Source organism: Aaosphaeria arxii, assembly GCF_010015735.1.
Source record: "Aaosphaeria arxii CBS 175.79 unplaced genomic scaffold BU24scaffold_1, whole genome shotgun sequence".
Classification (NCBI taxonomy): domain Eukaryota; kingdom Fungi; phylum Ascomycota; class Dothideomycetes; order Pleosporales; genus Aaosphaeria; species Aaosphaeria arxii.
The window spans coordinates 1-65,252 of record NW_022983474.1 but is presented as its reverse complement, the minus strand read 5'-3'; the positions used below and the strand labels follow the sequence as shown (position 1 = coordinate 65,252).

At 47.3% G+C, this 65,252-nt stretch overlaps 21 protein-coding genes across 21 annotated transcripts; 14 read left to right on the top strand and 7 right to left on the bottom strand.

Annotated features, from left to right (window-relative positions):
* Positions 1 to 3,644: 3,644 nt before the first annotated feature.
* BU24DRAFT_339661 (isochorismatase hydrolase-like protein) lies at positions 3,645 to 4,475 on the top strand (the record flags this gene model as incomplete). The annotated part of the gene is made up of 3 exons (XM_033523194.1): positions 3,645 to 3,708; positions 3,762 to 4,023; positions 4,076 to 4,475. 3 exons carry the CDS (start codon positions 3,645 to 3,647, stop codon positions 4,473 to 4,475), a joined length of 726 nt encoding a protein of 241 aa, XP_033388697.1.
* A 775-nt stretch (positions 4,476 to 5,250) lies between these two features.
* Positions 5,251 to 7,089, top strand: BU24DRAFT_188 (FAD-binding domain-containing protein). Its single transcript, XM_033521681.1, has one exon. It carries the CDS (start codon positions 5,390 to 5,392, stop codon positions 6,908 to 6,910), a length of 1,521 nt encoding a protein of 506 aa, XP_033388696.1. The 5' UTR covers positions 5,251 to 5,389; the 3' UTR covers positions 6,911 to 7,089.
* Positions 7,090 to 7,907, bottom strand: BU24DRAFT_187 (uncharacterized protein). Its single transcript, XM_033521672.1, has one exon. It carries the CDS (start codon positions 7,708 to 7,710, stop codon positions 7,270 to 7,272), a length of 441 nt encoding a protein of 146 aa, XP_033388695.1. The 5' UTR covers positions 7,711 to 7,907; the 3' UTR covers positions 7,090 to 7,269.
* Positions 7,908 to 9,671, bottom strand: BU24DRAFT_205 (uncharacterized protein). Its single transcript, XM_033521865.1, has 2 exons — positions 9,594 to 9,671; positions 7,908 to 9,512 (listed from the first exon to the last, which is right to left on the bottom strand). The coding sequence occupies exon 2, from the start codon at positions 9,416 to 9,418 to the stop codon at positions 8,105 to 8,107; it is 1,314 nt and encodes a 437-aa protein (XP_033388694.1). The 5' UTR covers positions 9,419 to 9,512; positions 9,594 to 9,671; the 3' UTR covers positions 7,908 to 8,104.
* Positions 9,672 to 14,993: 5,322 nt separating this feature from the next.
* On the top strand, positions 14,994 to 17,259 carry BU24DRAFT_416063 (FAD-binding domain-containing protein). Its single transcript, XM_033526356.1, has one exon. It carries the CDS (start codon positions 15,267 to 15,269, stop codon positions 16,770 to 16,772), a length of 1,506 nt encoding a protein of 501 aa, XP_033388693.1. The 5' UTR covers positions 14,994 to 15,266; the 3' UTR covers positions 16,773 to 17,259.
* Positions 17,260 to 21,038: 3,779 nt separating this feature from the next.
* On the top strand, positions 21,039 to 21,955 carry BU24DRAFT_416062 (secreted glycosyl hydrolase). The gene has a single exon (XM_033526355.1). It carries the CDS (start codon positions 21,144 to 21,146, stop codon positions 21,888 to 21,890), a length of 747 nt encoding a protein of 248 aa, XP_033388692.1. The 5' UTR covers positions 21,039 to 21,143; the 3' UTR covers positions 21,891 to 21,955.
* A 408-nt stretch (positions 21,956 to 22,363) lies between these two features.
* On the top strand, positions 22,364 to 23,864 carry BU24DRAFT_416061 (uncharacterized protein). The gene has a single exon (XM_033526354.1). The coding sequence runs from the start codon at positions 22,553 to 22,555 to the stop codon at positions 23,729 to 23,731; it is 1,179 nt and encodes a 392-aa protein (XP_033388691.1). The 5' UTR covers positions 22,364 to 22,552; the 3' UTR covers positions 23,732 to 23,864.
* Positions 23,865 to 25,187: 1,323 nt separating this feature from the next.
* Positions 25,188 to 26,662, top strand: BU24DRAFT_360763 (uncharacterized protein). Its single transcript, XM_033524125.1, has 4 exons — positions 25,188 to 25,602; positions 25,654 to 26,002; positions 26,055 to 26,164; positions 26,231 to 26,662. The coding sequence occupies exons 1-4, from the start codon at positions 25,420 to 25,422 to the stop codon at positions 26,648 to 26,650; spliced, it is 1,062 nt and encodes a 353-aa protein (XP_033388690.1). The 5' UTR covers positions 25,188 to 25,419; the 3' UTR covers positions 26,651 to 26,662.
* Positions 26,663 to 27,499: 837 nt separating this feature from the next.
* On the top strand, positions 27,500 to 29,742 carry BU24DRAFT_469144 (glycoside hydrolase family 51 protein; the record flags this gene model as incomplete). Its single annotated transcript, XM_033532590.1, has 4 exons — positions 27,500 to 27,637; positions 27,688 to 28,266; positions 28,315 to 28,504; positions 28,558 to 29,742. The coding sequence occupies 4 exons, from the start codon at positions 27,500 to 27,502 to the stop codon at positions 29,664 to 29,666; spliced, it is 2,016 nt and encodes a 671-aa protein (XP_033388689.1). The 3' UTR covers positions 29,667 to 29,742.
* A 981-nt stretch (positions 29,743 to 30,723) lies between these two features.
* On the top strand, positions 30,724 to 32,073 carry BU24DRAFT_437989 (glycosyltransferase family 34 protein; the record flags this gene model as incomplete). Its single annotated transcript, XM_033530232.1, has 3 exons — positions 30,724 to 30,752; positions 30,830 to 31,226; positions 31,274 to 32,073. The coding sequence occupies 3 exons, from the start codon at positions 30,724 to 30,726 to the stop codon at positions 31,895 to 31,897; spliced, it is 1,050 nt and encodes a 349-aa protein (XP_033388688.1). The 3' UTR covers positions 31,898 to 32,073.
* Positions 32,074 to 32,730: 657 nt separating this feature from the next.
* Positions 32,731 to 33,628, bottom strand: BU24DRAFT_127 (uncharacterized protein). The gene is made up of 2 exons (XM_033520962.1): positions 33,609 to 33,628; positions 32,731 to 33,517 (listed from the first exon to the last, which is right to left on the bottom strand). The coding sequence occupies exon 2, from the start codon at positions 33,398 to 33,400 to the stop codon at positions 32,834 to 32,836; it is 567 nt and encodes a 188-aa protein (XP_033388687.1). The 5' UTR covers positions 33,401 to 33,517; positions 33,609 to 33,628; the 3' UTR covers positions 32,731 to 32,833.
* A 1,472-nt stretch (positions 33,629 to 35,100) lies between these two features.
* BU24DRAFT_429519 (FolC bifunctional protein) lies at positions 35,101 to 36,750 on the top strand (the record flags this gene model as incomplete). Its single annotated transcript, XM_033529752.1, has 3 exons — positions 35,101 to 35,121; positions 35,178 to 35,309; positions 35,371 to 36,750. 3 exons carry the CDS (start codon positions 35,101 to 35,103, stop codon positions 36,748 to 36,750), a joined length of 1,533 nt encoding a protein of 510 aa, XP_033388686.1.
* A 946-nt stretch (positions 36,751 to 37,696) lies between these two features.
* On the top strand, positions 37,697 to 39,031 carry BU24DRAFT_445598 (uncharacterized protein; the record flags this gene model as incomplete). Its single annotated transcript, XM_033530716.1, has 2 exons — positions 37,697 to 38,253; positions 38,422 to 39,031. The coding sequence occupies 2 exons, from the start codon at positions 37,697 to 37,699 to the stop codon at positions 38,768 to 38,770; spliced, it is 906 nt and encodes a 301-aa protein (XP_033388685.1). The 3' UTR covers positions 38,771 to 39,031.
* A 288-nt stretch (positions 39,032 to 39,319) lies between these two features.
* BU24DRAFT_416056 (alkanesulfonate monooxygenase) lies at positions 39,320 to 40,836 on the top strand. The gene has a single exon (XM_033526353.1). The coding sequence runs from the start codon at positions 39,352 to 39,354 to the stop codon at positions 40,678 to 40,680; it is 1,329 nt and encodes a 442-aa protein (XP_033388684.1). The 5' UTR covers positions 39,320 to 39,351; the 3' UTR covers positions 40,681 to 40,836.
* Positions 40,837 to 40,958: 122 nt separating this feature from the next.
* BU24DRAFT_469138 (uncharacterized protein) lies at positions 40,959 to 42,301 on the bottom strand (the record flags this gene model as incomplete). Its single annotated transcript, XM_033532589.1, has 3 exons — positions 40,959 to 40,998; positions 41,041 to 41,853; positions 42,279 to 42,301. The coding sequence occupies 3 exons, from the start codon at positions 42,299 to 42,301 to the stop codon at positions 40,959 to 40,961; spliced, it is 876 nt and encodes a 291-aa protein (XP_033388683.1).
* Positions 42,302 to 43,406: 1,105 nt separating this feature from the next.
* BU24DRAFT_403463 (uncharacterized protein) lies at positions 43,407 to 44,669 on the bottom strand (the record flags this gene model as incomplete). The annotated part of the gene is made up of 1 exon (XM_033525568.1): positions 43,407 to 44,669. The coding sequence occupies one exon, from the start codon at positions 44,667 to 44,669 to the stop codon at positions 43,407 to 43,409; it is 1,263 nt and encodes a 420-aa protein (XP_033388682.1).
* Positions 44,670 to 45,887: 1,218 nt separating this feature from the next.
* BU24DRAFT_469135 (folylpolyglutamate synthase) lies at positions 45,888 to 47,521 on the top strand (the record flags this gene model as incomplete). The annotated part of the gene is made up of 5 exons (XM_033532588.1): positions 45,888 to 45,920; positions 45,969 to 46,145; positions 46,192 to 47,072; positions 47,119 to 47,276; positions 47,325 to 47,521. 5 exons carry the CDS (start codon positions 45,888 to 45,890, stop codon positions 47,519 to 47,521), a joined length of 1,446 nt encoding a protein of 481 aa, XP_033388681.1.
* A 20-nt stretch (positions 47,522 to 47,541) lies between these two features.
* BU24DRAFT_360745 (acetylcholinesterase precursor) lies at positions 47,542 to 49,551 on the bottom strand. The gene is made up of 4 exons (XM_033524124.1): positions 49,233 to 49,551; positions 48,764 to 49,161; positions 47,762 to 48,702; positions 47,542 to 47,698 (listed from the first exon to the last, which is right to left on the bottom strand). The coding sequence occupies exons 1-4, from the start codon at positions 49,535 to 49,537 to the stop codon at positions 47,627 to 47,629; spliced, it is 1,716 nt and encodes a 571-aa protein (XP_033388680.1). The 5' UTR covers positions 49,538 to 49,551; the 3' UTR covers positions 47,542 to 47,626.
* An 839-nt stretch (positions 49,552 to 50,390) lies between these two features.
* Positions 50,391 to 51,911, top strand: BU24DRAFT_360743 (uncharacterized protein). Its single transcript, XM_033524123.1, has 5 exons — positions 50,391 to 50,648; positions 50,700 to 51,135; positions 51,189 to 51,239; positions 51,291 to 51,422; positions 51,475 to 51,911. The coding sequence occupies exons 1-5, from the start codon at positions 50,622 to 50,624 to the stop codon at positions 51,882 to 51,884; spliced, it is 1,056 nt and encodes a 351-aa protein (XP_033388679.1). The 5' UTR covers positions 50,391 to 50,621; the 3' UTR covers positions 51,885 to 51,911.
* A 2,000-nt stretch (positions 51,912 to 53,911) lies between these two features.
* Positions 53,912 to 55,628, top strand: BU24DRAFT_445593 (carbohydrate-binding module family 35 protein; the record flags this gene model as incomplete). The annotated part of the gene is made up of 2 exons (XM_033530715.1): positions 53,912 to 54,368; positions 54,424 to 55,628. The coding sequence occupies 2 exons, from the start codon at positions 53,912 to 53,914 to the stop codon at positions 55,626 to 55,628; spliced, it is 1,662 nt and encodes a 553-aa protein (XP_033388678.1).
* Positions 55,629 to 62,946: 7,318 nt separating this feature from the next.
* Positions 62,947 to 64,479, bottom strand: BU24DRAFT_416053 (NAD(P)-binding protein). The gene is made up of 3 exons (XM_033526352.1): positions 64,130 to 64,479; positions 63,647 to 64,063; positions 62,947 to 63,591 (listed from the first exon to the last, which is right to left on the bottom strand). The coding sequence occupies exons 1-3, from the start codon at positions 64,163 to 64,165 to the stop codon at positions 63,067 to 63,069; spliced, it is 978 nt and encodes a 325-aa protein (XP_033388677.1). The 5' UTR covers positions 64,166 to 64,479; the 3' UTR covers positions 62,947 to 63,066.
* Between the last annotated feature and the right edge of the window lie 773 nt (positions 64,480 to 65,252).

The following is a 65,252-nucleotide window of genomic DNA, read 5'->3' as shown; positions in this document are numbered from 1 at the left end:
ATTTTACAAGATGGGTTAGGAAGCTGGAGAACCTGAGATCGTGTTAGACAGCGTGAAAGTTAATATCGCAAGGATGTCGGCCGTGATGTTTTGTCGCATGTAATGCAACCGCCGATATCCATGTTCACATGCAACATCTTTCGTCACCTTGTCCAATCACTTGTCAAGTTGACGCACATGTGCGAAGCGCGAACCCAGTTCTGCATAGTGGCAGGTACAATACCATATTTCGTTAGGTGGATGAACGCATCTTGATGCGTGTCCTGGTCTGCACACCTTCTTAAGAAAGCCGCCCAGGCTGATCAGGTGCACTACGGAGGAAGATTAAGCTTATAGATCCTACAAGTATGTACCATACATCCTAACACTGCAACATTCCCGGATACCAGGGATCAAGGTTAAACGAGCGCGTACGCTAAGTTATTGCATTGCTAGCTCGTCTTTTCAGTGCGCATGTTAAGACTCGAGAAGGGGCGATAGCCGTTCGAGCCTTATTCATCTGGGGAAAACGGTCGCCGGTCATCTTAAGCTGCAGTTATAGACATGAAACAGGATCTCACCCGTCTTCTCCGATTGGCGACGGCTTCGCTCCAGCCTAGTGCAGCTGCGAATAATCGCCAATAGCTGCCGATTACAAGGTAGCTGTGGTTGATCAATAGTAATCGAAGAGTTTTTGGTCTCAACAAAATTAGAGAAGTCTGCATTCCAATTGTCGGAGTGAACGGCAGTGACTTGATCGGGTGCAGGTAGCCTTGGGAATCCGTTGGCACATTTATTCTTATTAGGGATAAAGCTCCACTTTGTAGAAAAATTGTATTGTGTATGCCACAGTCGTAGCATCTCCCATTCGCGAAAGTGTCTGAATAATCCCGCAGTTTTTCAACGGCGATCCGTCCAAGACAGGGGCCCAAGGATCAACCTCGCTTGTGAAGACCATGTCGAGAGGTAGTACTTGTACAAGTAGTCTAACTAATAGGTCCGTTGTACAAACACAGGCCCTTGTTATATACCTTGTCCCCTACAGATTCACGAATCCCACCTACGTAAGGCCTCGGCCAGCTTGGAAGAACAATCGAATTATACGACCTTGTTATTTTACTCATACCTACAGGGCGATCATCTATTGCATCTTGTCTAGGAACTGGCAGTGGGCATCTCGGTTATGAATCTAGAACCTGGGTAGATGTAACAACTTAGGTCCCGGGTTGTTTGTATGATCCTAATGCGAGCATTGAGGATTTGTCCAACCCGTCTATGCGATATATGGTATTTCCAGGAAATTGCCCGAGTGGAAATCTCGGACCTTGGAGGTACAATACTAGGCTCACAAGGAATGGTGGATTTGTCATGTCAAGCCAAGATAACGATTCGTCCTGGAAGGTGGAATTGTAATCGGTGGATGATGCGAAAAAAGTGTTTCTCCATTCATAGAACCATGATCATGTGCTTTCATTCCAGAATGCCTTGTCACTAGGCTTTGTTAATCGTCTAATATGCTAAACTTCAACGATGAATGCAGCAAGCACAGGGGATGTAAAAGAGTTAGAGAAGAGTATACTTGACAAGGCAAGGCGAAAGCACTCCTCGACACGTGCGGAATGCAGTGGCTTTGGGCTATATGGATAGTGTTGGAGGTATCGTCAAAGTACACTATGCTTGTGCCGCAATAATACTACATAGACATGTTCTACGAGGTTTTGGATTTAGCAGTACGTTTGGAAGTATGTACAGTCAGGTTAGAACACAACCGAACGCCAGCTCGTTCTGCCTAATGTCTTTTGGCCTAGCAGTTCGCCCCTAAACAACATCAGGCAACTTTCCTTGACAATCCATGCTGGGGCAAAGTAACGCTACCCAGACAACTCATGATAGAATTTTGGAGCAGCCCTGTCGTGCCTATACGTATTCATGGAGCCCATATATCCTGCGTGTTCCACTTCACCGTACGGACCGGTCAATTCGCTAGATGTCGTTTTCATTCACCATTCCCGCGCTTGATGCTTCGATACATTTCGTACAGCGCAAGAATGATTTGTCCGAGTGAATCGAATCCACGCTGAAAGATATGCTATGGGGACATAGCCCCTCGCTGCAGAAAACAATTAAAATTTTGGTGTCTGTCCATTCCCAATATGCAAGGACGGCATAGTAACGATGTTTACAACAATTTCAAGGAAGTCGATCCACTCTACAAAGATTCCGCCGAGATCGAACTCGGCCGGGACTATGACTTTGGCATTCTTATTGTGCCGAGGATATGGCTGTTAATTAATGGAAAGGTGGGGACGGTGAACAGACGACCTGGATATCTCGGAGGAGTCTGAGGTAACAATAGCGGTAACGCTTTCACCAGTTGTACCTGGACGTAACGTGCTTGTAAGTGCTGCCAACTTGGCAAATAGATTGCTGCCGCTATGGCTTGCTATTTACTCATGTTCTTGTTTTCTTATTCGTCAATGTGTATACCTATTTTTGAACCGTAAATACTGTTGCAATTGCAATTGACTGGCTATGCTACGGCAATTGCTCGAACTTCCTATGACGGCAGATTGTCCTGGTCTACGGCACGCTTCAGAAAATCTGGGGCGACCGGCCGCTTGCCGTTACGATACCCTCGTCCTCAAATCACCATAACGAAGTTCGTTCATCGCTCGGGACGATCGTCATCAAAATACTAGCAAGGCCTTAGTAATCTCTCCATCCCTGTGCAGATATATGAAAGTTCGATGAGTAAGATTAGTCCGTTGCTTATTTGCAGGAAGGGAACTGGGGTTTTCCCCCGACCACCCACCTCAAGCGAAACGCCACGCCCGCTACTCGAAAGTCAGCTGCAGCATGCGTTATGACCACACACTAATTACCTCGTATGTACTACATTGTGCTCGAGCGCAGCAGTTGTGGCTGCTTATCAAAAACCATATTGGGCAAACCTCGACTCTGGCTCCGATCCAGTGAGACCGCTCTCAATGCTTTTGTCGTGTGATTTCGGTTTCACGTTGCCATAGGTTGATCGTAATGACGGCCTAGATGAGAAGATACGGGAGCTAAAACTGCCGCAACGGCAGCCAGAAGGCGAGAGAATAAAGCGCATGCGACATAACCAATCGCTCGTGTCATGCATATTGCCTATTGAACACTGCAGTGGTTACTAATATCTTATTAGATGCTCAATTATCCACAGGACCAAATTCTTGCCCTAGTAAGGTTCCAGGAAGCATCTTTTGGCAGTAGGTAAGCCCGCATTGCTGCGTGCCATGGCATGCCATGGTAGGATGTGGATACGCAACCCAGAGCTTTCGGGCCAAGTGATCCAACAATCGTGAACCATGGTAGCCCGACCAAACCCATATCCTGGAGATTCAAACCCAGGTTTGTGAAGTGTGCCGGTGCCAAGCATCTGTAGCCTACAGTTGCTCGTGAAACACCCTCACTTGACGGGGCTACGGCAGTGGCCGTTGAGAATAGTGGAGGGCAAATTTGGACCGTCTAGACTAGGAACGGGCGAGTTTAGCGACTTCACGATCGTTGGCATGCAGTATAAAGAGGAGCGTGGTATCCTCTAGAATCGACACATCGCGGCCATCGACTTCAAGCCTCTCTTCTCATCAAACCACCTTTGACGACGACCTGAGACTACTTTCAACATGAAGTTTGGATCTACAATCGCACTTGTGGCCATGAGCCTCCTCAGCGCCGTTCGTGGTGATGGTAAGAGCAGTCACTTTCAAGTTTGATATACAAACGATCTGACAGCCATGCAGCTGTTCCGTGGGAGCGTCTTGACAAGAACAACTCCATGCTCTTGATTCTTGACCTACAAGTTGGACTTTACCAGCTCGCACGCGACTGGGATGCCACTCTCTTTCGTGACAATATCATGGCTCATGCTGAGCTCGGCAAGATCTTTGATCTTCCTGTTGTCCTGACCACCTCCGCCGACCAAGGTCCCAATGGTCCTCTCCCCAAGGAGATGATAGAGATGTACCCTGATGCACCTTTCATTCACCGCCAGGGTGAGGTTAAGTCAGTGTTATCCCGTCAACCTTAGCAATACGAAATGCTAATCGTACACCAGTGCCTGGGACAACAAAGAATTCCGTGACGCTATCAAAGCCACTGGCAAGAAGCAAATCATCGTGGCAGGTATCACTACCGACGTGTGCACCGCCTTCCTTGCTCTCTCTCTTCGTGCCGAGGGATATAGCGTCTTCGCCAACATTGAGGGATCTGGGACTACCACTGAGCTTATCAGGGATGCCTCAAACTCCCGCATGGAGAAGGCTGGTGTGCAGATGGTCTCTCTCTTCGCTATTGTCTGTGATCTCATGCGCGATTGGAGGGCCACTCCTGGCGCCAAAGAGATCCTGCCTTATCTTGACCGCTACATGCCTGTCTATGGCATGCTCGCTCGAGGCCACGCTGCCGCTGTCAACAATGGCACCCTGATTGATGGAGAATCCCAAATCGCCTTCTAGATTATGAGAAACCATGAACTATGACGTTGCAATTGGGCTAGCGGAAACTCCGACTCTTCCAGGAATAATAGAAGAGGAGCACCAGGAACAACTGCCTTCTGGTGAAACATTGGGAAGTTTTTTAGCAACATACCTGCCTAGCATAATGAATCAATGGTCCTTCCTCTAGAAGAGTCCATGAAGTACAATCTTCCTGCTACACCTCATTGTTATTGGATCAATGATATTACCGTTTCGAACAGTCATACATTAAATCACTTCAAATGCCTAACACATTTGCTAGAGAGTACTATATTAATTATTGACCAAATGATCTTTGCGTAATGAACTACGCAATTTGCAGCGTCCTGGTACATCTTACGAGGTAATATTACCTCCGACATCTATATTTCGCCGCAGATCCACTACAATGTTCACGACATCTATGTCGTCCTATGCCACATAGGCACTCTAAAGTTTTCCAACAACCCGGAGAATTTGGTATTCCTATACCTTTCGGATGTTTCGGCAAAAAGATTAAAAACGCCGCTAGCCACCATTTCCGACGACAACAAAGAGGTCAAGTTCGATCAAGTAATTAGTCGGGGATTCGATTTGAAAGATAAATAGGGTGTTTGAGTATAGATTCGCAATGGCAGAGGTAACACGAGTTCAGGTGTTTCGTCATGCACAAAGACACCATACAGTAAGTGACGGAAATGGAAATACCCGGATGTGCGGGCTCAAGCCTCATTCTAAGTGGAGCAGGCAATAATGACAAGCGCTTAGGGCTGACGACACATCTTCTTCAAGGTCCCTCCACCAGCGACAGAATTCTCATCAATTCCATCTCTACCTCTACGATTTTTGTTTCATCTATTTACTGACGAACTATCTTTTCTCTGGTCTTGTCGCAATTATAGCGCATTCACACAATGCAGACCGAGCACGACACTATCGTCCAGCGTATCTCCGCGCAAGTCCGCGAGTTTGACAAAGCCAAAATCCCCTTTCGCATCTATCATGGCTCAACGCTTTCGACACGGACATCTGCACGGCGACGAAGTCAGATCATAGATACGTCGAGTCTCAACAATATCCTTTCTTTTGATCATGAGAAAAAACGCGTGTGGGTGGAGCCGAATGTTCCGATGGACCACCTTGTCCGTGCCACTCGTGCAGTAAAGTTTCTTCCAAAAGTAGTAATGGAGCTTCCAAATATTACTGCTGGAGGAGGGTTTGCAGGCACTTCCGGGGAAAGTAGTTCATTCAAACATGGTCTATTCGATCGAACAATCATTGGTATAGAGATTGTGCTTGGCAATGGCGATGTTATAAAAGCTAGTGGAGAGGATCCCGAAACGAGAGATTTGTTTTTCGGCTGCGCGGGAAGCTGCGGTAGCCTGGGGGTAATTACAGCGTTACAGATGGAGCTCATAGATGCAAAAGAATTCGTCGAACTGGAATACGTTCCAGTCAGCAGCATACAAGAAAGCATTGAAGTCCTCCAGCGAGCCGAGAAAGATGCGAGCGTAGATTACATCGATGGCATTCAATTCGCTTTGGACAGAGGTGTGATAATGCTCGGGCGACTATCCGCAAATATTCTACCAGGCACGGAACCACGAACATTCAACCGTGCTACAGATGCTTGGTTCTATATGCACGCCGAACAAGTTCTGGAAAAGCACCTTGGGGACGAGGTATGCTTCAAGGAGAGCATTCCTGTGGATTCCTATCTATTTCGATACGATAGAGGTGTTTTCTGGTCAGGACTTCGAGCGTTTTCTTACTTTGCCACACCTTTTAACAGTATCACACGATACCTGCTGGATCCATTCATGTATTCGAGGACTATGATTCACGCATTACATCGGTCAGGTCTCGCCTCACAGGCCATCATTCAGGACCTAGCAGTACCATACGAAAAAGCTGAGGACTTTATCCGCTGGACAGATGAAAGAACTGGACTCTGGCCACTTTGGTTGTGCCCTGTCAAGCCATCTCCGCAGGGTGAGAAGAGCTTCTCGATGGGTAAACAGATTGGACCTGAAATGCAGCTGGATATCGGCATCTGGGGAATGGGGCCCAAAGATCCTTATCAGTTTATCAAGTTGAACAGAGACTTCGAACGCAAGGTGGAAGAGCTGGGTGGACTGAAGTGTCTTTATGCCCATGCCTACTACACTCAGGATGAATTCTGGCGAATATACGACGAAGATGCTTACAATAAGTTAAGGAATAAATACCATGCTGAGTCGCTACCTTCCGTTTACGATAAGGTAAAGGTCGATTTGAAAGGGATAGCAGGGGGTGTCAGCCCACAGAAATCTGAAACATGGACAGAGTGGTTGAAGCGAAGCTTCTGGGGGACTTGGCCATTAGGCGGACTCTACGGTGTGGCGAGTGCGACGAAAGGTCTTCTTGTGCAGAGTGATTTCTTACTGAAGAAGTAGAAACGAGTTGCTCAAGCGACATGATGAATCCTCTATTAATGCAACAATGAACTGATATAGCGGTGCGGAGGTGAGACAATGGGGGTCAACCCAAACTTGTTGTCGCATCCTCATATCTGTAGTCACATGAATACGAAACGTACCTGGTACAGCTTGGCGTAGCCTAATTCATGTCATTTCAGATGGCACAGAGAATCATGATACATGAGCTGTCGCCTGTAAATACAAAGTTTCTCGTCGTGTCATTTGGATAGTTTTGCTCTTCCCATCCACAATTCCACCTGATAATCGAAAGCAGGGCCTTCACCTCTCGCCACAACCACATGCTATTTCACTCCGTTCAACCCTTTTCGTCGCGCTTACATTAAAAACTTGACTTGAAATAACAATCGTACGGAGGCCCAAGATATCCAATAAGGAAACGATTGCGGATCGACGTCAATCTGTCCACCAATCATGGGAAACAACGACAACTCGTCCCGAAAAGCGGAACAATCAACCCTCCTCCTCTTCACTCTCTTCGGCATCTTGGTTGTTCTGTTCCTCCTCCTCTTGACGATCGTATTCCAAACATGGGCGCTATGGAAGATAGCAAAAGTGGTGGTGGAACAAAACACGCCTTCTGATGAGAGCGCCGAGGACGGTAAAATGATCGGGGGTGTTAGAAGGAGCAGCACAATGGGCAGTGCCGTGCATCCTACGGGAGGAACATTGATTGGCAGTGAAGAAGTGATTAGAAGGGTCAAGAGGAGGTTTGGATGAGTAGGGCAAAGCTGAGCAATTTTTCCTCGTTGGTGCATGGCCACATGCGATGGGGAAGATGCACACGAATATTCTCGACAGGTGATCGACAACCTGACCAGAGCTGGGCTCCCTCTGTTGCGCGCATTTTCCACCCTCCTGCCAGCTCCAGGCCATTTATCATTAAGCAATCGCTGCAAAGCCCTTCTTGAAGCACGAGTTGAACGTTATTCGTCGCGATAGCTGAAGAGCTTTTTTCACAAACCCGGTAACGATGGGACTGAAGGTAGCGCAGGAACACGACTGCAGGACTACCAGGCTGCGGTTCTCTATTCGATGAGCGAATGATACGAGTCAAGCTTCATGAACACGCTGCTTAATCGGCGATTGTTCTCGATCCTTCCACCAGGGCCCTATCGTTACAGCTATACTTCCGACGGGCCGACCAGGATCTCAGACGAATTCCCGTTTCTTCCCTTTTGCGTACTCGTAGGGATAGTACTGTTCATCCTCTTGCGGCCTATTATGTTCCTTGGACATCTGAGGATATGGAACTCCAAACAGCTTGTAAATAGCTTCTGTGGCCTCGTGCTCCCAGTCAAGGTGCGTGCCAGCAGCTTTCATCAGCATATCGACCCTGATGAGCAGTTTCCAACAATACGCGAGGTACTTCTTCAATTCAGAAGCATTATCGATATGCAGAGGATCGGCATGGGTGTTGAGTCTGCCTCTGGGCGTGTAATCTGCGAAGTCGAGGATTGCGAGAGTGATTTCTGTCGGGAGTTTGAGGGCGCGGAAGATGTCATGGACCTTGGGCATATCGCCTTTGCTCGGGACATACTTCTGGGGGAAGTCTTTGTCGACTAGATCTTGGAGAGGAAGTGTGCCATATTTCTGGGTAAGATGTAGATTGATGTTGGAGTACCAGGCAACCTGCGAAGTGTACATGCCGAAAGGCACGCCATAGAATTCGCGGTGTGGGATCTTATGCGCACCGAAGTGAGGGTAAGGGTATCCCGTCCCAGTAGTATATACCAGCATCTGTTGGTACGCGGCAGTCAGTCGGTAATCATACAATTCTGGTGACCACGTCTTTTCATTTCTCTTGGCTCTCTCCTTGAGCATCTGTTCCCGCATCGCAGGATCATATAGCTCCGGCTTAAGATAGAAGACATTGAGACAGATATAAGCCAACAATGCAGCCTCTTTCAGCTCACTAGGTCCAAGGCCACCCAAATCGAAATGGAAATTGTTGCCCTGCGCCCACATGTCCCGCAATCGAATTTCCGGGTGTGCTGCGAGACAAAAAAGGGTATCCATCTCGCCAAACATAATCAGTGTTCTAAGCAGCTCATCCATGGATAGAAGACATTCATCTGGGTGGCCGTTCCTCTCGTTACTGACTCGAATCCAGGCATTTGCGGTTCTGTCGAATAGGTTGCGGTCACTATCGGGGTACCATCTAGTGTATTCTTTCATATACTCCTTAACAACGTTGTGGATCTTCTTCATGGTTTCATCGGAAATAACCACTTCGTCTCCGCTTTCTGGTGGAGTATGCTCATCGCCATACTTCTTACGCTCGATTGCTGAGTATTCGTCTATCACGCGTGCAAAAACTCTTGCGAAATGCTGTAGCTGTTTTGCCTGCCCAGGTTTGGACCTGGGGTATAGGTTTGTCCTTCCCAAGAATCGTGTGTTGGCATGGACGAATTTGAAATTGTCAGTGAGGGTCTGCCAGGGCAGAGCGTGCGCCTGGTGCGCCATGAGGGATAGGATGCAAAAAAATAGGCCTTCAATTATCGCAAGACAAGAATGGCGACAAAGCAGTTAAGTACCTAAATAACTACAGCCAGGGCGGCTAGAGTACAGTCATAATTATATCCCCTCCAGAAGTAAAATTGGTGACCAGATGTACGAGATAGGAGCTTTGAATACGAACCCGTTATTGAATATTTATTGGCTTTTCTGACGAATGCGACGACGGGGTGGCGGGGACAATTCGTATTCGAAGACGGAAAGAAGGGGAAGAAGAGGAAACCCGGGCGAACTCTAGACCGAGCGCATATGCGACCGCTGATTGGTCAACATGGTTCCATTCATGCCATTGGACAACCTTGGAAACCAGCCAGGTCTTTAGTCATGTTACTGTGGTCCCATTCTGAAAGAGAGAGATGTAAAGAAAACTATCTTCAGCTCAGTCGACTCCATGTGAACATCCAGACCGTCCATTCGAGCATGAAGCTACAAACCGGAGGTTCGACGCGGAGTGTATTGTGCCGAGCAGGACATTGAAATAGAGAGCGAATCAGACTATTGTAAAGGTTTCGGGCGCAGAGCAAGGAGAAGAGAGCGGTTAACAAGGTTAACAAGTGATCGATGAGTGAAAACTCATCACTGGCACATGGAGTAATTAGGAAGAGGCCTCGACTAAGACACATGGGTATCAATGAAACATTTATCATAATATTGGTTCGAACTTTAGTCCAGATCAACCCTAGATACAGAACGCCTCACGCTATGCAAACCCAGAACCCATGTACATGATCGTTGGATGTAGAATCTAAAGATGCACAGGGAGTATCGTAAAGTCGTCGCTGGTCGTAAAAAGTGCGAGCATTATGAAGGGTCAGATAGAACTAATCCATGCAATTTATCCAGCAACCGTTATTCCAAGATGGTATCCAGAGGAGGGTTTCCGTAGGATAAGACAACAGCAGCTGCGGTCGTTGATATGGATCCGGAAGGGCAAGTGCCGTAGATATTTTTGCTTTCAACGTCATCACTTGCGAGAAAGGTGGAAGTTTACGCAACGAAAGCCTCTCGCTGGTCATCCTCTGCATCCCCGTCACTCAGCAACTCAACAAAGCCAGAGTCTCTGACCTTGTCAGCGTTTCGCAAACCAGATCTCTTGGATTTCTTCGAGATCTTCACGTTGTCAGAGACTTTGGTAACTTTTCCATGGACAACTTTCCGTAAATCGACGCCTTTGCCTCTAATCTCAATGCCTTTCACTTTCATCTCTTTCACAACCTTGAGAGCATCCGCGGTGCGCCTCCTTGTTTCATCCGCCAAACGCTCCTGCTGGACGATTGCTTGGCGATTGGTATCTAAGAGAGCGTCGATCGTGTTTTGGGAGTCTTCTGCCTGTTCCGCAAAGCGTGCTTTGAGTTCCTCGATTTGCAGTTCCAACTCCGCAATATGCTCTGCACGAGCGGTGCCGATGATCTGCAGTTCCTCGATTTGCATCGCTAGATCATTGACTTGGGTCGCGTGCTCTTCGAGACGTTCCGCCGCGGTTGTTTGGAGAGCTTCAATAGTGGCCCGCTGTGTAGCAATTGTCTCCCGGAGAATTGTCGACTCCTCAACATGGGAACCCATGATATTGAGAAGCTCGTTGGCTTCATCCTCAACACGCTTCGCCAGGGACTCGTTCTCGGCGACAAGCTTGTCGTTCTCATCTCGAGCTTCGGCTAGTTCATGTTCCAATACATCAATCGTACCATTGCGCTCTTCTAACTCGGTGGCGTGTTGCTCGGCGGCGTCGGCTGCCGCATTCTCGAGCTGGTGAATGGTGTTCTGGTACTCTCTAATTTCGTTGCTCATATCGGTAATGGTGGCTCGGAGAGAGTTGATGGTACTATTAGAAGTGGTCTCAAGGGCAGAGTACTTCTTCTGGAGCTCGCCAAGTTGCTGCTCAATATGCGAAATCTCCTCATCCCGATCTTGCTCAAGCACTCTACGACTGGTAGTCATCTCAGCGAGGGCTTGCTCAGACTCCGCGAGAGACTCTCTGAGGTTACTGATTTCATCATCCAGGTTAGCGAGCTCCTGCTCAGCTTCTGCAAGGCGTTGACGCTCGTCATTGAGAAGCTGCTGATTCTCCTCTGCTGTAGCTGTGGCTTCCTCCTCCAATTGGGCAATGACTTCTTCCTTCTCCTGCTGAACCTGGAAAAGTTTCGAACGAAGTTCGTTCGCCTGGATTCCAGTGTCATGTATGCGCGTATTCAAGTCCTCGATATCGGCAGTTGCATTCTCAAGATCTGCTTCGGTCTGCGCCAATTGATCGCGCTCCGATTCTAGATTCCGACTTAGTTCATCCAGCTGCTTTTCAAGGTCACGGACGGTCTCGCTCAAGTTCTCAACCTCGACGGCATTAGTGTAGGCCCGACCCGCCTCGTCATCTCGTTGCACCTCCACGGACTCGCGTAGCGTGGTCTCAACAGTTAGGCGCTCACGAAGATTGTCTAGATCGGCGGTGAGGGCATCGAATTCACCAGCAATCCGCTCAATACGACCTTCAAGTTCGTCAATGTATTCAGCCTTTTGTTGGGCATCTTCTTCAGCAGCATCACGGGCGTTGACCTCGTTGTCAAGCTCGGCACGAAGCTCATGAACCTCGTCTGTATGGTCATTCTCCATCTGCTCGATACGAAGCGTGTGCTGTTCCTCGAGACGAGTGATCGCGGTGGTGACTTTCTCAAGATCCTCCCTATAGCCATCCAGAGCTTGTCGCAAACGCTCATTGTCGGTCTCCTTGTCCGAGATGTCAGTCTCCAAGCCATGTATCTTTTCGTCTTGGTGTTGGATCGCCGCATCCTGTGTCTCGACGGCCCTGTTGAGCGTAGTGATTTGTCCGTTGAGTTCCCCAATCTGTTCTTCCTTCTGCTTGACGGTTGAACTTAGGTTTTCCACCTCGTGAGACAGAGCGTCGCCCTCGTTCAACGAGTCGGCCTGTAGATCGAGGAGACTGCTGTTCTGCTGGCGCAAAAGATGGGCGACTTGGTGGTATCTTTCTGCCATAACGGTTTTCTCGGCGAGCTCGCGGCTCAGACCTTGAAGATCCTGTACCATTTTAGCGATGAACTCGCTATTGTTGATTTCGTTGACCGGTTGCTGTAAAGTGTTCTCGTAGTCAGCACGAGCGTTCACAAGAACGCGGCGAAGTTCCGTGATGATTGTATTGACATCAGCACCCGGGTCAAGGACTCTCATATTCTGCAGCTGTAACGTCAAGATACGAAGAGCTCCTCGAACGGTACCAAGCTCCGTTGCAAGAGAACTTATCTCATCCTCGTAGCGCCTAGTGGCCTCGCTGGTGACCTCGTCGGAGACATGTACCGACTGCGTCTGCGAGGCAGTAATGATGGAGTCATGGCTAGTTTCCGGAATAGTAATCAGCGTGTCCATGGTAACTTGGCTGGATGCAATCTGGCTGGTTTCCAAAGAACGTGTAGCGTAGAAGCCGTTTGGAAGTGGTTCCACATCCATTTGTTCCTGTGTAAGATTCAGATCCTCGGGCTCGATGAGGATCAGATCATCGTCGTCTTCAATAGCATTGTTCTGAATCTCGCTTGTGCCGACGGAACTAGCAGCGTACACTGACGATGCCCTGAGTTCTTCGATCTCCTTCCTGGCATCATCCAATAGCTGGAGAAGGCGCTGTTCGTGTTCCTCGGTCTGATCCTGTGAGATATCAATGTTTCCCAGGCGAGTAGCCTCCAATTCCAACTCGACGTTCTTATACTTTTCCTCCATTTCGCGGAGTTGGCGACGGACCTCTGCGTATGCCTTGCGGAGCTTTGCATCATCCCTTTTATGGTCTGCGATGTGATTGACTTCCTCGCTGAGGTGGCTACGACGGAGACGGCGTTTAACTCTATTATCCAATACCGCAACCAGAGGGGCGAATTGGACCTCCCTTGGTGTGGTCTCCTCTTCCTCTTCCAACAGGTGCAATTGCGCAGGCATAGACATGCGAACCCGACGAGCGATATTGGTGGGCCGGCCGCGTTTAGCAGCACCGAGGCGATCGAGGTGAGGAGTCAGGCCAGGAGCAGGCTGCGTGGCCGGCGGTGGAGTGGATTCGGTGTATGTCCCATCATCGTCTGTCGCAATAACTAGTGGCTCGGAGTGTCGACGATTGTGGCGAATCGGGGCCGTCATAAGGAGTGCATCATCGTGCTGCGACTCCTCTAGTTCCCGTGCAAGCTGGTCATGATCGTCGACCTGGGTGCGTTTGGGTTTTTTGGACTGTGAAGACTCCTCTGGGATAGGTGAGGCAGGACGTTTGGAAGGGTTTGTAACTTCCTCAGAGCCTGCCTTGCTCGGGCGACCTCTCTTCCTCCTAGGAGCGTCACCTGGACCCTGCGCGTGACTGATGGGGCGTAAGACGTTTGTCATTGTAGCTATTGCCCCCCGAGACATGGGAATATGTGGAAGGGGAGACTTACTGGTCGGACGCAAGGCCGCTAAGCCGCGCCATGTCTAGGGATGTAGGATTGTATACCAAGACTGAGTACGGAGTACTGTGCACAGTTGAGAGTGCAAGATTCAGTTGGATGTGTGCGCCAGTGTGAGTGGCAGGGGAAAGAAAAGGGAGGCGGATACGGATTGGAGAGCGGAGAGGAGGCGCGATGTGGGAATGGGGTTGGTTTTGGGAGTTGTGAGTTGATAGCGGAGGGGCGGTAAAGGGCGATGGGAGGATTTAACCAAGTGGAAGATGAATATGAAGCTGAAGCCAGAAGTGAACAAGAAGGATAACAGATGATAATATTATGAGGATACGGAGTAGTGAAAGAAGAGGTTGGGGAGATGCACACACACCTTGTACACAGCACGAGTAGGGAGGACAGGCAGTAGCAGCAAATAAAAATAAAAGTGGGGAATATTATGCTACGTCAGTCGAGTCATCACCGCCAATCGTTCCTATCCGTCGACGCGTCCTCGCCCTCAACGCGTTTCCCCATCCTGTTCATCGTCATCATCATCACGTCAATGCGTTCGTGCCTGCCCTCTCCGCGATATTATGTGTGAAACATGGATCTGTTTCGTTGTTTCGTCATTCATATTCGATTTGATGTTTATAATAATAATAGCAATAGGAGGACGCCTTCATTTGAGTGAAATCTGAAGAGGAAAGGAAACAGGTTGGACTTGCATGAACGTGCAGACGCGCTCAGACCCTGCCAAGACCATGATCCCTGTGCAGGCTAGTTATGTGTCTACTATTACATAATCGTCCAAAAGCGGCTATCCGGGTTTACGTTACATGTAATTAATAATGTAACAGAAGTACTCCGTACACTCATAGTCTCATACTGTAGAGTATCTAGGTACGTACCTATGTACGGAGTAACTATTTTGGAATTGCTTTCTATGCATCTATACACGCTTAAACACCGAACAGAAATTATTACCATTGGTATTCCATAGGCAAACAAGGCTCACCAAACCATTCCTCTCAAACGTCCGGTACTACTGTTAGTTGTGCACATGCACAGGCACGCACGGAGTACATCTACTTGCATACCTACCTAGAGGTACGTACACATGCAGCAAACTCCAGCCTGAATCAAATTCGTTACTCTGGTACAGGCAATGTCCAACTTGATCGAAAATTAGAAAGTGTACCCAGCACGGAGGACTGGACCTTGACATTGTCATGAAGAAACGATGCCTGGTTGAAGGTCAAGCATTATGCCCCACTTTGGCCTAACCGCGCTTCCGATCAACCTCACCAACCCTCAAACCCCCGTCAGCCATTATTCTTTCGTGCCGTGCTTCTCTCTTGCACTCGTTGACATCCGGCATACCAAAGGTACGCCCATAATCAATGATGGACGGTCGACATGGAAGGGATGTGGAACAGATTCGCTCATCAATCTCACATTTCTACCAGAGCAAGACTCCATTCCGTGTCTATCATGGCTCGACCAACAGCACACGCCATGCCAACTTCCAACGCGACGCTATTGTCGACGTTAGCAGCCTGAACCATGTTCTTCATATCGACGTAGAAAGGAAAACTGCTCTCGTAGAGCCAAATGTTCCGATGGATGAACTCGTCCAAGCGACTAAGAGAGTCGGTCTTCTCCCACCTGTTGTGATGGAATTCCCGGGTATCACGGTTGGGGGCGGTTTCGTTGGAACAGCGGGCGAAAGCAGCAGTTTCAAGCATGGATTCTTCGACCGAACTATACTATCCGCCGAAGTCATACTTGCTGATGGTCGACTCGTCACCGCTTCAGAAACTTCCAATCGGGACCTCTTCCATGGACTGCGTGGAAGCTTTGGAACACTTGGCATCCTCACCCTCGTCGAACTTCGACTGATTGATTTGAAGAAATATGTCCAGGTCACCTATCATCCAACTAATAGCTTCGATTCTGCACTGGGAAAACTTCGGGAAGAAACCAAGCAAGCCGGAAACGAGTTTGTTGACGGCATTCTATTCTCACGCACAGCAGGTGTCATCATCTCTGGCGTTCTCACCAACTCTCCTTCGCATCAATATACGGTCCAGCGGTTCTCTCGCCCTTGGGATCCTTGGTTCTATCTGCACGCTGAACATATTGCAAACCAAAACGCCACGCACATCGAGCTTGTTCCCATCGAGGATTACCTCTTTCGCTGCGACCGCGGTGCTTTTTGGATGGGACGTTACGCATTCAAATTCTTCATGATGCCCTGGAATTGGTTTTTCCGCCTGATACTGGACTACTTCATGCATACACGCATCATGTATCACGCCATGCATGCTTCCGGCCATACGGATAAGTACATCATACAAGATATCGCTATCCCCTCCGAGAACACACTCGAATTCATCGAATTCGTGGATAGCCAGTTTGGAATCTACCCTCTGTGGCTGTGCCCATTGAGGAATGATGCCAGATCGTCGATGGGTCATCCTAAGGTCTATTACAGCAAGTTCGATAAGTCAGAGTATCAAGGAGATTACGTAAACGTAGGTGTGTGGGCCTTCAGGCCACTTTCGGAAGCAGCATACGTCAAAGCAAATCGCGACCTTGAAGGCAAGGTAGGCGAACTCGGTGGGCTAAAATGGCTGTATGCACGTATTTTCTTCACGGAAGATGAGTTCTGGAAGATCTACGACGAGAGGAGCTACACCGAATTGCGAAGGACCTGGAACGCAATGTCGCTGCCCAGCATCTGGGAGAAGATGCGCGAGCGGCCAAGGATGCAGCGCAAGGAGCACCAAAGTGGCTTGAGGGGGCATGTCAAAGGCTTCGTCATGCGTAATGGATTTCTGAGCGGAGTGTATGGAGTATATAAAGCCTTACGGGGCGGTGATTACATGTTGGCGAAGAAGAATTAGCGATGAACGATTGGCGGATGAGTTTCCCTCACGCTGGAATTCAGATCATGATGCAATGCCAAATTAGACGGATTGAGAATAGGGTATGCAGGAATAACAGGTCTGTTACATGATAAATACTGTAGATGTAGGAATATGTTCTTTACCAAGATGGGTAAACTTTTGTAAACTCTCAGGCCAGAGGTCAATTCAACAGGGTCAACTTCCAACTACGGGCCGTCTGGCAAGAGACTTACAGTCCTCGTGACAGTCTCCGTCTTAGTTGTCCTGATGCTCGTAGTAACTGTAGTTGTTCTAGTTGTACCTGCCGGTGCCGACGTAATGAGACACGAACAGGCGGACGAGATTCCGCCGGCACCACCCGGAAGGCTGAGAGAGATGTTGACCTGGCGCTTCCTGACAGGGAGCTCCTGGGGGCATGACTGGTCGTAGAAAGTATAAGGCGACATGGGGTTGTAGTTCGTGTTCTCAGCACTGGAATACTTGTCAGTCAACCTGTCGGGTTCAACGAAAATTTCCAACCAAGACAAAACGTACGCAGTGACGTCAAAGAGCATGCAATTGGCCTCCCCGTAACCGAATGATTTACACTTGCTATCAGCCTTGCACCTTGCTCCGCAAACCTGCCATGTGTTCTGAGTGCCGCTGGAGTCAAAGTAGTAGGCGGCGATGTTCTTGGTGTAACCGACAATGCCGCAGCTAGTGCCTGGGCTAGGTGTAGGCGTTGGAGAGCTACATTGTAGATATTAGTTTGTGGAGCCTTAAAGATTAGGGTGGTAAGGCAACGTACGGAGAGGGAGAGGAGGACGGTGGAGCTTGCGTAGTTGTCGGCGGGCGAGGAGTAGATGTTGGTGGTCTTGGGGTAGACGTGGGAGGCTACGCGGACATCATTAGTCGAAAAGGATACACCCAGAATTGACCGACTTACTCGAGGGGTAGAAGTAGGTGGTGAGGAAGTAGGAGGCCTGGGCGTCGAACTTGGTCTCGCGGAACTCGAAGGAGGATAAAGTGTCGTGATCACCGTAGTTCGCACAGTGGTGGTTTGCCCAGTCGTGAGCGTCGTTGTTTGGGTAGCAGTACCTCCTTTCAAGATACTGCTACAGAAAAGAAGAGCTTCCGAGGTATGGCCAATGAAAGCGTCGAGGCCACACTTTTCGACTGAAGATTATCAACGTTAGCACTCATCGTCGTGGTACGCGGTCTTCTTACCACTTCCTGGAGGGGGGTCGTTAGGCCAGAATGTGACCGAGGGACGAGGAGGCCCGAGAGAGATCTGCGGGTCTCGTTTGTCCACCGGGGAAGCATTACCATCTGGGATACCATCGCCACCTCGAGTCGAAGTAGGGCGCGGTCGTTGTCGAGCTTCAATAGCTGCGCCGTTGACACATGCGACCAAGGCCGCGGTAATATAGAGTGACGCCTTCATTGTAATTTTCCCAATCTCCTACTTGAGTGTATTCAATCGACGAGTAGTAGACTGTACAGAAGAATTTGAAGAAGACACCAACACTACTGCACATAGAAGTGCCAACTGCCGCAAAGGCAATGAAGTGCATTTATACTGGCAAAAGTCGATGGCCGCATTGACCAGTCGAAAGGAAAGTGGCAATACAACTCGTGATGAAAACCAATTCATTTACGAATTAGATGAACATTACGACCCTCTCGGAAGTATTGACAAGTGCCCCCTACACCATTTGGCTAGAACTAGCCACGCGGCGGTCGCAAACAATTCACACTGGGCATATTAACACGAAGAACACGATTCCTCCCTCTTCCAACCAGCGTTCCTTTGCATTGTGCCTGCGTCCTCAACAGCTGCCAGAATGGAACGTACCGTGTTCCAACCGGGCAATTGGTGGCTCCGATACCGCGGAAATAGACCGGGGCTGTGAGATATAACCGCTGCAAGAAAGACGAAAAGAAAATATCGAACGGGGACAGAGGCTATATATCCATAGTGCAACTAATTAAGATTGTTTGGCTGGAAGCTTGAACATCCTGGTCTGCATCCCCGCCAAGTCGCGTGCTGATCGATATTGGCCATGTGTAGATCTAAAAATACGGACAAACCTGGTGTTCTCTGAAATTCATCATTTTAAGGGAAATCGGTACTTTGAGAGCAAGACCGTGTCTTGTATTGGGGTGTAATACCGATCTTGTGTTCACGTAGAACTGTTAACGCCCAGAACGCTCCATGTCTAAAATAATAATGCAGTAACATAGATCACTCTGTGAGAAGGATCGATTGACAAAGATGAAGAAACTCATGACGGCCTGCCATTCCGGGCATATAGGGCTTACGACTGCATGCACTCCGCATTAACCCAACCTTGCAACGTTGTCTTTCTATACTGTAACCATGGCGAACCTTCCGTAGCAGAATAGGTTGTATGGACAACATGCTACCTCACTTTCCTCCCCTGTATTCGCACTTTCAGGTCATTGTGAACACTATCTGTCTGCTACGGGACAGATGGAACGTCATACCGTCCTTATTGAGCAGCTCAAATGGGTTTCAACGTGGAGGGACATCACTTTCCACCAAAAGCAGATTCGTATTGCGATGTCCAGTATCTCAGGCGTCGTTAACGCGTAGACTGAAATGGTTACTTCTGTGCTCGAGTTCACCCGGCGTAATGGAACCCAACTTTCGCCCTGCAACAATTGAACCGGGCTTTGATCGCAGCAAGGATGCAACGAGTGTAGGAGAATTGATCAATATCTATAGTTCCAAAGATGAGAAATATAAGGCCACAAAACCTATCTTAAGATCATTCTTCTTCCCTCAAAGGGAAATACGCATGTGTTGAAATTCCCGGATGCGGCTTATCTTTGTCCTCAAAGACCCTATAGCCGAGATAGACCAATTTTTTTCGTAGGTAACCGCTACTTATGTTCTCGCCTCGGCTTGCCTAAAGTATGAGTTCCTTAATATTTTACCGAAAACATCCAACCATACCAAGAAGCTTCTACAGAGGGTTGGCAGGTTAGGCTGGCCCCATGCTAGTATTTTATGCCCACAACAGTGCCTTAGCAAGGCTTATCACAGGTAGTTAAGATTATTTACTAGCTACAGTATATTCTTAAGTAGACACTTTAGGTATAGAAGATACATGAAGTTAGGAGGTGGCCTGCCCAACGTGCCAACCCTCTGCAGCTGTTCTGTGGCCCTATTCACGATTTCTTGGTCGTTCTGTCAAAGCTTCAAATGTGGCCTAGGAAACTAGCATGTCGGACACAAAGGCACGGTAAGGCCTGTCATGGTTACCCGCGTGATTTCCGCATATATTTGAGGCTTCGTTGTAGCAAGCAGCTTGCTCATTTTAGTCCAAATGTACTGGTGGCACAAACAAGAAGTGCGGTGAATAATAGAGCTGTGCTTTGAACGTGCATGTACGCCAAAGAGGGGGGAGATTAGGATACTATGTGATTGTGATGGTGATGTGACGTTGTAAGAGCGTCTGTATTTCTGACCATAGGTCAGGGGTGTGCTGAGCGTCGTAGATGCACCAACCTGCCCTAGCATTTTAAGAATGTATTACTACATGGATGGTCATGAATAGTAAATGATTTCGAAGGGATTCGAAATAGCACTAATGTCGATATTCTTTATAGATATATGATTGTATCTAGTAATCTCCCTGGTCTGTGATAATTGATCTACGCTGATGTACACTGTGAGACTACTTCATAACTCCCTTTGACATGATATGTACTTAGGAAACAAAGGTACAAACCATAGCAACTTGCATGATAGCACACGGTTGCTCACATGCGCAAGGTGTAGACTTGAGGAATACAACGACGGGCTAAGCTAGCACAGTCTCAATCATGGCGTGGATTGTTCTTGTACAATCTGAAAAATCACATGAGTCAGATAAACGATTATGATGATATTGGTATTGCTAGCAGATCACTTAACAACTCACACCTATCGCTCTCGCGAGCCCAGGCGTGGATTGGCTTCGTCAGACGAGAAGTTAGAGCATTTTGTGCCTATCCATGAGATCCCACATCAGCCTGATTGAACGAGCTACCCCTTAAGTCGCAGTCTTCATCCGCGAATAATTCTGTCCGTCTGAATATCCTATTTTGTGATTTTATAAGCAGTGATGTTGGCTTTGATCGTGTTTTTGCACTCACTCCTGACGGATGGAACAGTACCTATGTATGGTGACGTACAATGTACATGAAGTTCTTTAGCGCTAGAGTGTCCTGAGCTAAATATGACAAAGCCGGGTCTTTGACTTTCGCGCTGAGTACAGAGGCCTCTTTGAGGGTCTACTTTTTTTGGGCCCTTTGCCGTGCGCTCACTTTTTTTTTGTTCCGCTTTGTTCCTTCAATTAGATCCTAGAAATCACGTTGTAGATGATGCGATCTACTGCGCCTTTCCAAGTCCTGGTGTTCTCCAAGACAGCCTCGTATCGGCATGACTCGATAGCCGCTGGGATCGCCGCAATCAAAGACTTTACGTTGCGGACGACTGCATTCGAAGTGACTGCAAGTGAGAACGCACAATGCATCACGCCTGTTGAACTTATTCGATACCGTGTCGTCATATTCCTTCAATGTACAGGATTCTTTCTGTCGCCCGACAACATCGAGGCTCTGAAAGCGTTTGTGAGAGGCGGGGGAGGTGTGATAGGAATACACGGTGCTGCAGCGGGCATGCCAGGCCACCAGTGGTATAATTATCTACTCGGTGCGGATTTCGAGAGCCACCCACCGCCTGAACTGGGCCGGGTCCTGGTGGAGAACGAGCATCACTGGCTATCGCAATCACTTGTGGCACCAGGTCAATGGGAGGACGAGTGGTATAATTATCGCAACCATCCAGGGGATAATCAAAATTTGATCATTTTGCTCAGAGGCGACACTTCATCATTCCATGGTGGAAAGATGGGAAAATACCATCCACTTGCATGGTGCCAGGACTTTGAAGGTGGGCGATCGTACTACACGGCACTTGGTCATTTTGAAGGCGCGTATGGCAACGCATGGTTTCTTGACCAAATTTTTAAGGCTATCTTCTGGGTTGCAAGACAAGAAAGTATAATGGAGGACGTCAAGTCCAGATTTGAAAACAGATCAGTCAAGAGTCAACGTAGTGGATAATGATGAACAATATACTTCAATCAACTACAGTGTACTACTACAGTGTAGTTACTGTGAACCGAAACAGTGGACGCACCGTGTAGAGGCTTGTTTGTTGGTTTACGCCTTACACCGTTACGGTAGCACTATTAATACTTACTGAAATTGGACTCTACGAAATCAGGCATTCTGCCCGAAGTGGCTGCCGCGTCAGTATCGAACTACGAGGTATGAGTACTCCGTACTGCAGCAGAAATGAGGGTGAGATTACGCAGCCGCAGCGGTAGGTAACTACATAATAACTATTATCTGGGCACCTGGGTTAGGTTACAGCGTTTACAGGTTACAGGTAACTCCAAGTACCTAAGTATGTACATGATATGATGCTACAGATAGTAGACTAGCTACAATGTCACTTTTGAGCCCGACAAATGTCCGTGCGCCTAGCCAGGCCCCTTACGCCTCGACCCCAGAAGATATGATACGACTCACGAGTAATACTCCGTACACGACCTGTCTGGTCTGCTGCGATCATGACTGTTATTGTCTAACTACCGACTCCGTACACACTACTTGATTCTTCACTTGTTTGAACAAAAAATCGTCTCACCTCGCACATCAATCAACTTGAACTTAGCACTGCCCCTCGCAGGCAGCGAGGTCACCGAGCCAATCGTCCCGTGATGGCGAAAAAACGCTTGCACACCAAATCCCGCTTTGGCTGCGACCAATGCCGCCAGCGCCGGGTCAAATGCGACGAAAAGGCTCCCATTTGTTCCATGTGCAAGCAGAAGGGTCATGTATGCATCTTTTCTCGAATAGGCCCCAGGATGCGACCGCGGGAAGACTGCATTCATTTCCCGAGGCCGCCACATGGAAACATCTGTCAATTGACCGCCGATGTCTCCTCATCTGTTTTCCAAGGATCACAGAGTGCCAGAAATTATCCGACCCCCGGGTCCACTCCTCCTCAGCTTGCGATTTCTACTAGATCGCGCGAGCTTGAGCTGATGCACCGGTGGGGTGCCCGGACCTCTGTATGTTTCTCTACGAAACGGAATCTACACGTACGAGACCTTGTAGCGAGAAAAGCGCTACAGCATGATTACGCGTTGAATGCCCTTTTCGCGCTCGCATCGATCGATATTGCTTGCAGTTCAGAAGACGTAACACGTAGGCTTGATTACGGGCGATCGGCTTTGCAATACCAGAACAGGGCTCTGATAGGCTTGAGCAATGTTCTGTGCGATCTCTCGCCCGCCAATTGCGATGCAATCACGATATCTTCCATCTTGATCATGGTATGCACGATGGTACAACCACTCCTGCGTCTCAACCAAGACAACAATAACCCAGAGGTGTCAGATATTGTGCTATCCGCTGCAGTCTGTGTGAAAGGAATCTCTGCCATAATCGATATTAGCGATCAGTGGCTCCGAAATGGGCCAATGCATTTCTTGCTATATCAACGCGAAAGAGACCTCTCTGTCCCTTCGTGGACCACATTTCCTATTGAACGCCTACACAGTATCAACAGGGACGAGTGTTCTGGAGAAGTGCATGGGCTTTTCGAAGATGCTATTTGCCAGTTGAAGCAATACATTGACCTAGATGTCTCTGTTGTGCCCTGGCTCATGACGGTCGGACAACCATTTCGCAATGAATTGCAGCAAGAGAATAGCATGTCTTTGCTTATACTTATGCACTGGGGAGTAGCGCTTGAGACTTTTAACAACACTTGGTGGGAGAGCTTTGCCGGCCGACGTATTGTAGAAGAATCTTCGACCAAGTTGCTCTCAAGAGGTAACCCTTGGCCACTTCCTACAACCTGGTGCCGACAATACGTTGGTCTTCAAGGGTAATCGTAGAGTTGATAGTGTCGCCTAAGTATTAAAGTGTTAGTCTTCGCGCAGTCTGTGTCACAGCCATTTTATAAGAGTCATGTTGATAGCGGATAGCATGTGTATTAATTCATAATACAGAGTGTATGACCCATAAATCTCATGTTGTGTTGCCTCAGCCTCCGGGCATGCTTGTCACTCTTGGCTCACATGCTAACTATTAGCCGCTCGTACAGTACTTTTACCAACATGTCGTTAGAATAGAAACTGTAATATTGGAGAGTGGATGGTTCGATGCTCTTGCGTCCATGTCGGGCCCAAAGTTTTTGTTTTCTTGTTTCTTTGATTTGGCTCTGTATATTGAACTACGAAACGCATGACCTTGGAATGCTACTCGTAGTTCTTCAAATGAAACGTTTTAACGCAACCTATAAATGTTGGAAAAATAGACATCGCAGCAAACACGCAAGCAGATCACTTTTACGTTTCATCACTCACCGGCTCAGACGACAGCCACGGTTCTGCGATTTTTATAACTGACATCCTGCTTAGTTGTACGTTGTGCGATGCTATCATACAGCAAAAATTTGATCCCTTATTGATGTGATGAAACCATCGTATCTCGACTATCCACGTACTAAACATGTTCTCGTTTCAATAAGTGAATGAAATAGGCAATATCATCACAAGCTCTGAGTGCTCTCCACTCAAAGTGATGCTACGGTACGTGTTGATCTTGTGCACTCTCATACGGACCAACCCACGCTTATAGGACTGCAATCGAAAGATACATAGAAGTTGAACGGTTTTGTTCGAGATTCTTACCATGTCTTCGTGGCCTCGTATCAGTGGCGCAAGGCGACGCAGCAATTGTATGATTGCATTGTTAGTTTGTACTAAGGAATTACTCAAGGCAATCAATGCCAGTCGCCATCCAGCTGAACATTTCGAATTGGGATGAGCCGACGGGCCTCCCCTATTGAATCACATGGTAGAAAATGATGTACCTGTCGGAGGATTATACTTGCGGCGGGGTGTCCTAGGCAATTATCAGTGTAGTCGATTCTCCACCAATGTGCGTACCACTCATCTGCAGACACTTGAACAAGCTTTTGGTGAAGAATTTCCCTCTCCGTTCTTGAGCGCTACTCAGTCATCTGTGGTGCAAATAGAATGACTGGAGAGACCTCACTTAGCACTTCACTAAAGACCTAGGTAATTACGGCGTTACCGTGTCGTCAGCTTGCTCCCTTCAAGCCAGGATGCGCGCGAACCGTTTGTGTCGCACAAATGTTACAGATTGTTCGACGGCTCCAGAAGTTCGGGCGCTACTATTTCCTGGTGTCTATCCAATTTACTCAAGTCCCGCAGACAGTGCTAAACACAGCTAAAGCGCCAAGGGGATTCCTAACAGTTTCTCGGAGCACACGTCCTATTCTGCGCACCGAACCTCCAAGGCGCGGCAGGGCTATCATCAGCACTTTAGAATCGGAAACATCATTTGCGGCCTTACCATGTTTTGTGCAGACCCCACTACTTGTGGTAGGCTCATCATGTTCGTTATTGCACTTCCTTTATTACACCTCTTGTCGTATCTGCAATTTGTCCTTCTCTAACCAGAGCTTCCACCATCCTGCCTTTCCCTATAATTTGCCGGATTATCATAACAGAACGATTCAAACATCGATGCATTTGTCCACCATGTAAACATGCTCCAATTACGAAATCATGAAAAGAGTCCACATATGTATATCGATCCATCGAAGGAACTGAATGCTGGACTCTGGACTCTTTTTGCGGGCGCAACTGTTTTTCTCGCTCTCCGATTCTGGATCAAGATCAGGTTCCGTCATGGCCTGTGGTACGATGACCATATTCTTTTGGTATCTTGGGTAGGTATCCATGGACACGTTGTACACCAGATATTTGCTAAGAAAACCAAGATTATTTTAGCTGCCAACAATGCCATAATATCTGCAGAATATGCCACTGGCTATGTAACGGACAAATGGGACGATCGCATGCATATCCTCATTAACATATCGTCGTGCGGAACTTTGCTGGGACAAGCATTGACGAAGACTGCATTCGCGGTGACCTTGTTGAAGCTGACAAAGGAATGGTACAAGTGGATTCTGTGGTTCTGTATTGGTACTATGAACCTATACATGGTTGTCAAAATCATCTTTCAATGGGCAAAGGTGTGCGAGAAGCCTAGCTATGACGTGTGGTACCGTCTGGATTTCTGCTTAGGCTGGCAATTCCGCGAAGATTTCAAGGAGGGTGGAAACAGTGAGCTTACAGCTTCCAGTGACTTGCAAGACTCGAAGCTTACCTAGAGCAGTATACAACATCGTCATGGATTTCGTCTTCGCTACGTTCCCATGGATCATCACTTGGAATTTAGACATGCGCAGGGTGGAAAAGATTGGTTTGTGCGTCACCATGAGCCTAGTATGTCAATTCTCTTACTCGTCCATCCCCTTTTCCAGGAAGCGTCGATGCTAAGTAATGGCTCAGGGAATGATTGTTGCTATTGTGGCTGCAGTGCGGACAGGGTGGAAAGACCAGACCAACGTTAAGGACGAAATGTATTTCTGGCGCAACGCACACTCTAATGTGTGGTATTCATCGGAAATCGTCGGCACAATCATTGTGCAATGCATTCCCGTCCTACGACCGCTCCTCAGGGACATGCACTCATCGTTCACAAGTCGTAGGGCAGAAGAGAGATCTCAAAAGCTGGGGTGTGAATTGAGGAATAAACGCGACAGCCGCGAAAGCAGTCATCAATTTTTGAGCGATCAATCACGCGTCTACTCGGTGCATTGTTGGGCGCATGGAGACGAGCTTACACTTAAGCCACAACGAGACGCAAAGGAGACAGTATTGGAAGTTGGTGAGGCCTCTGAGGAAGGGAACAAGATACTACTTAAATAGCGAAACACCTACAACCGGAGATCTCTGGTCACGACGACGAACAATTATCTCTTACTGTGATTGCAGAAACGTCCGCGCCCATATGCATGCCTATTATAGGACGTCATCACCGAGCCACCTCGAAGCTACTATGCCAGAAATATGGATTGCCAATAATGTTCAAGGAAACGCTAGGGATTAATCGCCAGTAGGAGTAGATGAAGTCGAGTTTCCCCACAAACTTTTGATTAATTTCCCCAGCTCTCGAAAAGACTCCTCGCTAAATTCCACGAATCATAGCGACTCAATCCCGAGGTTGCATCGTCAACCTTCAAAGCAGATCACGAATGGCGAAACCGCCACGACAGACGATTGGATGTATCTACATCGCTATGATGATGGCGTATGCATTGGACACACTAAAGTGGTAGAGTACAGAAAATGCGTCTGGGGTTGAATGAGACCCACGATCTTCGGTTCCTTGGTATCGCATCATCGGCGGCGAATTCGGCGGCGGCAGGTGCTTCACGGGAAAGAATATTGCGGGCATTTCATCCGTCCATTGCCCGTTCCTGCAGATCGCCTGATATGATTTCCAAATAGAGCTTTATGAAAGATCTTTGGTTCCTTGGTATCCCACCAGCGGGGAATTCGACGGGGGTCCTTTGCGGGAAAGAACATCGCGGGCATTTCATCCGTTCGTTGCCCGTTCCTATAGATCGTCTGACATTATTTCCTAAGATGATAACCGAGGGACTGCACTTCACTTATAGAGTAGTGTTTGTATCTTAGCCGGGGCGAGGTATCAGTATAAAAGGTCACACTGATCCCCTGTGTACCACACCGGCTTGATTTTCATTGACAATCACCATGATCTCTTTGAATCATATCATTGTCGCAGTCTGTTCTGTCGTACCTGCATTTGCCATCGAGATTCTAGTGCAGTCGACTGGTGGTAATGTGACAGGAAAATTTGGACACCCTTACGGATACGGCTTCCTCCATGAAGTAGGTTTCCGCTAAGCGATAGTTTAGATCTACATCAACTAATGGTTTAGGATATCAACAACTCTGGTGATGGAGGCATATATGCCGAACTGATTCAGAACCGCGCGTTCCAGTATAGTCCAAGGTTCCCTGTATCGACGGAACACTGGTTTCCACTCAACGGCGCCCAATTGAGCGTTCAATTCTTAAACGACCCACTTTCAAAAAGTCTACCCGCATCTTTGCGTGTTACCGCTACTAACAAAACTGGAGAATGCGGGTTCGAGAATGACGGCTACTGGGGTATTGACGTAAGGCAACAAAAGTATACTGGATCGTTCTGGGTGAAAGGCACATACAATGGGTCATTCACAGCAACACTCAAGTCGAATTTGACAGCGGAGGTGTTTGGTTCTGTTGAAGTCCAAGCCAAAACAAATGCCAATGAGTGGGTTCAACATGAGTTTGAGCTGATTCCCGAAAAGAATGCTCCAAATTCAAACAATACATTCGCAATCACGTTTGACTCAACTGCAACTGGCAATGGCACTCTAGATTTCAACCTTATCAGTTTGTTCCCTCCAACATACAAGAACCGCAAGAATGGACTTCGTGTCGACATTGCAGAAGCACTTGCTGAAATGAATCCTGTGAGTGTATCAGTCATTTCATTGAACATTTACTAAGAACCTCTATAGCACTTCCTTCGTTTCCCCGGAGGAAATATGCTTGAGGGTCTGACCAATGATACTCATTGGGACTGGAAAGATACACTTGGTCCATTGAAAGATCGCCCGGGATTTCAAGGAGTTTGGGGGTACCAACAAACCCATGGTTTAGGAATTATGGAGTATCTTGAATGGGCAGAGGATATGGACTTACAAATTGGTATGCTTGTATATCGTGTCTTTTTGATGCTGCTGACATGTTCTTCGCTCTAGTTGTTGGAGTCTGGGCTGGTTTGGCTCTCAATGGTGATGTCACACCCGAGGAAGATCTCCAGCCATACATCGAGGACGCTTTAAATGAGATCGAGTTCATCAGAGGTGATCCAAACACCCCATGGGGCTCCAAGCGTGCGGAGCTAGGACATCCTGAGCCCTTTGAACTAAACTATGTGGAGATCGGCAACGAGGACTGGCTCGCAGGTTATCCGGGCGGCTGGGATTCATACCGACAATATCGACTCCAGAACTTCTACGAGGCAATCCACGCAAAATATCCGGATATACAGGTTATTGCGTCAGGTGCAACGAGTGATCCGGCCCCGGAGGGTGCCACGACGGGTCCGAATACGAAAGAGGGCATTGATTTCACCCGAACACCGGGTGTCATCGGAGACTACCACCCATATCGCGAACCAGACGAGCTTGTCCAGGAGTTTGATCGATTCGATAACGATATTGGCCATATAATCGGTGAGGTTGCCGCTACCCATGTGAATGGAGCGACACCGCCACGTTGGGATGGACCACTTTACAAGTATCCTTGGTGGATCGGTGCTGTTGGGGAAGCCGTATCCTTGATTGGTTATGAGCGTAATTCCGACCGTATTCCAGGCACGTTCTACGCGCCCGTCCTCAAGAATGAAAATCGATTTCAATGGCCGATTACACTCATCCAATTTACTGCCGATCCTAAACAAACAACACGCGCAGTAACTTGGTATTGTTGGTCGCTTTTCGCCCATCATCCAATCTCACATACTCTTCCTACTACTTCAAATTCTACATATGGACCACTTTACTGGGGAGCTGGAAAGGATGAATCAAGACAGGGTGCTTTCGTTTGGAAAGGTGCTGTTTATAACACAACGGATGGTAGCGATGTTCCTGTATCGGTGCACTTTGAAGGATCCCAGTCTGGCAGTCGCGCCTCTCTCACAGTTCTTACTAATTCAGCTGGGGACCCTTACGCATACAACAGTCCCTTCACCAACGTCAACATTGTCAACACAACGAAGGTGGAACTGACGGCTAGCGATGATGGTGCCTTTCATTTCGAGCTTCCAGAACTAAGCGTCGCAGTACTGGATACAGATGTTGAGTAAAAAAAAAGGAAATTTGGTATGGAGTAGTTAGGTTCGAGTAAATAACTAGGCGTGATAAATATCACACATCTATCCCTGGTCAATAATGACACCGCGGTCATCCATAATCACAACTATTGTCACACATATTAATCGTAGGGGAGAGTTGTTTATCCGTCGCGACCTGACTCATGTTCCGGTTTGGCTGAACCTTCAACATAAGAAAAAGAGTCGTTGCCTGCACTATGATTTGAAATTTATCAAATCGGTGTTGAGCTCCACGCTTCATGAGATAGAACCCTCATTGGGATATGAGCATGGCGAGTCACGGTTGTTTGATGATGTCCTCCTCGTTGCGCCATTGGTCGTCGGCCTGACCCTAAAAATCAACTAGTATCAATGCTGTATGCCCGTTGTCAATTACCATATCTCTCCAGAATTGAAACGCTTAGGTGCAGATACGTAAAGTTAGCAGGTGGCCAGCCCGACCTCCCAAGTCTCTGTACCTCAAGGTATGCGAGAAATATACACATAGTATTGGCAAATTGACTCCTGCAGCACATTGTCTCCAGTGCCTATTCACTTTCGACGACATGTTGATCAATAACATTTGTGCCTTTGCCGGACTTCAAAGTTTTGGACATGAGTATGGAGGAGGGCTACACCACATTCAAGTATGCAAGGGATGAGTGGGGCAAGAATGTGATCGTTCTAGGACTGCCACTCACCATCACTTGTTTCATGTCATGAAGGTAATTGACAGACGCGTTGAAGGAGAGGCGCTCCCTAGAACAACGTTCAACGTCTCGTCGTCAGTTTGGATACTTGTCCTACCAGAGTACTGGACAACAATAAGCCATAGGCTGTACGATTTCTTTTCAAGGGATAACTGATCTCTGCATATAGGAAAATGAATGCCCCCAGATTCAGTACATCCCATCTCATGGCACTTCGTTTGTGATTCTACCGTGTCCACTTTGCACCACACTCTTTTCGCTCCCGGACTTTTGTTCGCCATCATTACATGCCAATCAACCATTACTGCACAATCAGCAGATTGTAGTGCTCAATTATTTTCATGGATTCTCTACACATGATCATACGAAAGTGAGTGGGGGACTAATTAGTTTTTTGTGTTCAAACATGACTGTGGTTGATTTGCTAAGCTGCGACCCTCAAGCCAGACCTATAGTTATTACCTTGGTTGTTATCGGAACATGGATCATTTTGTTCTATCACTATCATGATATACCAATGCAATACTACCGCGAGTATACTTCGGATGTCCCATTAGTGGTTGTCAACACACAAAATGGCGAACCGCAAACTGGTTTCTTCAAGTTCCAACCTGAGTGGGATTTCAAAGTCCCAACTATTGCAAAGGGATGGGATGGATATGCTAGAGTTCCACGGAATAGAGATGTAGTCGTTCTTACAGCTAGCGATGGCGGGGGACACAATAGCGCAATCAAGGATATCCTTGAGCGCGTGATCGATGACCGCAAACATTACTGTGAGAAGCATGGCTACACTCACCTCTGGTTGAACACTAGCCGGTACGATGTTGGAGATGCTCACAGAGTAAGCTTGTGCAGAAATACTAAACGACAATGCTAATTCCTATTCAGACGTGGTCAAAGATTCCTGCTGTCGCTGAAGCGTTCTACCTTCATCCTGCTGCCGAGTGGGTGTGGCTGATTGATACCGATATCATCTTGATGAACCCAGAATATGATCTCGTGGAGCAAATCCTTTGTCCCGATGCTATAAGAAGGAACGTAATGCGCGACACACCAATTCTTGATGGGCAATTGAAGGACAAGCCGACTCATATACGTACGCCCAAGGATCCCCGCATCGAAAATATGGATATTCTCATTACACAAGACCATGCCTCGGTCAATACTGGCTCGGTATTCTTCCGCCGATCTGCATTCACGCGCTGGATCCTAGAAATGATGACAGATTATACCATGCTTATGGGACTAGAGCATTCTGGCGCGGAGCAAGATGCTCTTAAACATCTGATGCTGGAGCATCAACTTGTGCGAGATCATGTAGCGATTTTCCCGCAGCGCAAGTTCAATGCATTTGTCCAGGGTGGCGACAAGATGGGCTGGCGTGATGGAGATCTTCTAGTTCACCTTGCCGGATGCTGGGTCAATAAGCATTGTGGCGAGTGGTTTGAACAGTTCTGGTCGAGGCGTGGCCAGCTTTGGAAACCCGAGAAGGACCCACCACAGGGAGCCTAAATTGTCCTCATCAAAAGCAAGGTCGTCTACATTTCATCGTCGCTGTTGTGATTCCATAGCTGGCCATTTTGGAGTTCGATTTGAACCGAAGCGGGCGATTCCTGGTAGAGTTGCACTGCTGATTGGGTGTACTGGACTGTGATGGCGTTTTTAGGCAAGGCGGATCTTCATATGAGCGTTCTTTGTTGTTTTAAACATTGCTGTGGTGTACTACATTGGACGTAAAATTTCCATTCTTCCGAAGGTGATTGTGTTCCCTTGCGTTCTGCCAAGGACAGAGAGTGCGAATCATCTTATTGGCTCAAATGCAAGGTAAAATTTGCTGAGATGCAAGTGCACTATTGCCTATTGTGAAAACCCCGTACCTATGAGACTAGGAGCTGCATAATACCGTGAAGTCGAAATGTAGGTGTTGTCCTTGATTTGAACCGCGATTTGAGATATCTCGTCATTGTTGGTTCTTTCGCTTCCAAACACTACCTGACCTTGATAGGAATGGGAATTCTATATCTTGTTGACTACTGTAACGTAGATAGGTAATCTAGACATAAAACATAATTCCTTATCGTGCTTCGTAGATTGTTGACGGGCGTGACGGGCCACAAATTAGGATAGAGATGACTATCGACTCAAGGTACCTAGGTAGTGACAAACTCTATCCCTTCATTGCTCTAAATGGTGCGCAGCCCAACTTGAATAGGCATGATAACGAATTTAAAAAATTCAGTGAACTTATACCTCACATTGATGGATCAACGGCGCTGAATTGCGGGCAATACTCTATGTTGAATTCAAACAGCCTTGGTGAAGATTGGAATGAATAATATTGGATCTTTGAATGTGCAACCATTTTACGGAGTGTGAGCCGAGAGAATGTAAGTGAAACTGAGATATGTACAAGGTAAAGTTTAATATTACTTGATGCGCGTGAGAGTATCAGTAATATTCTCCTGGTCGTAGCCCAATCAAACCCTCGCTGAATCCATCCTGCTCCATTCGCTCCATTTGAGCCTTGATCCTCTTCCTTGACATACTACCGACACCTCCAGCAAGCCTTGGATCGTCTTGAGTAACGCCTTTCAGAGCCTGTGCAGTATTCGATAACCTGTTTGCGGTTTTCGTAGCCTCCTGCTGCACGCCGAGGCACCGGATGGCGGAAAAAGCTGGCACGCCACTTCCTATGCCAGGAAACCGGAGCGTAGCGATTTGATTGCCTTTACACGCTGCATCTGCATACAGGACGCAGAATCCGCCGGGGTCTGGACCGATAGATTCTGGGGCTTGGAGACCAGTGCCAGCGATGCGACACTCTTGGGAGGGCGCGACCCAGCCACAGTCTCCACGAAAGTTGGGATCAGTACAGATGTACACTGCACCAGGGAGTCCGCGTTTGGACAAAAGCTTTGAAGAATAGGAAGCTGTTTCACGGGGGAGGTATGGAAGGCATTCTGCAATGGCGAAGAAAAACGCATTTGCAAGCATCGTGGCCGTAGCAACACGCATGTTGTGTCTGATGTAAAGTCCACAAAGTTTGAATTGGTTTGCGCAAGAGATGAGGTGGTGAAGCTGCTTTCTATGCGCAATGATGGAAGCACGGGCAAGAAGATAAATGGTGGAGTTCTAAAAAAGAGTTCATATCTATAATCAGCTACACATTTCACGAGAAAAGTAACATGGAGGCGACAAAGAAACTGGTCAGCGGTGCTCATACCTGTTCGTAGATAATCTCTCAGTGATTCCGTCGGGATTCGAGGACAAAGCACAGCTTCGGCCTCTTTGTGTTGCGCGCGCGACATTTGTCTGTGATTGTGACCGAGTTCTTTGTAGGTACAGCCATACTGTGAGGGCTATAGTACGGATCCTTAGGCATGCCGTGTGACGACCAATCTTGCCATGGCCGAAGTAAACTTGGAATGAACGAGAAACAATGTGAAAGAAGGCACGGGAGGGACAGGCTCATATGGAAACGGGCTGAATTGGTTGATGGGCAACAAAGCTTTCTCGGGGCAATACATAATATCGAGTGAATGGGGATTGCAAGGTAGTGCTGTTGCGGGTGAAACGCAGATCAACCCATGATGCGACCCAACTGGTCACACTGCCAACGCACGCAACTTCCTGTCAGCCACCACCTTGTCACCGTCTTGTGGCTACTTGAACAGTTGATTACACCCGACCGTGACTCTGTTGCTTTTCCCATTTTTTGTTCGAACATCAACTGCCAAGTTACAACTACTATGTGGAATACTCCGGCTTTGAGCGACCCGGCACAACTTGGCTCAGCATGACTATAATCGGAAGCAGAAATATAACAACTACCTCGGGTGTCTCGAAATTGGCTCTGAAGAACCTTTGAAGCCATTGTGATATATATTGAGATGTCGGTCGGGTGTGAATATATTATTCACTCTGATCGTTTCTAGAGGTACATACAATGGACTGGACTATGTTGCCATAATCTACAGGACTGCTCTTGACTCCTAACTCAATGGTTATGTATATTATCGGAAAGGTTTTCGGAAAAGGTCTTCGGAAACCAAAAGCGGAGTGCCCGGCCTGTCAAAAGTTTCAGGTTTCAGGCGCGACATGTCTAGCGATAATTGGGAGTTAGGATCAGAAGATGGGTTATGTACGAGATTCGTCGCATACAGAGACCTCAAACAGACTCGCACCGAGCGAGGGACAGAACGAGCATGGCAGGGGCGGCGGCATAATGTATGTGCGGTTCCTGTGAAGATTCGCCGACATAGCACAGACACAGGGGCATCCTATGAGGCACTGTTTCAATTTCGTACTTGTTGTTACTATACATTATTGAACAAGAAATGACATCCCTCCCTCTGATTTCGAGAATTCTATGGAGGGTCATACATGATGGAAAGTATTTAGAAGGTAGAAGGGCAATGGAGTGAAGAACAACTGAGCTGAGATGGATAGGTACCTTGGTAGGTACACAACACGCCCACAGCAAAGGCTACTACCGTGGCCCGTGCATTTAGTGCGTCATCGGCAACTGACGGTCCGCTCATTTTCATCCCATCGTGATAATAATAATCACACTTCCATCACATACCTAGGTAGCCATCACATATCTCGACACCGCGACACCAATTCACTATGCCCCCATGTTCGCCGCGAGGAAGAGCCTGAACCATTGGCCGAAGATTGTTATCCATCAATTGCGTCGCAATACCTACACCACCATGGACAAGCGCGACTATGCCGTACGCATGCCACATGTGAACCTCAAGACGCTCTTTTTCTGACCCCGCATCTACAGGCTGCTGTGGCAGCGCTCAACACCCTTCAGTCCAATTTTTCTGTCGTCGATGCGATAAGGAAGTCGGGGAAAGGGATGAACAAGCTTGCTATACCCGAAATGCTTGAGTGGCTCAAAAAGATTGGATACAAGGTGTGTATATTCTCCTCTTGTTCTCTTTAATCCTTTATATTCGTCCTTACCAATCTCGTAGCCTTCTGACTTCGATCGCTTGAACCCTATACATATCGCCGGCACCAAGGGCAAAGGCTCTACGAGCGCTATCATTTCCTCCATCCTTGCGCAGTACTCATCTCCGACTACCAATACTACCCCCCCGCGCCCTTCAAAGGTCGGATTATACACTTCGCCACATCTTCGTTTCGTCCGTGAAAGAATTCAGATCAACAACGAGCCCATATCCGAGGAGAAATTTGCAAAATATTTTTTCGAGATCTGGGATCGTTTGGAAGCTGCAGCGAAAGAGGCGCCGGCACACCCCGATGTGCCTACGAAGCCGGTGTATTTCCGCTATCTGACCCTCATGGCGCTCCATGCCTACTTGGAAGAAGGCGTTGATACAGCGGTTATTGAATGTGGTATAGGCGGAGAATATGACAGTACAAATATCCTCTCCAAACCGACCGTCACGGCTGTGACGAGTCTAGGCATCGATCATGTTGCAATGCTTGGCTCTACGCTTCCAGAAATTGCGTGGCACAAGGCCGGTATATTCAAGAATGGTAGCGTAGCCCTCTCAGTGCCACAAGGAGAGGTGGCACTTGCTGTACTTCGAGATCGAGCAGCCGAAAAGGGCGAGAGCCTGCATGTGGTGCACATGCACCCTGCGCTTGCCAACAACGAGATCAGATTGGGCCTCCAAGCGGAGTTTCAGAAGATCAACGCGTCAGTGGCAATTGCAGCCGCAGCTATTCACCTCCGCTTGCTTGGGCATGATGATATTCCAGACCCCACAACTACCGAGCACATTCCCCTCCCATCGAAGTTTGTTCAGGGGCTTGAACAAGTGCGGTGGGCAGGCCGCTGCGATATTCGTCGTGAGAAAAACGTAATATGGCATATTGATGGGGCACACACGCTAGAGAGCATTGAAGTCACTGGTCGATGGTTTGCTGAACAAGTTAAAGCAACTCAAAATGCAGGTGCAAACGTTCCACGCATTCTGATCTTCAACCAACAGACACGTGATGCCAGTGCCCTAGCCAGAGCTTTGTATATTGCCTTACAAGCTGTTGTTACTTCGGATTCGTCGGTATCACCATTCACACATGTCATCTTTACAACGAACCAGACATCCAATGCTGGCTTCAAACCTGATCTCGTCTCGATCAATACCGACCAACATGAGGTTGATAGCCTCGCAGTGCAGAACGCTCTTGCGAGAACATGGTCCGAGATCGACCCTTCCGCAGAAGTATGCGTGCTCAAGACGATCGAGGAAGCCTTAGAAACGGTGCGGTCGGTTGCGCGTCTTTCGAATTTGGACGGTGCTGAAAACGCAGAGACTATGGTTCTGGTAACGGGGAGCCTGCACTTGGTTGGTGGTGCTATCGAGATTTTAGAAACTGAATGAATGACGAAGTGCTACGGGTCTGATGCCCGTTTAATGATACCTAGAGAAGGCTTCTAGTGATGCGTCTGAACTTGTCACGTAATGACAGGACAAGGCATACATGAATGAAGCAGCTCGAATGGAGGTAAGACTTGAAGAGCATCCGAGTAATCTATCTAGTGAAATAGGTGACACGCTGGTAATCAAAATGCACAGCTTAACCTTTCAACAGCGCTACTGTTGACAGCTGAATCTTGCCACCAGTTGGCTCACTGTCAGCTTAATTCTCCCGGAAAATTGCGGGACTTCAGGCCGCCCGCACCATTTGAACGATTATACAAGATGCACCTGTCCAGGGACGGATGTTTCAACGACACTAGATATGTGTATACCTATCCTTCATGTCGAAAACATTGCTTGGTTTTCTTTCTGGTAGAGCTGTTTCAGTCGATATTCCGTATGTGTAGGTTCCCGCATCAATCGCTCATCTTATGACTCAAGAGGAGAGTGAGCGTAGCCTATACCAACCAATTAAGGCAATATGATTATTGGTGAATTATGTTGGGAACTTTTCTCATCAGACGTCAGACGATATTTCTCTTGGTACGGCACAATCGAGTCACTGACCAACAGCGGTTCGATTTCTGGTTGTGATATTTCCCAACATCTAACGAGTAGTAATTACTCAAACTTCGACAAAGAACTCGGCCTAAATTCAATTCTTGGTGCCATGGGTCAATAACGCCAGTTATCAGGTTGCTCACGCTACCCTATTGAGCTTAGCGTACCAGTGTTTCGCTTTCCAGACAAACAATAAAAGCCAGGATCCTGACGACATCGTTGCCATCCCCATCAAAGAATGGATCCTCCACCAGGACTGCGATTATTGCGTAGAGCCTCTTACATTCCCACAAACTATCGCAACTTTTGCCATCGCCTATCGAAAAATCGATCTGCCTAACCAACCATGTTGCTCACAACTTCGAAAGAAATCATGGAGCAGCCCGAATACCTCGCTGAGGTAACCGCCTGTTGGGGAGGGAAGAACAAAGATCATTTTCCGCTTCAATCCCCATGGGAACCGCCTCTGCATTTTGTTCCACGGGAAATGGGCTGCTGTGGCATCCTGGACGAAATATGCCCAGCACTTCGAGCACACGACCACCCCTTAATCCTGGTCGGAAAAGTCGCTCATCGTTGGATGGGAGCCCGAGGCTTCACCGGTAGAAACATCATCGACATACTTCTTCGTAATAGTCAACTACATTCTGTCGCCTCTGATATAGTACGCACCGGCCACTGGAGACATTTCAACACCGCTCAGGAACTACAAAGATTTTCTGTGGATCCTGAACTCGAGCAATTCACTCCTAAAAATCCCGAAGTCGAGCAATTGCTCGATGCTGACATGGTTCTCGAGCGTACTCATTGCGACGCGGAGCAGATCTCTCATATACGGCTTTGGTCGGAGGAGTCTTATCAGATCAACATAGACGGCTGCTCATTAATCGAAGTACCAGATGTGTACGCGTGGCAGTAGTATCTAATTGAAGAAGAATATCACCCCGCGATAACCCGTAAGGATGGGTGGTGGTTTGGGCCCGCTATACGCCCAAAACCTACTGATTGCATATTCCCAACCGTTCCCCATGGTAAGCCCTTGGGGAGCAGCGAGCAGGTATTTATTCCTAGTATACCTACTTTCCTCCAAGCAATGTGGTCTCATAAGGTCCAATACGCCAATTCGAAACCGGGACTGGCTTCTAATGCGAAATGGCTGATTGAAAACCTGACCCGGTACTTGTACCTGGAAGTATCTCCAAGAAGGCATGCAATTGTATTTCAACTTGATGAGCCATATGACGCAATGATGGAAGACTATATGTCTAAGTACAAGAGAAAGCCAAGCTATGCTCTGACATCTTCAAGGTTTGTCCGGGTGAAGCGGTGGGACCCAACGACATTCCCGCCAGATGCCCTTCAGGGATGGTCTCCACGTATTATGCCAGCGGAACCCGGTATCACGGAGAATCAAGTCTAAGAACTAGACACTCATGCTATTTTCAATGAGCTCACACTTTAACCTTGTGAGTTAGGCTAGTCGTTGAGCTATCGAAAACGGTTGTGGAAAAGCATACACAGAAGTGAAAGGGTGGAGGGGCCTATACTTTTGCAACAAAGTAACCAATTCGGACGACAGTGGCAACATACAGAGCGGAGGTCGACAGGCCGAAGACAATATTATGAATGCATTCAGTAGAAGAAAGCCTGCGACACAAGTGATTTAATATGCAACATGTTGAACTCTAACATGTGCTTGCCAATGCCCCGTGATTGTAATAGAAACATTAATTCATTTTGACAACTACCTGAATACTGATTTATAGTATACAGTATGGATCCGGAACACACATAAGCTCTGCTGACAGTAGTTAAGTGCTGCAGCTATTATTGGATAAGGAAACTTGAATTGCGCAATTCAAGGGGTCAGATGTCGTGCGTGCGAGTATTTGTAAGATTACATATCTGACTAGCAGGCTTTGGGCTTTAAATCTAGCAATACCTCTGTTTATTCCGATTTAAACTATCTCCCTTCTTATCTTCTCAATAGTGATCAAAATAATGTCTGAAAAAAGACAGCTTCACCTTACAGCCTTTATGCGGCCGGTAAGCTTGCACACTGGGGCATGGCGTTATCCAGGTTCTTATCCCGACGCAAATTTCAATCTGAAGCATATCAAATCATTCATCCAAAAGCTTGAAGCAGCCAAGTTCGATGCTTTCTTTATGGCAGATCACTTGGCTGTTCTCAATATGCCCTTGGAAGCTTTAAAACGGAGTCACACAGTTACGTCGTTTGAGCCCTTTACGTTGCTCTCCGCATTATCGCAAGTAACCGAGAGGATTGGTCTGGCTGCGACAGCCTCAACAACCTATGACGAGCCATATCATATTGCACGTCGATTCGCATCCCTGGATCATCTAAGCGAGGGCAGGGCAGCGTGGAACATCGTCACGACGGGTAATCCAGAATCGTCGAAGAATTTTGGCCTCGATGAACATGTGCAGCATGCAGACCGTTACAAACGCGCACGCGAGTTCTACGATGTTGTAACAGGACTATGGGATAGCTTTGCGGATGACGCCTTTATTCGCGATAGAGAAAGCGGGACCTACTTTGACCCCGAGAAGCTCCATGTATTGGATCATAAAGGAGAGAACCTCAAAGTGAAGGGACCATTGAACATAGCACGTCCCATTCAAGGTTGGCCAGTTATAGTCCAGGCAGGCCAATCGGATCCTGGGAGGCAGCTGGCTGCTGAGACAGCAGAAGCAGTGTTCTGTTCACCACGTGACATTGCGGCTGGGAAAGCTCTATATGCGGACATCAAAGGGCGCGCAGTAGCGGCAGGTCGGAATAGAGACCATCTCAAAATCTTGCCAGCCGCGTTGATTATTGTCGGCGATACTGTGCAGGAAGCTAAGGAAAAACGATTGAGGGTCGACAGCTTTGTGCACTATGATAGCGCCATCGCCTCGTTGTCAATCGCACTCGGTACCGATGCTTCAAAGTTTGATCCGGATGGTCCACTACCAGAAAACCTCCCGGAAACAAATGCGAGCAAAACCAGTCAAGAAGGAGTCATCGGGCTTGCCAGAGATGAGGGCCTGACAGTAAGACAACTTGCGGGGCGTTATGGCGGCTATTCAGGACTCGCGTTTGTAGGAACCCCCGACAGTATTGCGGACGAGCTGGAGCGTTGGTTGGTGGAAGAAGCTGCAGACGGTTTCACTGTAGTATTTCCATTTGTTCCCGAGGGGCTGGATGATGTCACACAACGTCTGGTGCCGGTTCTTCAGAAGCGCGGCCTTTTCCGTTCTGATTACACTGGATCTACTCTACGGGAGCACCTGGGGCTTCCTAGACCAAATAATCGCTTCTTTTCATAGGTTTCGCGTAGCTATTACATGCAACATAGTTCATTATGAAGACTCATTGTAACCGTTACAATGACAATTTATGAGCTAGGGATATTCATGTCGTAAATCCAAATCCAGAACCAACAGAGAAATCACTGTGCGCGCCTCCAAATATCTTGTAAATCCATCATGGTGGGCATTGCAAAAGTAGACTTGTTCTTAGCTCTCTGTTATAGATTTTCAATATTTATTGAAGTAACAGAAACCTATTTGCTTTTCTTTCTCTACTCTCTTCTAAACATGATAATTCAGAATGCTGGTCCATTGAGCACAACATCACCCCTAACACTGTCGGCCACCAGCGCATTCTTTGCATTTTGCAGATCAAACCCCTGCCCAACTGTACGATCGTAAATGACGGTTTGGCGTGTGAACTGAACGAACGTGTTGGAAAGATCAAGACCAAGCTGGTTGTTCTTCTCAATGAGGCCTAATTGCGCTTTGCGAAATGCGAATACAGATGTGTTGTCATTGCAAAGCCAGAACTTCAGGACCGCGTTGACGGTTGGGTGATTGAGACCGCCATAGTAAGGCCGGGAATCAAGATCGGCAATCGGCGTGTGTATGCTCAGATTGTAGATAGACCCACTCGGCAAAGCATCAAGTAAGGTGTTTGCAATTGCATCGGCGAATGTAGCATTGTTGAATACTATGGTGTTGGCATTTGCAGCGGCGCCGAAGGCCCAAAAGAAGGCATGGAAAGGCGTCGTCGGCTTCTTTGTGCATTTCGTTTGAACTGCCCTGAACGTCTCATACGCGTAGAGACTGAGTGTCACAGGCAGGTCGTTGAACGACAATCCGTCCGGGCCAATCACTGACGCGGTATAGTTATTTACAGGTGGCAGTCGAAATGCTACCTCGGAACGGCTGTAAAGCTCAGTGATATCCTGATGACCAACGAAACTGGGTGACAAGGCAGGAACTGAAGTGTTTATCCCGTAAGCCGAGTCAAAGACAAGATCTTGAATGTACGTGAGCGGCTGATCCTCAGTATCTGGGGCATTCCATGCTTTTTGTCCATGAACGATAGTGTGGTGGTACAAGTATTCCGCTTGGGTCAGTCCTGGCCTTCTTCGACTCGTGGCCAGTTGCTTGGGGAAAGAGTTTGGCCAAGAGCCTTTGACAAGCTGAGCATAGCAGAGGCTGAAAATTGAGCAGCAAATCAATAGGCACTTCGGAAACGATGTAAGAGGTGCCATTTTTTAATCGAGATCGTTAAGTAAAATAAACCTATACTAGTGTAAACTACTTCCACCGTAGAAATAAATAGTGAATGATTTCCTCCACTTGCCGAACTACCCACATCCCGAGACCTTTAGTTACAAGGACACTACCGGGGTACAAGGGGTAGCCATGAACGGCCTAGACACATCTCTCCATTCTATCATAGAATATCCGTTGATCCCCTTGTATTCATCGTCCCCTACGTATCAAGCTACAGTATAGCCGAGGTGCTGCCTCTTATCTAATCTAACCTATTACCAGCCTAGTAGCACTCCTATCGGACTGGAAGCGTCTGATGCTGATGTTAGTTATTCATAACCCCGGCCTACTCCGTTCCGACTTACGATAATGGAGCAACTCTAGGCATGGGAACATCTTGCACTTCCCAGGCCGAAGAACTGCATCGCCTTGTAGGGATTATGTATCTATGACATGCAATATAGTTCAGCATAAAGCCTCATTTGAAGTCTTACAATGACTGATGATGACCTGCGAAGAGATATTCCATTGTAAGTTCGACTCCGGAACCAACAAGCAATTCGGTGTGCGTGCCTGCAATACTTGGATTGCGGATTCATTATGCTAGCATTGCAAGCTTTCATCTATTCCTATCAATGCTGGCTGTCGAAGATGCTGCATGTAGTAAAGGTTTGTCAAAATAGACATATTATTATATTCAGGAACTACGACATCGTGATTAATTCTATGATAGCAGAACACGTTAGGGAGCGATTGTCCTAGCAGACGACGAAAAGCATAAGTTGACTGCTATTGTGCTGCAGCCGATCTTCGAGACGCCTTACCAATCTTATCTTTCATTTATATTCAAAGAAGTTGAACATGTAGGATTCGTTTACTCATCTGTCTGTTCTCTTTACAAAGTTCTTGACAATGTTCTGGCCAAATATTTGCAGGAATGCAATATGCTGTCCAGAGTAATGGAAGTAGTTGAATAGTAGTATGGCCGGCCCAGCAGATCGATGGAACACTAGGCATACTGAACACTATATGGATATTGAGTGTTCAATCATGTCATTGAACCTGTCTGCTCACACGTGAAAAAGACTTCTTCAGCAGTTCACACTCTATATAGTATTGTTGTTGCTCCATCCAATTTATTGTATATGATGCAAGATGTGCCGAAGGGGGAATTTTCTGATGAGGGCATCATAAATATTAGACGCGAGACTGGCGGAGTGATAGGTTATACTTTAAAATTCTGAAAACAAATGACACATTAATTGAATTCGATCACCGAAAGCAAGGGGTGAGGTAAGAAAAACCGGCTAGATCAATCTAGGTGAATGTATAACTGGACGCAAGGGTTGATATTATTGATTGTCATGATTACTGAAATTTTATAAAGAATATGTGTTCAGTTCATGTAAACGATGTCTAAACAACAGGACGTTCAATATCAAATGTATAATGTGGCATCCTTGGTATGATATTTGTGGCTACTTCCAATATCTCTAGTTGTGATAATTGCAATCTGCAGTTTCATCTTCTGAGGTGGCCTCTACCGTCGGGCTTTTCCAATTAGATGGCTGGTGCAAGGTTGTGGCATAACTGGGCTCATCGTTCTCATTGTTTCGCCATGTCGAAGGATCAGGAGCAAACCTCACCCTTGGTGTCCGTTTCGGGATATGGTGAGAAGTGTTTGGCCGTGTTGTGAGAGACGTCATAGCAGTAATCGATGTGCTGGGGCTGCTCGACGCGCAGTCATCACAGAAAGCGGGTTCTGCACATCCATGGCAACAAGCATGGAACCATCCGGCTCTATTAGAAGGCCTGGAAGAACCTCTGTATTTACTACATAGATCCGGTAGTGTAGCAGAAGTGTGCACCGAATCTTGAGTATTTGCCGACTCATATGGATCTGGCCTTGATTGACCGTAAGGCGTTCTAGGAAAGTTCGGCCGGTTGGGTTGGTAGTGTTTTGCTTTGCATTCAAGTCGGCTGCAGGTTTCATTCGAATAATTCAGAATCGTTCCGTTTTCCCGTTGCGCGAGGTGCTTCCCGGATAAGCCATCCACGGAGAGATACATTGGCTCAACGATTCGACATCGGATTGGACAAGACTCTGACGATTTTCGGGGCAAGCGTGCTGAGTCGCAATTGTGCGAACATCGCACTATTGCCTCTGATGGTAAATATTCACGCCTGTAGATTCTAGTCTTGCATCCTGGATCGCGCATCGAACCTGTAGAGGTGCTTCGTAGAAGATTTGCAGTACGGCCGGTGTTGAAGAAATGTGCCTCCCTTTCAAGGTGCCATGGAGAAGAGCCATAGTTTCGAGTCCCTAGATCTGAAATAATGTTTATTTGCGGTGGACCGAATCGTTGATGATACAATCTCCATTCTGCGCGGCTGCACATGACAGCTGTTGGGCAGGTCTCAAAGAAGCGCGTGACCAAATATTGGATGACCCTATTCCGCACCTCCTTCAGATGATCATGCCGGTCATCCCTACAAATACATACGAGACTCTTTCCTCGATCCACATAATGTGGCTTCTTCAACTTGATCGATATTTTTCCCGAAGATTGAAAGTAGTTGTGTAAATGTCGCTCTAGCTCTGTATCATCGACCGGATACCAGCGCTCGTGAGAATGAGGGTTCCAGCAGTGACAAAGTCTATCACGCGCTTTGCTCGTGTAGTGAATATATCGTGCACTGCTTGGTTGTGTGTCCTTTTTACGGACAAGCAGTATGCTTTGGTAAAATAAAGGCATGATAGTTGTGGTGAATTGAGATGAATGTTAGTCTTCGTCCCGGGGTATATTTATTAATGTTCACAAATGCGAACCGAGTTGACCCTGTATCTGTGTCTCGAACATCTCAAACACCTTCGTCAAGTGCATGCACATGGGTCGCGCGTCGTTCTTTCACAATCACACGTCTGTTCACCGTGCCACTTCCGTGTGCGAGATTAACCATTTGTTTCTAAGACTAAAATAGCGCTTCACTATTAATTGTACTCTACTCTCACACAAACCTTTGCAAGACTCCTCTCGAATTTCGCGGGATTGAAAGGTGATTATTGAGCCAGCAGCTTGATTTATAGATGCGCAAACACGCGCTCGTCAGGTGTTGTTAACACGGACTTTGCCTCCTGATAGCTTCGAGTATCTTCTATACCTAGAGTAGCTATCTAAGAGTGTCTTGTAGCCAGTAAACAGTCTAAACATCTCGCAAATGCACTGTTGTGGGCATACAATACTAGCAGGGAGCCAGACCAACGTCCCAACCCTCTGTACATATTTTATGCCAAACTTGTCCCACAAAGACATCAGATATAAGCGCAAGTCGATGTCCTATGCTTTAATTTTAATTAAACAAATGCAAGTGTTGCGTATATGCAGTGCCCTCGCTTGCCAGGAACCCACGAGTTGCGCAAGTGTGTGCTTAGGCAAGAGGTGGAAAAACCGGACTCTTCTTTCATGAGGAGCCTGCCCGCGATAGACAAAGCACGACATACCCAAGTAGGACACCAAGTTGAGTGTTGTTGATGGCGAAATTATCAAGGCTGTGGCACCTTTTTGGAGATATGTTGGTTATAGCTTATTCAAGTTGGCTTTTACAACCCCACCTAAGCTTGGTAACCTCCCCCCAAAATCTTAAGCTAAGATTATTGGATTGGCCCTTTGAAAACGTTATGCCTTTATGTGAGATATTGCTGGTTTGTTGGACAGAGATCTTGACGGAAGTTCCTGAATATCCCCTAAGCTCACTTGTAGGGTCATAAATGCAAACTCTGAGCGTTGACTATATCTAAAGTCTTTATTTATTGCCGATAGATGTATTTAATCGAAATTACTGCACAGTCGGATAACATGGAGTGTTGGAGCGGGATCACGTAGTGGCACGCGATTTTGTCAATGCGACCCGGCGTCTATGACTCTTTCGAGCTATTGCTTGACGAAGTATTTACTAAGATAATGAATGAAATCATGCAGTTACGAACGATCGATAGAAGCTATGAGGTACGCGATGATGATTCCCGTACTGTTTGACTTCCTAACTGAACGCAGAATGCTATCCGCATCCTCCAAAGTCGACGTCGTCTGAAAAGGCCCAGCGTAAGACTAGGAAGCGATATCCGCGGGTTGACTTTGACACAAATTCCTGATACGTTAGGAAATCCCAATCTCATGGGAACTCCAAGCATTGTGGGGACGAAACAATGGCTCCATCAGTTGGGCTACTCAGTATGTATGCAGAAGTAGCCTCTTGGACGATATTGACGAAGGGAAGACTACCGATGTGGACCGCATCAACATCATTCATGTTGCAGGAACGAAAGGCAAAGGGAGTACATGTGCATTCATTGAGTCTTTCCTCCGAGTCTCGGGAAAAAGAAACGGATTTCCACGGAAGACTGGCCTTTACACTTCGCCACATCTGATTTACCCTCAAGAGAGGATCCGTATCAATTTTCGACCTCTTGGAAGAGATCCTTTTGCAAAGTACTTCTTTGAAGTGTGGGATGCTTTGACAACCAGTGAGGGCCATTCCCGAACTCTGCCTCGTTATCTCCAGCTCATTGCTCTCGTGTCATTGCATGCATTTATCAAGGAAGATGTCCAAGCGGCCATCATTGAGGCCCATCATGGCGGAGAGTATGACGCGACCAACGTGATCGAGCATCCTGTCGCGACTGTCATTACTGCGCTCGGAATGGACCACGTCAAGCAACTGGGCCCCACGATCGAGAATATTGCCTGGCACAAGGCAGGAATTCTCAAGAGCGGATCTCATGCATTCGCATCTCCACAAGAGCCCCCCGCTGCTGCAGTCATTCAGGACCGAGCATCTGAGAAAAGTATTCATGTCCAGTTCATCACTAACGATTCTTCCCTGCCGGCAAACGCACTTCAGTTGAAACCAGATGTTCAGCGCACGAATTGTTCAGTTGCACTCGCTGCCGTCCGTCATTTCCTTGAAGTAAAGAGCAACCAAGGAGCTGCGCCCTTATCGCCCTTCGACATAGCTCAGGGCATAAGTCAATTCTCCTGGCCAGGACGATTTCAAGTAGTTCGTGAAGGAGTATTCACCTGGTTTCTAGATGGTGCACATAATGAAATGAGTATCAGGAAGGCTGCACAATGGTTCATTGAGAGCTCTCAGGAGCAGAGGTACTTTGCCACAGTAAACGTTGTTGCCATTCATTGACTTGTCTAGGTCATCAGTTCCGCGAATCTTGATTTTTAGTCAGGTTTCGGAGCAAAGAGATGCCGAAAGCGTGCTTGAGCGACTCGCGAAAGACCTAGGTATCGGTCAGATTGATCATGCCATCTTTACTGTTTACAATCCAAGAGAGGCTATCGAGTCAGCAACTGGTCAGCTTTCATTTTGAACACTGAAAATGTCTGCTCATTTTTATGTAGCTATATCTGCTAGATCAGAAGATGTTACGCATGAAGCATTCACCAAGACTTGGAAAAAGTTCCATAAGGATTCTTGTGTTCAATTTGAACCCAACATCCAGTCAGCCTTGGCCTCTGCAAGAAAGCTAGGAGCTAAGGCAGGCGGCATGCACGCACTTGTTACCGGGAGTCAACACCTTGTTGGAAGCGCACTTTAGTTACTAGAGAAACCTCTTTTCACATAAGTATCTAGCTAGTGTTTGTTTCTTTTATATACAATGGATTATCGAGTATCTTTTCAAATATAATGTTGACTATTAAAGCTAGAGGATTGCTTGCAGCAGCGCCTGGACAGATTGGAGAACTGGATACGCAGGAAGCCGAGGCTTATACACCTATACTGCTGTTAGCGTTGTTGTTTGACTAGACCGATTGCCCACGTATGGAAGCTGACTTACGGACTGGCATCGCTGGTTGTAGTCTGCTGTTGACCCGACCTCGATAGCAAGCTCATTTCCGGGCACACCGAGTTTACCAACAGGGCCTTTTTCAGGCGTGACCTTGTCCCAACCAGGTCCGGCGGCCGGATTTTTGATCCACGAGACAAACCAATCATTCTGGAAATCAGCGAGTGCCTGTTGCTCGGGTGTCACCCCCTGCATGGCTTCAAAGCACTCATTGCCACCCAGGAAGAAAGGTATCTCAGTGCCGTGCGTGGGTGCGTCCACGGGAAGACCGTAGACGTTAGGGTAATTTCCAAAAAAGCGGTATGTCCAAGTATCTTGTGTAGAGCTTCTCAGGTCTTGGAGGTAATCCACAGGGCAGAAAAACCTGGCATCGCCGTATTGGGCACCGCTCATTGCAGAGACAGAGGCAAAATCAGAAATATTGTAGGCAGCTTCGAGATCATCTTTCGGAATCTGTGCGACATCGGCTTCAAAGGTGCTGAGCCATGCTGTAAAGTCTGTATTGATACCGCCATAGACAAGGCTGAAAAGCGCGCCCTCCAAGTTAGAATTGCCTGTAAGTAGCGGCACATGGGATGCATAATTTCCAGCCGCGAAGCGGGACTCGTAATTTCGGTAACGTGTTTTATCATCGACTGCCGGGGTAAACCATGTGTTGTATGTCGAGTTGAAGTTTGTGGTTTGGAAGGTTAAGAAGTCTACCTCGCGCAAACAGGCAAGCTGCCCAACGCCAGTCGGACATCCGACCTCCGCTGCTACGATATCGAGTGCCTCGTTCGTAGGAGCTACAGCAGGTCCCGACTTGGCATTGGCAGCCATCTGTACAGCACCGGCAAGGAACGTGTTGGGATGATTCCAGAGGTAATGGTCAACTTGGACTGCACCAGAAGAGTGACCTCCAAACACAATATGATTTGGGTCTCCACCAAATGCTGTAGAATGTGAGTATAGTACGACATTTGAAATTGTCGGATTGGAGTCGCCACGGCTTACCAGCAATATTGTCGTGAATCCATTCCAAAGCTTTGTCGACATCAAGAATACCAAAATTTTGAGACTCAGAGTTGCCAGCTAATTCGGCTGAACTAGGATATGCGTATATGCTCTCGCGCGTATTGAAGCTGACAAAAATGACACCTTTACGAGCGAAGTTGTTTCCCTGGAATTGAGGATTGCTGCTCGACCCTGTGACCATTGCTCCGCCATACATGTAAACAAATACTGGAAGCTTAGAGCCTGACGAGGGGGCCCAAATGTTGAGATTCAGGCAATCCTCGCTTTGCTGGGAGAACAGTGTCCCACTAATAGCCTGAGGACATGTCGGGCCATATTGAGATGCATTGAACACGGTGCCTGGTTGAGCTTTAGGGACATTCTGAGGTGCTTTCCATCTGTTTCTTTGTGAGAAAAATTCTGGATTCAGATTGTGTCTACTGCTTTTCAAGAGCAGATGAACACATACCGGTTTTGTCCTCCTGTTGTATCAGCAAATGGTATACCAAGAAAGACCGAGTTTTCATGCGTGTCTCTGAAGCCTTCTATCACAGCCTGAGGCAAAGTCACTCTCAACTTGGAATCTGCGGCTGGAGGAGCAGGAGGCGATCTCGGGGGAACGGGAGGTCCACTGGGGGAAGCGGGAGGGCCATTGGGTGGTGCAGGAGGCCCATTGGGTGCAGCGGGAGAACCACTTGGAGCTACAATGTATCTGCATTCAGCACCAATGCCAATGCCAATGCTCACGCTGATCAGCCCATACAGTAGTCTCATGGCCGCGATGTATAAAATGCAAAGTGACAGGCAGAAACGGAAATTTAGAGGTGATGATCACTTTAAACGGGCCAGCAGTTCAATAGAATCACGTGGGAGCCACGTGGGTCCTGGCCCAAATGTTTTGACCTCCTATCGAGAATATTGCTGGACCATGAAGGGCAAAGGCGAGTATGTCGGGGATACTACGGTAGAGCTCGGCACAATAAAAAGGGAGAAAAGGGCCGCTTGATAGGTTTTCTGAAAATGGCATATCTAGTGTCTTTGCGCAGTTGCGCTTGTGGCGCACAGACGAACATGACTCTTTTGTTATTTAAGGGAGGTCGTTGAATAGTAGAAAATATAGTAGCTAGTGAACGTGAGTAGTAGACTGTGCTTCCGTCACAGAGTGTTAGATGATGATAGTACTTTCTTCCTGAGATAAGCAGAGCAAAACCAGGTAATCTTATACATTGGTCACTCAGGACGCCTTAAGGATTGCATGTTCTCGCGTCTTCTCCTGCATGGGATTCCCTCCTCAGATAAAACCCATACAAGAAAAGCTCCTTACACTTGACTAAGACGAAATACGGGAGAGCCCCGTCAAACTAATAGATCTAACAACTCGGATATGTTGCATAGTTTCGTGATGTGGGAACGAGAGTGGAGTCGGGCCGATGATGCCCTGAATTCGTTGATATACTAATCTGACCGAACCAATGAATAGCAACTGTACGGATTTTGGAACCCAAGAAGTATCGCTAAGGCATTAAGTCTCTCGTGTTGAACCCTCAACCTTGTAGTCGCTAATATGTGAGGTGCATGACGGGTCTGAACTTTACTTTATGCCTCGCCACTCAACCTATTAACGTTCATTTCTTGACAGCACCGAGGTTGCGAATCTTCGCATCCTTACCGACTGGAAGGATCAACGGTTTGTCAGAAGCCTCATAAGGTGGGTATGTAAAGCTGGCACATGTACGCCATGAGAACCCCTGTTGTTGATCTCAATCCTTCTGCTTTTCCCACCCTGTCCTGCAAATGGGAAGATTTGCACCCCGAACACCGCATTGAGTTGCCATCGTAACCTTGAAGGTTCACAATCATGGCAAATTCAGGCCTCGGTCAAGTGGTAAGAACAGAATATTCTCGTCCTCACGGCTATCGCTGAACAAAATTGCAGGTTTCCTGGTACATTTGTACAATTGCTGCAGTGCCGTTTGTCGGCCTCCGCATGCACACGCGATGGACACGGTTCGGCGGGCTTGCGATCGAGGATTACCTTATCATTTTGGCATTGCTCTGCCTCATCGGCGACTTGGTCATTCAACAACACATGTGGAATCTAGGTCTTGGGAACATGGCGACAATCACTCCTGCACACTTTAAGGAATTGATGCAGATGATAGTTCCCGGATCGATTCTTTATGTATCATCTCTATGGGCAGTCAAGTTTGCTCTCGTGCTTCTGTACAAACGCCTTGCTTTCCCGGGCTCGAAATTGATTCTTCTCTACAACATAGCGCTCGGAGGCTTAGTAGCCACATATCTGGTCATCTTTTTCGACATAATCTTCCAATGTTACCCGCACGATAAACGCTGGTCAACAGACCCTAAATGTAGGTCATCATACTCCTCGGGTTTGTCAACACCGATAACTAAACTTGAATAGATCAATGTGATAAAAAGGCATCTAATATAAACTTCTGGATAACTATATTATGTATGATGGTACCGCATCCGTAACACACTCTCGCTAACGAAGGACACTTAGTCAACATATTCAGTGACATCATCATCATGTGCCTACCGATTTCGATGGTTCTAAGACTTCAAATGAAACCCAAGCAAAAGCTTGCTGTCGCTGGTGTATTTGCGCTCGGTTTATTTGTCATTATATCCAGCAGTAAGCACCTTCATCTCACGTTTGTTTAGCATACGTACTAATGGAAACGTAGTCATTCGAGCCTACTATTCCTCTCGTAATGAAACAATGCTGACCTGTACTGTCTCTATGGTAGAGACTACTATCGCCATCATTGTGTCCTGTTTACCTGCGCTGCGTGCCATGATTTTAGGCAACACACAGCACGACACAAGCAGCTATGGGAAGCACTATGAGCTATCATCAGCGCGCAGAAGGACTAATGACAATCGCATGAACCTCCATATGTCAGGTGGTTTACAAACTCAGAGAACGAAGAACAATCCCCACGGATCGGAAGACTCCCTTGTAACAGGCAAGCTATCAGTAACATCTGGCCTTGGGGTCTTGCCCGAACCAAACGATAAGGGTTTTACTGAAACGAACGTCCAACCTGTCAATCAACTAGAAAACGGAGCAGGGAGCTCCAAGTCTATAGCTTAGATCAATGGTAATGAAAATTTAGTGAAGTTTTGTAGTATCCAGGTAATCTTTGCACTGCACATGAACCCATGAATGTTTCGATTCAAAGCACGAGAGTTATGAAGAACAGGCATGTAGGCGTATTGAAAGATCTAGGCGAATTCCAAGAAAGCAAGAAGCTAAGTGATAAGCTTGTAGATACCGAGTGTTCTCTTCCTGTGCAGAACGCATTCCGACATTTCGACGAATAGCGCCCGGAAAATGCTACAACTAGTGTTTGGCATATACTTGAGTCGTCTACCCGAAAGGATCTAACATATTCGTGAACACACTTCGATATTTATATGGCACGCACTTGTCAAGAGTGTAATCAATAATGTCAAGCATGAATAAGTTTATCTTAGCATTGTTCTACTTTTGATCTGCTTGTGGACCACCATGCAATAACCCTAACAGCCGGAAATGAACCTGCGCGATACCCTTTGCTGCTATAAGCTCTATAGAACTGCCTGAGGTCTGTGGCCACTCGCCCTCAGAATCTACTTGCCCGGTCTCTTAAAGACGGCCTAGTCGGTGCAAGTATAGAAATTTCGTGTGCCGAGAAGCATCTCGTGTTCGAGCTACCTGCAACGACCTTGAACATGAATGGAATAGGCCTTGAAGGTCAAGATGTTTCACTAGCTCCTGGATCTGAGGCCTTCCCACTATTGATAGAAGCCGCTACAAAGCATGTTGTGACCAAAACCTTTACTTGGCATAATCTCTGCCACTGCATATATAGGATAAATATCTACTAGACTATGTTTCGGGGGATGGGATATTTATAATGGCGCATCTTGTATTAAAAAGGTTATTGCTGACTATCAGTATCACGCCGTATCATCTGGTTTGAGAAGCGTCATTAACAGTCCCATTATCTACAGTTGCTTGCAGAGAGGAAGGTCTATTAATTGGCTGCTAGAATAGTAAAGCACTTAGAACCGTTTGCAGTGAACCGCCTAGGGACTGTTTACAAAGATATCCTCTATATACAAGATACATCCTTTGTATAATAGCTTGCACTTCAGTTTGATAGTATTAGGGTTTTATCTCTTGTAGAATCAGAGTAGTAAAGTTAGGGAACCATATCATTCATATACGAACTATAGAAGATCAAAGGAAGGTGTTTTGAGAGAAAGATCAGCCTACGGTTGATTCTCCAAGCTTCTATAGTTATTCCCTGCTACATTGGATACCGTTACAATTGTGGAATTCTTTCGTATCTGCAATCAATGCTTCTTCCTTGAAAAATCTACTCACATGACTAAAACTAGAAATTGACGGCACTGAAACCGAACGGTGCATGGTCAATTAATGGCAAGTTCCTGACGTTTGTGAGTGCTTCTGGAGGGGCGATTGACCAGCTGATTCTGTATTTGGCCTAGCAACCCAATCTATAGACACGGGGTAATACCCTTCCGATGCGCTCCGATGCGCCCAGAATTGAAGGACTAAGGTAATATCGACTTCATTCGGTATTCCTCCGATTCAAGCACAACAGACATGCGTCCTTATTCGTGCATTAATAGTCCTCAAATTTGCTTCACTAAACCAAGCTTGATATTACTTTCCCTATCGACTGATATACAGTCATGCTCAACCTCTCTATGTTGATCAATGCCTGTCATCCGAATAGGTTGGACTCAGCTTTTCTGCTTCTTCCATGATCCGACTTTGAGCTTTGTTAAAGATGCAAGTTGTTAATCTCTAATAACCGCTGTCGGATTTCTCAACTCATCAGATGTTGATTGTGCTAATGCAGTTTCCATGTGCTAACTAACATTGGTGCTACCTATGTGAAATCATAGCGTAGGGTTTATTTTCCCTACACAGGGATCGAAGACATTCGTACACAGGGATCATTAGTCTCTCCGTTGACCCCGCTATGTTGTCGATATTAGTTTCATCAATGACGGTTTGTATAAATTAGGATACGCAAGTATCGTTCATTGCCTACTACTCTTCGTACCATTCCCACATCACATCTATCAATACGTCAATGAAACAATATGCAATTACTAGGACTGGCTTTCGTCCTATTATCAGGCACGCAAAATATTCATGCTCAGTCATTTCCGAAAACCCCTCTATTAGGGTGGAATTCCTATAATTATCTTGCTTGCTCTCCTAACAGCACTACAATCGAAGCTGCTATCAAATCTCTCTCTGACCTCGGCTTTGTAGAGTCTGGCTACAAGTACTTCCAACTCGATTGCGGTTGGGCTTCGAGAGATGGACAGCGCAATCAAACTAGTGGCGCACTCGCAATTGATACTCAAAGATTTCCGAATGGCTTACAGCCATTGAGTAATTTAGCGCGATCGAAGGGAATGAAATGGTCAATGTATTCAGATGCAGGGACGAGAATGTGCGATACAGAGGTTCCAAGCCCCGTACTAGGATCCCTCGGGCACGAAGCAGCAGATGCAGCTCTCTTCAAGAGCCTTAACACCGAATATGTTAAATGTTTGTCCTCCTATTAAATCCAATGCTGCTAATTGTTGCTAAATTGATTAACTAGATGATAATTGCTACGTTGACGGACCATCATCAACCCAGAATGCGCCCAAGGATCCAAGGACCGACTTTGTGACAAGGTTCCGAGTTATGTGGGATCACCTACAGAAAGTTGGAATTTACGGTATGCTTATTTGCCAATGGGGTGTCCCACTTTCAACATCATCTGGACTAGATGGGCCTTCCAAATGGACCGGAGGGATCTCTACATCATTTCGCTTGTCGGATGACATAGCCCAAGGGTGGGAAAACGTTTACCGCATCTACAACCAAGCTATACACATTGCGCGTTCTGGTACCATCGGGCCTGGGCACGTTGTTGATGCAGACATGCTCGAGGTGGGGAACAAGGGTATGACCTTCGACGAGCAAGCGACCCATTTTGCTAGCTGGGCCATGCTGAAATCTGCTCTCATGATCTCAACCAACCCTACCACGCTTACACCCGAAACAATCAAGATGCTTCAAAACAAAGATCTCATTTCGATCAACCAAGACCCATCTGTGAAGCCCATTCAACTTCAACAGCGTTGGAGGTCCGATCGAGATCTCTGGGCTGGTGATTTATCAAATGGAGATCGTGCAGTCTTGCTTGTCGATCTTAGCAACACCGAACGTACATTGACGCTGCACCTATCTGATATTGGAATCCAGTCTGCAACTATAAAAGATCTGTGGAATGGTGAGACTGTAGACAGCGCTACCTCGTTCTCAAAAGCAGTAAAAGCTCGGGGATCGGCACCGCTACGTCTTTCGAATATTGTGTACATGAAGGCAGCAAAGACAGAGTATAGAAATATCTCAGCATCAAGTGGGGTACTTTCTTCAGGTTCGAATATACAGCCATGCTCCGGCTGTCTATCTGGTAGCAAGGTCGGCAATCTGGGAGGTTCTAACAACGGCCGGCTGATATTGACTGGTCTCAAAACGTCTCAGGCTACCCAACCCGTGGCCTTCGACTATATCAATTGCGAGATTGGTTACCTCGGCGGCAGTAATAATGAGCGTCTGGCATCTATCAGTGTAAACGGCCGCTCTGCACAGGTTGTAAGCTTTCCGCTGAGTGGCTATAACTGGGAGGTAGATGTTTATCGAGGTTTCAAAGTTGAATTATCAGGATTCAACACATCCGGACCTAACAATATTACAGTATCTGGCGTTGGCACAAGCTGGGCTCCTGACCTAGACCAAGTTGGACTTATTGTATAGTTGCATCGGACCTGTTGTAACTTGGTAGTAGCAAGCGTCCTACTAGATACCTACAGTTACGTTACTGTGCAGAAATTGCAAATCAAAATTGTGTAGTGAATGAAATCTAGAACACGTACTATTATTAAGTTCTCGGTCAGAGAATCATCAGAATTACAGGGACGTACAGAGTCAGCCTTTGGATGCCGTCTTGCGCACATCAATTCAACACCGAGACAAACAGGAGAGGTACAGACAGGTTTAGATAATCATGGTGTATCTTCGCAAGAGCAAATATAGGAAAGTATGCTTGTATATCCAACTCAGTACTGTATGCTAAATATCAATCTCCCAGCTTTGCGTAGTCTCATGCTTATACTTAGTTTGTTCCGATTCATGCTAGTCCGGCTGTACTTTAGAAGACCCTAAGTTGTTCCACCTCGTGACCTAAGCAGCTCTATTGATACAGTCCAAGAAGCCTTTAACTATCTGGCAGTATCTAGCAACGGCTCCATGAATAATTGTCGATCCGAAGTCAGCCCGCTATATCAATTAACAAAGATAAAAGTGCACAGTATGTTCCCCCACCCTAGCATGCCATATATTATCTTTACGTGAATTTCCTGATAGTAATACACATTGGCAATAATTCTTCTACTCGATGGCAGTGAAATTTCATGATTGATACTGGAGGTAGCTTATTTGCAAGGCTATTGGTTACTCTATATAGCTTTCGCCTCCCCTAGGCACGAAAGCCTTGTGTACACTATCTGCTTTGAAGCAAACCAAAAGACACCCCATGCTGCTGCGACCCAACATACTCTAACCCAAAATATACAAAATATACCAACTTGGATCACTTTCTACAAGGACTTGCAACGCGATTGACTATGAATACTCTCGAGGGAGATGAAAGTTGAGGCGTTCTTAGACAGGCCTCAGCCTGATTCCAATCAGTCTCAATCGTCTATCACGCTGTTATTTGTGCAGCACAATAGTAGAATAGAGTCGTAATTGGATGATTATGGTATGTAGTATTTACCATTGAATAACGTCATGCTGATGCACATTCGAAAGTCCCTCACGGGATAGCCGTTCTCCCCACGTTCGAACGAAGCCTTCGGGATTTGTCTACCTTTTCAAATCCGTCCTCAAAGTGATCCAGGGATACGCAGCCTCGTAATGGAAGGCGATGAAGACTTTGTATAGTTGGCGGATTGGCGTTATAACCGACCTCTGGTAGCTTGCATTGTCATTATAGCGAATGTTGGCCTACTTCTCCATGGAGCTATATCAGGTTTCGTCGGAGGTGTCGGTCATCTCATAAGAGGCGATTCTACCAAGGTCATGCGCTACAATACTGCATATTATACTCTTATCAACGTAATGAGCACATTGTTACTTAGCGCAAGTAATTATACAATGCAGGTGCTGAATTCACGTACCTGGAAAGAGGTAGACTTTGCCCACGCTAGACAAGGCTGGGCGGAGATTGGAGTTGTGAGCCTCAGAAAGCTCGGTTTTAGGAGCCGGAGAAGACGGCTTCCTTGGTATTATTATTATTATTACTAGATTACTAGAGGACTTATAAGTCCTAGGCTTGCCGCCCCTTCTAGATTATCCTATCCTATTTGTAGTGGAGAAAACTAAAGTACAGCAAAACTCCCTCCTATCTCCCATTTGGCTTCCCTTTCTTATTAATGGGTTACCACCTTCTGCGTGTGCTTCACTGTTGTACCGACATTTTAACGCCCTTGGGCAGCTGACTGATTTCAGCCAGGGTCAATTTCCTCATCTCCTTCCTCCCCTCCTTCCTCTCCCCTTCCCCTTACCATCTCCCCCATGTGTTTCCTCATCCATGAGAATTGCATGAGTGGTAGGTGTTCTAGCATCCAGATTGCTACCTTTCGTGGGTGCCCGTTCAGCCATGCTTTTGCGTCGCTTGTCCCTGTATCGTTTTCCAGCTGATGGCGTTGTTCTGCGAGGAGCCTACAAAATGCCAAATAGTGTCGGACCGTGCCAATCTCTCCGCATTCACACTCTGGATTAGCTTCTGGTACACCTCTTTGGTGCAAGAAGGCCGGGAGCCCTATGGCTCCTGTTCTGGCTTGCACTAGGATTGCGGCCTGGGCCTTGCTGAGCCCCTGATACCGTCTTATGTACTCCTTGTGCTGTGGAGCTGAGAGTGCGAATAGCGATCTTATACCTCTGAGTTTTTCCCACTCCTGAGAAATCTGTGTGTCCCGGGCAGAGTTAGCAAGCTGCTTAGCAGCTTGTGCTCTCTCTTTCTTGGTCTTTTGTTGTATTTCCGGTTCTACCCTGAGTAGGTCTCTTGTTATTGTTTCCCTGGCATGGTGTAGGTATTCTTCCCGCACACCTACCTGTCTCCTGCGTGGTGTGCCGCTCAGCCTTTCGCATCTCCTTTGGATTCTCTGCCTTAGCTTTTGGAAGGTTTCTATAGTGCTTTTCTCCATTGCGCCGGCCGTGAATGCGATATATTTCCTCTTGGCATATATTGATATCTCTTCTATCTCTGTTTCCCATCTCAGAACCGTTACTCGTGTGGCTCGGTATGCCCCAGCCACTGCCCGGAGTATCTTATTCTGTGCTGAGTTGAGCTTCTGTATTAGTGCTTGCCTTAGTTTGCCTTGTGGCATCCAGCATTCACTGCCATACATCATCGCTGGGCGGGCCATAGCTACATATAAGTGCCTGGCTTTTTGCAGGGTGGCGCCCCATGTTGAGGCTGTGATTCTTCGGATTGCTGCCTCAGCTCTTGCTGCTTTGGCGACAGCGTTATGGACGTGGGCTTTCCAGTTTAGCTTCCGATCTACCATAACCCCGAGAATCCTCATGTGTTGTTCTGGTTCTCCTGCTAGGGATGCAATATTTGGCATTCGCCTCTGTTCTGCATTTATCCTCTTGTTTCCTGTAAAATGCATAACCTTGTACTTTTCCGGAGCAAACTTAGCGCCGTGCCTAGCTGCCCATGCAACGCATCGGTTATGGTCTTCTTCTATGTCTCTACACGTCAACTTCGTGGAGTTGTGTATGGAGATCAGGTATGTGTCGTCTGCATATCCTACTGCCTCCGTTCTTTGCATTCCTTCAAGAAGATTTGCTGTGAAGAACAGGAACAGGATGGGTGAGATTGTACTGCCTTGTGGTATTCCGCATTGGGTTGGTTCTACTGGGCTCTCGTATCCAGGGATAGAGATAGATGTGCTCCTTCCTGTCAGGAAGGATAGGACGAAGTCTGTTATCCATCTTGGTATTTTCCTTTCGCGTAGGTTGTGGATGAGCCTTTCGTGGTGCACCTTATCGAAGGCGCCTGCCATATCCAGGGAGAGTACCGTTGCCACCTTGCCATTTTCCCATGCTGTCTGGATTGTCTCTATGATGTATCTCAGAGCCATGTTTGTAGAGCATCCTGCTCTAGCCATTTGGTTCTCTGGAAGTAGTGTGTGTGTCCTAGAGGCTTCACTAATCTTTCGTGCAATGACTGCCTCTAGGACCTTGCCAACACATGATAACAGTGCTATGGGTCTCCATCCTTTTGGGTTGGAGGGATCCTTCCCTGGTTTCTGGAGCATTATTGTCTGTGCTTCTCTAAATTTTGCTGGATGGTACCCCGCATTTATGCATGCCTGGAAGATCCGTTGTAGGTGTGGCATTAGTTGTTCGAGACATTGTTTAATGCAACGGTTCGGGATAGAGTCAGGCCCTGGTGCCTTGTCGTTTGGGAGTTTCTTGACTACTGTGCTTATCTCTTCCTCCGTGATTACTTGTTCTATTTGTACCGGCTCTGGGTATGTTGCGCCTGGGATGTCTGATACTTTCGCCGGTTCCGGCGGTGGAAACATTACTCTCCTAAGTACCTCTGTTTTCTGCAAGTTTGTCTGGAAGGTTTCTTCTCCAATTTTTAGGTCGGGCATTAGTGGTGGGGGGATAGGTTCGCTTGCGCCTTTAGCCCATTTTGCTATGTTCCACATTGTCATGGTGTCTTGGGTCCTGTCATGAGTAAGAGTCCTCCATGCCTTCATAGATTCCTCTCTTGTGATTTTCTTTTGCTGCCTCCTACATTCCTTCCAGTATTCCCATGCTTCTTCTGTTCTGTACACTCTGGCATCTCTGAACGCTCGGCGTGTCTGCGCTCTCGCCCCCTGTACCACCGGATGGCTTTTTGGGTCTGGGGGTCGGTATTTTCGGTATGGGGTGTATTTGTTTCTGCAGTCCTGTAGGGCATAGAGTAGGGTCTTTATATCCTGGTCAATCTCTTCTTTATTTGCTGGCAGGTGATCTTGATCCTGAAGTTGGATCTTTAGGTGTTCCCTAAACTCTTTCCATTTCGTGTCTTTCCAGAGCCATCTGCCCTTATCTTCCTTTTCTATTGTTATGTTGATATCTGTGTGTATTGGTAGATGGTCGGAGTCTACATGCATCCCTGTCGGTTGACATGCTATAATCCGGTTGCTAACCTGTGCTGTGGCTAAGGTAAGGTCTATTGTTGTTCCTTCTATATCTTGCTTTTTTCTTTTCCATGTCTTTAGTCCTCTTAGTGTATGTAGATATAGGGTTCCTTGGCATCGCGCATGCAGTTCCCGGGCTACTAATTCTTCGCGTATTACTGATTCTCCGCCCCACCATTGGTGGTGCAGGTTGAGATCTCCTGTGATAACATGCTCTCCTGGAAGCTCAATGCCTTCAAGTATCTCGTCTGCTGTCATGGTGGTGTGTTGGTTGTATATGTTGTGTATGTGAATTACTCCTATCGTTGTCTGTATGTGTAGGACCATCTTGAGTCCACTGAGGATAGTGTAACTCCATTCCGATCTAGGAATGCTCTTGTGGATGTATGCCATCACTCTGTATCCCGCTGTTTCTGGGATGATGGTGTAGTACCCTGGGTGTGTTGGGGGCTTTCCATCTAGGGTCCCCTGGTGGGGTTCCTGTATAGTGACAATGTCTGCCTTCCCTTCTTCTAGTAGTATCTTGTGTGTTTCTCTTTTCCTTTGGGTGTTTGCCTGTAGTATTCGTATGTGCTCGGCATTTCTCATTGGGTGCTGGGCATGGGCTGTTGTATTGGCGTTTGTGACTGTGTTGTGATTGGTGCGCTTGTTGGCGGCATACTAGCTCTTATAGAGCGAAAAATATCTCTCTGGCCACGTTCTGGCTGAATGGTTTTTGCTCTGTTAACCGCCCCTAGGGGTCGGCCTGGCCTCCTCTTTAGGATTCCTCCTGCTGGTGCTTTGTGGTTTTGCACTGTCTGCCATTGAAACTCCCCTTCTTTGCCTTTCTCCCTTGCCGCAGCCTCCATTGGTGCTGGGATCATCTGCTGTGCAGGCGTTGATGAGAGCCACCTGGCTCCCTTCGCTCGAAGCCCCTGCAGGTAGGTCCTCCTCTGTACTCTCTTGGTACATTGTGGTGCCCACGCTGCGTGTTTCATGCCGCAGTTCACGCACTTCTCTTCTGTCCTGTCTGACTCTTGTAGAGTACAGTCACGGATATTGTGCTGCCCTGCACATTTGCCACACGCTGGTTTATTTGTGCACCTGTTTCCTGTGTGACCATATTGGTAGCACTGGAAGCATTGCATGATCGCCCACGCGTGGTCCCATGGCTCAGTGCTGTGGAGGACCCCTCTGATCACTACTCCTCGCTGTAGCAGTGTCTGAGCAGCTTCCCTGTCTCGGATCTCCAACACGAGTGTGGAGTGTTTCTTTTCTCCTTTTTGTATTGCTTTCAGGTTCTTCCACCATGCTTTGGCGAGCCTGATCCCTGGGACTATCTTATTGTTCTCTCTTTCCAGCTCCTGGATTGCCCCCTCCTGGATATCCGGCCCCTGAACTGCCGCTGCGTGTACCTGTATCGGGTACAGCCTCTGGACCAATTTTGCGCCCTGGATCACCTCTGCCACATCTGTTGCTTTTGTGATTTGTTTTGCGGCCGTGGCGTCTGTGGTAGTGAGAATGAGTCCCTCCCGGACCTTTCTCGCCGCTACTACATTGGACCACGCTCCGCCTCTTCCTTGGATCTTCTCTACTATTTCTCCTGGTGCGGTTTCCTGGATGTGTCTCTGGACCTCCGGTTCGGTGATCTTCAGGGTTATTGACCTATCCTGGGTGTCCTGGGAGCTCCTGGTATCCATGTTTACTCCCTGGTTTGGTATTCCGCTTGCTACTGCGGCCCAGCTTCTCGGTTGGCTGGGTGCCTGGTTCTGTTTCTGTAGGATCTCTGTGATCCTCTTGAAGCCCTGCTGGATGTCCCTCTGGACACCCATAAGCCCTTCCTCTTTTCTTGTTTCCTTTCTGTTAATGATTTCTAGTTCTTTACTAACCTCTCTTAGGATTCTACTTGTTCCCTCCTCTACCGCCTTCATTATCTCCTGTTTATCTTTTCCCTTATGACCCTGGGAAATTATGTCAGCTGCCATTTTTTGTAGTTTCTGCATGAATTTGTTGATTCCGCTCTTATTCTTTTCTTTTTCACCTGTTTGAGGTGTGGCAGGCTTGATAATGCCTTCCATCGTGTCTGTGTCGGGCTTAGCCCTTTCTCCTTCTTGGCGCGCACTGGCCATCTCTCCTGTAAAATTCTTTGCGCTTCTTCGCGAGGAGATCAGAATTTCACCTGGTGATGCTGCCACTACCACGCTTGCCTGTGCGGCTGCACTGGAGAGTATTGGTTCTGGCGATGTTCTGATTGTTTTGGTGTGCTTTTGGCTTGTGTTGGGCTCGGATTGGCGAAGATCCAATCTGCAGCCAGTTAAGTCGTCTCTTTCGGCTTCCTTGGTATATGCTTGGTATCTCATCAGTCACCCTGCATTTATTGTAAACTATCTATCTTACCTCCCCTGTCTTTGCTACCGTGCCTACGTTGAGAAAGCTACATTGCAGCTATAGTTCCCGTTTACAGCGCATCTGCGTTCCTATATAAAATACAAATTACAGGCCCGTAAAGTCCTAGGAACTGCTCCAACTCCATAGCAGCCCGGGAAGGAGCTATTGGCATCATTCAGAATACTACAACATGGGGCAATACCCACAAATCAGGTTATTCTTCTTTGTCTGTGGACCTGTTCTATGTGTTACTGCGGACATGACTACTCTAGACTTCTCTATAGGCAGGAGGTCAAGCTCCATAATCACGACGTTAAAGCTTTACTACAACTTTGGAGTCGATTGTGCTCCCAGATTTACATCTATGTCAATACTATTTTAAGCATGTAATGCTTGTCGGAATTAGAGGCAGAATTTATGCTTGGATTAGTTATGCTGTAGCCAACATAACTCTTTAACATTTATTACATCAAAGTGTTACAACCTGTACTACAGTGTAATCAGTCACAATAGTTTATTATAGCACAGTCTGTTACTCGTGCTGATGTAGTGCACTAGGATGCTAATAAACGGATAATAGTACAGACAATTGCATTGTTCAAGCGAACCCGTACTCGATGGGATTAGACAGTTAAGCTATAGTCGGGAAGCTCCTCAGGTTGCCAATGCAGAATACCTCTCCAATTTCCCGTAAGGGGTCCCTTCAAGTCGTCCTCCAAGTTTGTCGGTCGCAGCTTCAAGCGTTCGCTCCAGTCCCCAAGAGGCCGAAAGTCGCCTACTCCGTTCCCTTTCGCGTCCCGACTGTAAAAGATTGCCTGCACCTGAGCAGCTAGACCCCGGTTCTTACCTTCTTTGGCCTCCATCTCGGCCTGGGGAAGTACCTCCTCTGACCTGACGTGGGTAACTTCGAATTTCTCGCCCAGAATGTTCTCCACCGTAGCCAGAATCTCGTTCTGCGTGGTGGTATAAGAGAATATGTGGATGTACTGGTTCTTTGCTTCCTCGAATTGCTCTACGTTGGTGAGGAGCGCGTAGAAAGCCTTTCCGGCGAGTTCGCGGAGGCCAGCAGAAAAGGGTACATCGCCGCCGTTGTAGATTTGGGCTTTCTTGTTCTTCAGGTCGAAGCCGAGAAGACCATCAACCACACACTGGGGCGAATGTTAGCAGGGCGTTGCAAAGAGAGAGGGAGAATGAGGGGCGTACAAAGTCAGTCCAGGGGTTACACAGCAAGGCTGTCCAGCTCATCTTGTCTTGTGTCTTCTCCAGATACTTGACAATGGATCGTTTCTTCTTCGTTATCGCCACGACCTCGGCAAATTCTGGATAATAAGACCGGACGCCATATTCGGAGGGAAAGAATCGCTTTACCCCCGACTTCACGGCAGCGTCAATGATGCGTTCGTGAGGCACCTTGGCCTCTGGTGGAAGCAGGTCAATGACCACATCCTGCCCGCGGAGAACCTGCTCAAGTGATGCAGAGCTGAAGTCGGTGTAGGCTACTTTTAAAGAGTCTGGAAACTTGCTATCCGACCCTTCTCTTGTGACGGCTGTGACCTTCAATGGGGAGTCCTCCTGCGCAGAGAAATGATCCAGGAGTACAGCTCCCAAATTTCCACTGGCCTGAAACATCCAATTTCAGCTTCCGTACTACGTTAGAGCCACAGACACGAGAATCATAGCACTTACGCCGAGAATTGCAACAGTCTTGACCGGTGCAGCCATTTGTTATGTTGGAAGTATCTTGGTTCACTGGTCTGATGGGACGTTCGTTCTGCTGAAATATCAGCTGGTTCCAATTCTTGCCGCTTCTGCTTCTTTTCCTTTCAGGTGGTCAAACTTATGAACGTGAATGGAAGTTGTTCTGCAGACGATATGGGCGGCACCCCGCCCGAAACTATAGCGCAAAGTACCCACCCCAAGGTACCCACAAGTTAGTGTCCTGACCCCACAGTGCGCTACTCGAGCGAGCCCTGCAATGATGGTCAGAGTGCTTTGAAAAGTGCTATACAGTGCAAACCAATTCAGCTTGGCTGCCCTCATGTCTTAGGGAAGAATTCATGTCACAAACCGTGCGAAGTATACGGCGTACAGCAAGCCACCCAACAGCGCTAGTCCGAGGTTGTTCAATCACCCCACTGCGCACTTGGACTCCCCACTGGCCTTAAGACTAGGACTCCCCACCCTACCATTTGCCCACCCAGATGCGGCCTACCGACAGTTTGAAGACTAAGACTCACATGGTGGATAGCGGCATGCTCGGTAAAGAGGCCGAGATTGCCTACTATATAGAGCATAACATGACAGAACAGGGTCAGCAGCAAGATCGTAGAATCGATACATCAGACAAATATTTCAACTTTATATTTTTGGGGAAATATAGGCTCGCTTGATGTGCTAAACAGCTTTAAATAGCACGCAAGTGATGTAGTGCCTTTCATAATCCAAGGAAAAGATCTTCTATCGTCCTCTTCTGTAACGATAGGTAACTTACTACACAAGGTAAGAGGGGTATATCGCAGAGGTTTGTATAGGGTAAAGCGAATATCAAGACAGGGTGATAACTGTTAGGATTGGTTTGCAGGGCACTTAGAAGTTGGCAATTAGCAATAGTGAGATCGAGTCAATTCTATTATCCCCAAATGATAGAGACGAATCGCTGAGGAAACTTATTGTTTCTCAGCCAGTGTTATAGGGAGCATTATGTAATCATACTAAGCTAATCTGGGCCACTCAGGCCTCTAGCCAGTATAGGTGGCAGGAATTGCCCTTGTTCTAACACCCACAATGGAGGGCTATGGCGCCTATCCAA

What these genes read in the sequence shown, in the direction of transcription:
- BU24DRAFT_416062 (XM_033526355.1), top strand. Translation starts at nt 21,144, where the DNA reads ATGATGCGATCTACTGCGCCTTTCCAAGTCCTGGTGTTCTCCAAGACA.
- BU24DRAFT_127 (XM_033520962.1), bottom strand. Translation starts at nt 33,400, where the DNA reads ATGCGTGTTGCTACGGCCACGATGCTTGCAAATGCGTTTTTCTTCGCC.
- BU24DRAFT_416056 (XM_033526353.1), top strand. Translation starts at nt 39,352, where the DNA reads ATGTCTGAAAAAAGACAGCTTCACCTTACAGCCTTTATGCGGCCGGTA.
- BU24DRAFT_187 (XM_033521672.1), bottom strand. Translation starts at nt 7,710, where the DNA reads ATGCACCAACGAGGAAAAATTGCTCAGCTTTGCCCTACTCATCCAAAC.
- BU24DRAFT_360745 (XM_033524124.1), bottom strand. Translation starts at nt 49,537, where the DNA reads ATGAGACTACTGTATGGGCTGATCAGCGTGAGCATTGGCATTGGCATT. An exon ending in ACAACAGGAGGACAAAACCG is followed by an intron (nt 49,162 to 49,232) that starts GTATGTGTTCAT and finishes ACAAAGAAACAG; the next exon opens with ATGGAAAGCACCTCAGAATG. An exon ending in GATTCACGACAATATTGCTG is followed by an intron (nt 48,703 to 48,763) that starts GTAAGCCGTGGC and finishes CACATTCTACAG; the next exon opens with CATTTGGTGGAGACCCAAAT.
- BU24DRAFT_416053 (XM_033526352.1), bottom strand. Translation starts at nt 64,165, where the DNA reads ATGGCTGCACCGGTCAAGACTGTTGCAATTCTCGGC. An exon ending in AGACTGTTGCAATTCTCGGC is followed by an intron (nt 64,064 to 64,129) that starts GTAAGTGCTATG and finishes TGGATGTTTCAG; the next exon opens with GCCAGTGGAAATTTGGGAGC. An exon ending in GTAACCCCTGGACTGACTTT is followed by an intron (nt 63,592 to 63,646) that starts GTACGCCCCTCA and finishes CATTCGCCCCAG; the next exon opens with TGTGTGGTTGATGGTCTTCT.
- BU24DRAFT_360743 (XM_033524123.1), top strand. Translation starts at nt 50,622, where the DNA reads ATGGCAAATTCAGGCCTCGGTCAAGTG. An exon ending in CTGGTCAACAGACCCTAAAT is followed by an intron (nt 51,136 to 51,188) that starts GTAGGTCATCAT and finishes AAACTTGAATAG; the next exon opens with ATCAATGTGATAAAAAGGCA. An exon ending in CTTCTGGATAACTATATTAT is followed by an intron (nt 51,240 to 51,290) that starts GTATGATGGTAC and finishes AAGGACACTTAG; the next exon opens with TCAACATATTCAGTGACATC.
- BU24DRAFT_416063 (XM_033526356.1), top strand. Translation starts at nt 15,267, where the DNA reads ATGATGGACGGTCGACATGGAAGGGATGTGGAACAGATTCGCTCATCA.
- BU24DRAFT_416061 (XM_033526354.1), top strand. Translation starts at nt 22,553, where the DNA reads ATGGCGAAAAAACGCTTGCACACCAAATCCCGCTTTGGCTGCGACCAA.
- BU24DRAFT_205 (XM_033521865.1), bottom strand. Translation starts at nt 9,418, where the DNA reads ATGGCGCACCAGGCGCACGCTCTGCCCTGGCAGACCCTCACTGACAAT.
- BU24DRAFT_360763 (XM_033524125.1), top strand. Translation starts at nt 25,420, where the DNA reads ATGCTCCAATTACGAAATCATGAAAAGAGTCCACATATGTATATCGAT. An exon ending in ATATTCTTTTGGTATCTTGG is followed by an intron (nt 25,603 to 25,653) that starts GTAGGTATCCAT and finishes AAGAAAACCAAG; the next exon opens with ATTATTTTAGCTGCCAACAA. An exon ending in TGTGCGTCACCATGAGCCTA is followed by an intron (nt 26,165 to 26,230) that starts GTATGTCAATTC and finishes GTAATGGCTCAG; the next exon opens with GGAATGATTGTTGCTATTGT.
- BU24DRAFT_188 (XM_033521681.1), top strand. Translation starts at nt 5,390, where the DNA reads ATGCAGACCGAGCACGACACTATCGTCCAGCGTATCTCCGCGCAAGTC.